General features: G+C 33.7%; 4 protein-coding genes and 1 pseudogene across 4 annotated transcripts in view; 2 read left to right on the forward strand and 3 right to left on the reverse strand.

The window, feature by feature from the left end:
* LOC133202873 (solute carrier family 23 member 2-like) overlaps positions 1–381 on the forward strand; it is a 9,360-nt pseudogene extending 8,979 nt beyond the window's left edge.
* Positions 382–14,321: 13,940 nt separating this feature from the next.
* On the reverse strand, positions 14,322–17,259 carry LOC133202583 (cytochrome P450 26A1-like). The gene is made up of 4 exons (XM_061338424.1): positions 17,116–17,259; positions 16,436–16,930; positions 15,376–15,810; positions 14,322–15,113 (listed from the first exon to the last, which is right to left on the reverse strand). The coding sequence occupies exons 1-4, from the start codon at positions 17,257–17,259 to the stop codon at positions 14,778–14,780; spliced, it is 1,410 nt and encodes a 469-aa protein (XP_061194408.1). The 3' UTR covers positions 14,322–14,777.
* Positions 17,260–29,027: 11,768 nt separating this feature from the next.
* LOC133202874 (neuronal acetylcholine receptor subunit beta-3-like) lies at positions 29,028–35,212 on the reverse strand. The gene is made up of 2 exons (XM_061338745.1): positions 34,586–35,212; positions 29,028–29,174 (listed from the first exon to the last, which is right to left on the reverse strand). Exons 1-2 carry the CDS (start codon positions 35,210–35,212, stop codon positions 29,028–29,030), a joined length of 774 nt encoding a protein of 257 aa, XP_061194729.1.
* A 1,829-nt stretch (positions 35,213–37,041) lies between these two features.
* Positions 37,042–49,090, reverse strand: LOC133202700 (uncharacterized). The gene is made up of 8 exons (XM_061338558.1): positions 49,017–49,090; positions 43,461–43,707; positions 43,135–43,251; positions 40,697–41,342; positions 39,149–39,314; positions 38,652–39,052; positions 38,170–38,558; positions 37,042–37,977 (listed from the first exon to the last, which is right to left on the reverse strand). Exons 1-8 carry the CDS (start codon positions 49,064–49,066, stop codon positions 37,741–37,743), a joined length of 2,253 nt encoding a protein of 750 aa, XP_061194542.1. The 5' UTR covers positions 49,067–49,090; the 3' UTR covers positions 37,042–37,740.
* Positions 49,091–69,845: 20,755 nt separating this feature from the next.
* LOC133202383 (protein hunchback-like) overlaps positions 69,846–72,089 on the forward strand; it is an 11,306-nt gene continuing 9,062 nt past the window's right edge. The window contains exon 1 of the mRNA XM_061338198.1: positions 69,846–69,935. The gene's annotated coding sequence lies outside the window, so the exon portion shown is untranslated. The remainder of the gene's footprint in view (positions 69,936–72,089) is intronic.

Raw genomic sequence — 72,089 nt, forward strand, 5'->3', positions numbered from 1 at the left:
AAACCCCCCCCCCCCCATTTTTTCTTCAAAGGGATTGAAAATAATATTTCGTTCTTTTTATCTTTATGATACACACTTCATTTGAAAGAATATCTGACAACCAAAATTACTTATGTTTCATTTTATGGTGGCAAAAAGCTTGCAAATATACGAATATTTATTTAGGGATTAAAAAGGAATTTTATACGTAGTTTATTTTTTATCACGGGATCTCTGGAAGACCGAGGGATTGCAGCTTGGCAGAAAATGATCAACGATGAATGCGATGCTGGAGTCCTTCAAGGCGACTCCAAAATTTATATTTTCATTCCTGAAAAATTAAAGACTATTCGATTCGTTCGACACCTTCCTTTTATTCCACCATTACAGAACTAATTTATATGAGGACCTGTTTAAAAATATTATTATCCTATATATGAATATTTTATATAAAAAATTATGCATTTGGGATAATAATATGACATTTAGCCGATGTACATAAATATGTATATACATGCATCATGCAGTAAAAGAGTGAAAAATCAAAGTTTTTTTTTTTTTATTATTATTGAAAACCATTTTCAAAAAAGAAATGTTTCACAACATTTCAACAAAGAAGATGGGCATATTTGGCGTGTCTATTCTGCTGGAATCATCTGTACAAATTATTCATAGTTCAAATATCCAAGTCAAGCTGATTATTTAGACGGCTGACCACAGACTACATCTAGATTGGCAGACTTCACGAAAATGATGCAGACAAGAAATATTACAATACATTGAAATACCTTGTTAAAGTACTGGAACAGTACTGAAAGTAAAGGTTAAAGATTCAAAATAAAATTTTCAAAATACTTCAGTTCATCAACAATTTTGAATTTGTGTAGAAAAGTCTTCCAATTGCTTCCTTTAGTTTACTTTAGCGCGCGTGTTTTTTTTTTGTTTTTGTTTTGATCACGCTGCGCTCTTTTCATATCGCAGATTCAATTGAGGTGCTAAGCGCACGGCTTCCGTTTTAGACTTGGATTGAAAGTAAACTTATAGACGGGTCAAGTGACCCTGTCTAAAATGTAATATTAAAGTCGACTTATCAGCTACCGTAACATATGTATTGAAAAAGTGAAGATATCGAAAAGTGATCGATTTAAAAAAAAAAAAAAAAAAAAAAAATTCCACGCCGACATGGACGGGTAATAGATACCGCTGTGTTATCGTCGCTACACGTGTACATACACGATTCGGGTTTAAAACGGCAATGAAGCAGAGCATTTACACAATGTGGGTTTTTTGAGGAATAGTTTTCTTTATTGTCTCTGAGACTTCTCTCCATATTTTTTATACGTTTGCATGTAAAATGTTACATTTTGTATCAAATGACAACAAGCCATATTTCAAGGCATATTTTAGCAAAATCAAAACATAACATCGGAAAATATTTCCCTTTCTAGGCCTATCTCACAAGAACCCGCTTCATCAACAGATTGCTAAAATATCAATTGTCGCATCAATGAAATTTTCTGAAATATAAGGCATTTTGTATTTGAAAAATTATTGCTAAAATAATTAAAAATGAAAATACATGTATATAAAGAAAATGCGGATTAAATATAATTCAAAATTTCTCTAATTAATAGCTTGACACAGCTATACATATTTGGATATTTTACTAAAAAAAAAGACGTTAAAGGTAATCAAACAACAAAATTTTATAATAAACGCTATGACTTCTCAACTTTTCCATCGCCAACTTCCCTTATTTATGTAGCAATATACCATTATCACCTACATATGGAATTCATGTCTACCAATTGATTCGATACGCAAGAGCATGCTCTAATACGAATAATTTTTTAAAACTACAAAGCTATTGACAAATAAGCTGATGAAACAAGAATATCAATAGTCTCGTTTTAAGTCAACATTAAGTCGATACATACATACATACATACATATATATATATATATATATATATATATATATATATATATATATATATATATATATATATATATATTGACCGTGTAGTGTAAGACAGCGCCGCGAGAATTCCATCAGCATCGAAAGCAAGTTTAAATATATAAGAGAATATTTGCACATATTGTCGCCGATATATTATGTTAAAGAATATTTACTAAGGTCAGGAAGAGAGAGAGAGTGAGATTGGAACACAAATACGGAGAGAGAGAGACAGACAAAAGGAAAGACTAAGTGAAGTTGTATAGCCGATATAATAGGGATAAGAGTCAACATTTTTTTTTTTTTAGCTCAAATGAGCTTTTCTGAACAGCAAAGCAATGATTAGTAATATAGTAGTATTTATATAGAAGTAATATTAGTAATATTTATATAGAAGCATTGTCATGTATTGTTATGAAACATGTACCGATATGCGCCGTCACAATCGCGTTGCATACGAGACACGTCAGAGTGATTTACCCACTAATTACATATACAAAACGTCGCCCGCGTGGCGCAGTGGTTAGAGCGTCTGCTCTAGAGTCGCGAAGTAAAGAGTTGATCCTTACGTCGCGGGTTCGAATCCCACTGTGGGACGTGGAGACCGGTCCTTCGGATGAGACCGTATAAACCGAGGTCCCGTGTCGCAGTAGGTGCTGGCACGAAAAAGACCCCTCACTGCTCAATGGCCGTAAGTGCCGAGTATAGGACAAAATTTGCAGCTCTCCACCGGCAAGTGGTGGCGTCTCCATATGAGTGAAAAATTCTCGAGAGGGACGTTAAACAATACACAAAACAAAACATATACAAAACTACAAAGAAAAACAAAACAAAACCAAAAAAAACTTTAAAGCAATATGAGCTGCAATTTTGATGTGGGAAAGTTTTGTTGCATTATTGTAATAAACCTTTTCAATGAAAAAAAAAAGAACGTTTATAAACTTCCTTTGTTTAGAACTATTCAAAAGGTTTGATTGAAGCAAGATTACATTAATGTCGTCCTGTACAATATTCATTTCTTATATAATACCATACATTCCATTGTACAGAAATATTTCTTCTGAAAAAAATTAGTACTTTAGATCATTCCAATTGATCATGGAGGTTTAAATTACATACAGATTTATCACAACAGTACATTTTAACAGCAAAAAAAAAAAAAATAATAATAATAATAATAAAATAAAAATAATCTCAAAATGCAGCTCATATAGCTTTAAGCAGCAATATCTTTGGGGTGACAATATGTGCAGTGGGGGTAGGTTAAATAATTTTGCCAGCGACAATATGTAACTTTTCAGTCGGGGATCATTTGTCCCCCTGGTCAATATTCTACGTAGGAAAATATAGAAATTATGGCCTTGTGGTCATTTTTCTCCATGTGGATTGTAGAAAAATGACCCTGTAGAATAATGAATAATTTTGATACAAAAATTAGAAGAAAAAAAAAATGCATGATTTTCATAGGAAAATTCTTGTTAGGCAAATAGGGCTTAAATCATGAAGCCTTATAATATAAAGTGTTCATTTCCAAAAGCTTTAAAGTTTAAATGACAAAATTAAAAGGTTATACTATACTTTACATTAATAATACAAGATGTTTTATACCCATTGAAGGAAAGCCTAACAAGGCCAAAATAATGTTCTATCATTATTAGAGCAAGAATACATGTAGGTACATTCTTTGATTTGTTTTATCACATTTTATAAAATAAGTTTCCACGGTTGTAATTATTTAAAAAATCAAGATTATTTTCTTAGCTGGTTTAAGAAAGAGAAACATATAAATAAAAAAAAGTGTATAGCTTCCATAATTGCAATCCTCTTTGATTTTTACTCTGGGAAAATAATGTGCAACAAATAAAAATATAGTCGTCCTTTTTTCGTTAGAAGTTATAAGAAAGGTTAACGTTTTGGAACTCTACCCAAATAAATTTGCGTGAAAAAAAAAATGGAAGATTGATAAGAAAATTCCATCTCATAAATATCTTTGATTTTCTGTGAATAAAGTCTCAAACTTCTCATAAAAATATAGGAAAGATTACATTTGTGAAAAAAATAACACATAACTAAATCAACATGCCTCTGATCTTCGATATCAGGGGCAAAAAAAGTGATTAGCTCAAAAGCTTTACCAATGTCTTTTGTCGTTTGTTAGTGTCAACAAAGTCTTTAACAAAATGAGGTTTTTTACATAAAAAATTGATTGCTTAAAAAAAGAGGTGTTTGGTGTACCAAGAATTGACACAAGTTTATACACGGCAGTATCGTCTTTCCCCTTTCTAGTTACATGTAAAAAAAAATACCAATAGGAAAAACAAGAATGTTGCATTATGAAACAAGATGTGTTTATGAAACACTGATGCCCCCGTATGGCAGCTTATGGCAAAGGTTAAAGTTTCTCAAATGCAAGTCAAAATCCAGGCCAAAAGATAAAAAATGTTAAATTTTAAAGCCCTAGCTGCAACTGTTCAAAAGTTATGGTCAAGGTTAAAGTTTTTCAAAAGTAGGTCAAACTCTTATGTCAAGGTCAAAGTGGTTGGTATCTGAAGGAAGGTGATGTCACAAGGATTACATATGTGAAGTATGAAAGCCCTAGCATCAACCATTCAAAAGTTATGGCCAAGGTTAAAGTTTTTCAAAAGTAGGTCAAACTCCTATGTCAAGGTCAAAGGGTCAAAGTGGTTTAAATCCAAAGAAAGGTGATGTCACAAGGATTACATATGTGAAGTATTAAATCCCTAGCACCAACCATTCAAAAATTATGGCCAAGGTTAAAGTTTTTCAAAAGTAGGTCAAACTCCTATGTCAAGGTCAAAGGGTCAAAGTGGTTGGTATCCGAAGGAAGGTGATGTCACAAGGTTTACATAATTGAAGTATGAAAGCCCTAGCATCAACCATTCAAAAGTTATGGCCAAGGATAAAGTTTTCCAAAAGTAGGTCAAACTTTAAGGTCAAGGTCAAAAGGTCAAAGTGGTTGGTATCCAAAGGAAGGTCTTGTCACAAGGATTACATATGTGAAGTATGAAAGCCCTAGCTCTAACCGTTCAAAAAGTTAAAGGTTAAAGTTTTTCTAAAGTAGGTCAAACTCCTAGGTCAAGGTCAAAGGGACAAAGTGGTTGATATTAAGAGAAAGATCTTGTCACAAGAAATACACATGTGACGTTTGAAACCCCAAGCAGCAACTGTTCAAAAGTTATGACCAAGGTTAAAGTTTTTCAAAAGTAGGTCAAACTCCAAGGTCAAGGTCAAAAGGTCAAAGTTGTTGGTTTCCAAAGGAAGGCCTTGTCACAAAGAATACACATGTGAAGTTTGAAACCCCAAGCACCAACTTTCAGAAGTTATGGCGAAGGTTAAAGTCTCATAAAATTTTGCAAAAGTGGGTCAAACTCCAAGATCAAGGTCAAAAGGTCAAATATGATGGTTCCCAAAAAAAAGGTCTTGTCACAAGGAATACACATGTGAAATATGAAAGTCATAGCACCAACCAATCGAAAGTTATGGGCAAGGTTAAAGTTGAGAACAGACAGACAAACAGACAAACAGATTAACAGACAAACAGATAAACAGACAAACAGACAGGACAAAAACAATATACCCCCGGGATCTTTCGATCCGGGGGCATGATAAAAAGCTTCTCAGTCTAATTTACATAATTTTTTCCTGAGTTTGATTGGCAATATTAGCACATTTGAAGTTGCGTGTGCAAAAAATATAGAACTGTACAAAAAGTATTGTAACAAAGTTTACGACATAAAAAATATACAAAAAAAGTAGGTTATAGATGCAAAACTCCCAACTCTCTCCCCCTCTCCCCTCTTTATCCACCAGTCTCTCTCTCCCACTCTCTCCCCACTCTAGCACCCCATTCCCCCCCTCTCTCTCAGCCCACTCTCTCCCCATTCTCTCTCTCACCTCTCCCCACTCTCTCTCTCCCCCCACTCTATCACATTTCTCTCTCCCACTCTATCAACTTTCTCTCTCCCCACTCTTTCTCTCTCACCTCCCTCTCTCTCTACTCTCTCTCTCTCACTCCCCACTCTCTCCCTCTCTCTTTATTAATTTCTTGTCCGTTTGACTCAATTACACAATGGATTCCTAAAATAAATTATATATATATATATATCCATTATACATAGATGTTTCATAGTTTTTTTTACAATAAAAATAATGGGAAAAATACTTATTCTATAAAAAAGAGAAAATTTTTATCGTTATTTTAAAATGAATTATAAAATGTTTATTCTTGATCTTTTTACTTTAAAATAGATTTAGCAGAAATGTATATTTATGCAAAAAATGAATGCAATTTAAAATTATAAGGGCGATAACTTTACACAACAGAAAATACTGCTTCCCAGTTCAAAATTAGATCATTGTGTTGTTTGTTTGCGTGTTTAATGAAGAAGAATTTAATATGCTTAAAGAAGAATACTTATATGTTTACTAACATGCAAGGAAGATTATATGTAAGGTTGAAATCCCAGTTGGATATTATTTGTTGTACCGTTATGAAAAGTATCTAAATTATCCACATGCTGAGAAGAGGTGAATAAAATATTCTTTATTTGACCAAGTATGTAATAAGGGTTTGACATTCACTATCCTTTTCCCTTGTATGCATTCAGTTTACTTAAATTTAATATTTTTATAATTTTTGTCCTGTTCATATATAGTGTTGTTGAGTTGAATGTTAGCCTAAATGCATTTGCATCATAACTCCTTCGTTGTTCTACGCATTACCCGTTAATGTCATATGTCATATTTTCTTATTGCATTTCAATGTTCGTTTGGTGCTTTATTCAAATGTGTACTGTTCATAAAACCTACATGTAACCTTTACTTGTTGCATGGTTCTACTCTACTAACCATTAGCTTTTGAATGGATAGTGTTAACAGGTTAAATGATTTACCGTTGGGCCATCAGTGTAATTTGAGTAAAAGTTCACCTCACCTTATAACAGGCCTTAGCCATGCTTCTGGGAAAATTACAATCATTCCATTAAGCAGTAGAGCCATTCAATAAAAAAAAGAGAGCCATGCAAAAAATGTGCTTAAAATTGTTACAATGTTGCCTCTGTCGCGCATACCGCCCTCCTGAAGCCATGAAACATTATAGAGATAATATTTTTAAATCGTAATGAATTTAAAACCATCTGCATTACAATGCACATATGCATTTTGTAAATAAAATCCTTATAAGAGGAATTTCGGTGAAAGGAAAGAAGATTTCTTTTCACTTTTATCCTAAAAACCCTTTTATATTTTTAAATCTTTTTATAGGAAAGACGTACTCTGGTATGGGTACTTCAAAATTTACTGTTATCATACTTGTATATTTCTTATACTTGTATAATATACACCTATTTACTGGCTATGAGGACAATAGCAAGTTTATCGTCCCCCAAGACAGCAACTATTTCCCGAGGCGCAGCCGAGGGAAATAGTTGCTGTCGAGGGGGACGATAAACTTGCTATTGTCCGAATAGTCAGTAAATAGGTGTTTTATTATACCGAAGCCGACTTTACTTGTGTTACGTCACAATCTGGATAAAATCAGAAGAGCTCCGAAATGAAAAGCGAGGGAAACGGAATGCTGCCGGTGAATAGTTTGATGACTATTTCACCATGGGCTAATAGCACGAAAACTATTCCACGGTTTAAAAAAATAGCAGGTTTATTCGTCATATTTTTATATAGAAAAAATTCACAGAGGTATAATAAAACAAGATATTTAACTTGAATGTGTTGCAAGTTAACTTGAATGTGTTCATTGTGTTGCAACTTACCAATCAGTTCTCTACATGTTTTCCAGTATCTACATATAAAGCCGCGCAATTTACAAAAGTAAATTCTACAAGTTTGTCAAATTTTGCTTATGAGAAATTATGGAGAGATTTTACCAAAATAACATAAAAACGTACGACTTTTCAACTCTATACACAATCGTTTCCAACGATAAATTAAAGTCCAGACTTTTTGACATCATTGACAGCTGCTTTTTTTAATAAAAATGGAACTCGAAAATGTATTTACCTTGTCATTGGTCATTTACAAAATTATTTTGTTAAAAAACATTCTGATTGTAAACACAAGTACTCTGAAGTTGATATTAAAAAGATACTTGAGTTTCTGATTGACTATATCTATGTGGTTTTTGGAGACAAGGTCTTCCAATAATCTTTCGGAATTCCCCTGGGTACCAATTGCTCCTCGTTATTAGCAGACTTATTTTTGTATTCATATGAAGCAGAATTTATTCCAAATCTTATATATGAGAAGAAAACACTTGCTGTGGCCTTCAACCCGACATTTAGATGAATCAACTTATTATCAATTATATGTAACAATAGTTATTTCCATTTCCATATGTCGACACGATATATCCCAGTGAGCTTGATATTAAAGATACCACAAAATCTGACAAATCTGTTTCATATCTGGATATTTTACTAGAAAAATACGTTAATGGTAACCTAACAAAAAAGCTTCATGATGAATTGTACAAGAGTTTGTTGAAAGAAAAGAAAGGTAAAGCTCTTAAGCTGTATTCTAGACTTCCAGTTTCATCAGCTTTGAATTATGGTTCCTTGAAGCAAGCGTTGTTAAAGCGGTTTCAACTAACGGAAGAAGGGTTTCGTTTAAAGATCCTTTCTAGCAGACCAGAGCAGGGTGAGAATCCTTCACAATTCTTTGCTAGGCTGAATAACTATGTAGAAAAATGGTTGTCTTTGGCAGATAGTCCAAAAACATATGATGATCTCAAAGGTTTGTGTTTAAGAGAACAGTTTCTAAACAGTTGAAGTAAACAATTGGGAATGTATCTTAAAGAAAGACATCCGAAAAACGTGGAAGTAATTAATGTCAAATCTCGCAGACCAGTTTATTGAAGCTCATGGTTATACTTCATTCACTAAAGACTTACAAATTTTTTTAGAAGCAATCTTCAAGCAGTTACAGTTTTCAGAGTAAAAGCAGTGGATCCATTCAAAAACAGCAGGCATACCAAGGATCGTCACAGCAGAAAAGTGAAAGAAAATGTTACATCTGTGGGAAAAGTGGACATCTGGCAAGAAACTTTTTCTCCAAGCAGAAAATCCCTGTGACTACTTCGCACAATACTCAAAAAGCTGCGAAGTTATAGAGTCAGCATAACTGTGAGTTGAATTGCATAAAATCAAATGACAATTCTAGTTCCAGCTTACCAAATTCTGCCGAAGTCATGATGAACAACGCCATACCGCATCAAAACCAGCCTCACATGGGATCAGCATGCATCCTCAAAAGTAAGCTGTTGCAGTGCTGTGTCACAGATGGACTTGTAAAACTAGCATGTGGACACATATTACCTGTTATTGGAGGCGTCTGCAAGGTTTGTGAAAAGATGCCTGGTGCTATGGGTTATGTCGGTGAAAATTTGATTCAGGTATTAAGAGACTCAGGTTGTAGCGGTGTTGTTGTGAAGAGAGATTTGGTTACTGATGATCAGCTGACTGGGCAAGTGCAGAAATGTGTTCTGATAGACAGCACAGTTCGTACAGTTGAGGAAGCCTCCATCTATGTCGACACTGCCTACTTCACTGGTAATATTAATGCTTTATGTATGAAAGAACCTGTTTACGATCTTATTATAGGTAACATCGATGGTGCCAGAAATCAGACAGATCCTGATCCACAGTGGTGCAGAAGAGTGTAGTCAAGTTCTTCAAGCCGTCCAGACAAGTAATCAAAACAAAAGTATAAAAAAGTTAACTGTTACAGGTTTAGTGGATACTGATATGACGATTGATCAGATGAAACGACTTAGATGGACGATTCTTCACTGAAAGTGCATCAAGAGCATGCAGCGACAGGCAGAAAGCAGATGATTGGTGAAAACATCGAGACATGGTTTAGTGTTGAAAGAGGACTGTTGTACAGACATTATCATTCAAAAAAGGTTAGTTATGAAAAACTGTATAAACAACTTGTTGTTCTAGAACCTTTGAGAAAGAAAGTTATGAAGATTGCTCATGACACACTTCGTGCTCAGTCGATATGCTTTTCTGTGAAGTCGATATATCTAAGGATCGACCTCATAGAGGGCTTATATATATATATATATATATATATATATATATATATATATATATATATATATATATATATATATATATATATATATATTCATGGGAAACAAGCAAAAAACATACCACATACATTGTATATGATGATAGTATATGGAAGTGGCAAGGAGGGAGAATTTACTTTGCTCCCCAACATACATTTGAGAATATAAAAAAATCAGTTATCTCTGGGCCTTCGCTGACCCTCCCCAACCCTGGGATGAACGCGTATGTCATTTCTAAAAGTTTTACAGTAAAACTTGTCTAATCCAGACACAACTGGTTCCATAAGAAAATGGCCGGATTAGACAACATTCCGGAATAGACAACATTTAAAGATATACACGCTATATAAACGCGATTTTTTATGTGAAACAAAATGATTACATGATTTGAGAAACATGATGTGTAATAAAATATAAGTACTTTCCACAAAGTTTTACTAAAGAAGTCGTTGTAATTACAAAACATTTAAGCAAGATCTGCAATTACGAATTCAGCCTATTCATGAATATTGATGAAGGAAGTGAGTAAACAGTATATAGACACGCATGTCCGCAGGAAATCATAGACAACGAGGTACGTTGCATTTTGACTACGATTTTGAATAAAAGTTAATATCTGTCATTACAGAGTAGATGGTTAATACTGGTTGTTTTCAAGGATAAGTATCTTTATGCATAAAACTTATGCCATCGATGTCAAAAGTTATTTTGTATACCAAACGGCCTACCTCGTTTTCTTGACGCCATTTTTGTTTATCAATCTAAAAGTAGCGACTGTGTCACATGATGCATGAATTTAAATATAGGCATTACTTTCCTAGTAGGATAATAAATAATTATAATTTGAGATCTTTATAATGCGTTCATTTCCAATTGTGTAATTTAAAATATTTTCGTAACTTTATTTGGTAACAACACAAATAAATTTCCAACTTTATTTTTTACTGACGCAAGTTATAGCGTGTATATATTTAATACAAATGAATTTACTGAAATGGACTTAAAGTTAACATCGTATTAATCAAGATTTCGAATTATATATCCGGATTAGACAAGTTTTACTTTTATTATATAATATAGTTAAAAGGTAGGGGGTCAGATTTCTATGGGGGTCGTAGAATTACCGGTCTGGAACGGTTTTTTACGGTTGAAAAATGACCCTACTTGCAGTAGAATATTGACCGGGGTCACCCCCCGGTCAATATTCTACTGGGGTCACTTTTTGTCGTTACACCGGGAACAATATATACCGATAGACGACTATATGTGCAGTGAAGGTAGGTACATATTGTCGCCGACGACAATATGTTCAAAAACGACAATATATGTGCCGTCACACACCTACTTTCCAATTTCTAATGTCTCAGACGCCTTAAATTTCATGAAAAATTCTAAATAATTGTCCATAAAACGCATGCATCCTGCATGTGTTTATCAATGACAAATGCCAATTATTACACTAATCGATAAAGTCCCCCCCCCCCCCCCCACACACACACAAACTGATATGAATAAATCTCAGCTGATATCGGCTCGGCTGGATATTTGGACTGCATGCCTTCACCAAATCTAGGGACAGTACTTCAAGCGATCGAAGTTGGGGCTGAATTTTCCAGACGTGAATTATAAAGGATGTTCTCGAGATTCTGTGAAGGCATCAGTCCAAATATTTAGCCGAGCAGAATCTCCGCCGAGATTAGATATGAATATCAATGACCCGTGAAAACGACAGTAAGATAAATTCAGTCCTAATAAATAATAATAATTATAAATTTAATTATCTCTTCTTTTCTTTTTTCTTCGTTTATATTACTTTCCGTTTCTTTTCGTATTTTACAGGTATCTACTGAAGGAAAGATTGGAGTAAAACTAACACTAAATGATATACTAGTAAAGATCTTCTCTGTCTTTCTTTTATACTAAAAAGAAACTTAGTATACAGTAGGGATATGTCATTCTTAAAACGTGCATAATATCAAATTTCTGTGGCAGCCTAGTGTATATCAAGCAGAAAGATTTACAAAAAACTAAAATTTACCACCGTGCGCTTAAAAAAAATGTTACGAATATAGTTCGAATTTCCTCGACAATACATTATATAGAAAAGATACATTATCCTTGACCCAAGAGCCTATGTAATAAATGAGACAGCGTTGTTCTTGTTTGTCTTGTTAAATAAGATGGAGTGTTTAATAAGATGAAGTATTCATTATGAAGATTGATTTGTCTTTTTGGTAGCCAGCTATGTGGTTCCTTCGCGAAGGAAACTTTTAACCCTTCTCCGTTATTTGTGTATTGATCTAGTTGTCGACAATAAGAATAATTCTCATTCTATATTTAAATTTTTTTTTTCTAAAGATATGAAAAAATTCTTAAGAAAGTTTAAGCATGTACATGTAGATACAGTCGATCATTTGAACAACTTCACAATTTAACAGCACATGTGTGACGAAGGTGACCTTGAAATTATCTTCGCAAATATACTTGGTCGATGACATTCTTTTTTCACATACCTTGGTTGTATGCACCAAACATTAAATTCGTGAATTTTAGCATCTATGTAATACACAAACACACCCCTAGACACACACTCCCTTACACATACACACACACAGAGGACATTACAAGCGACATGATTCCAAATTGTTAAGAGACGACATTTGATTTTGAGGGGAGGGGGTTGGCAATTTTGTCGAGATTATTTTCATGCTTCATAGACAGAATTTTTTATTTCCAAGATGACCATAGACATATTATTTATTTTCTGAAGTTTCTAGATCACAAATACTAGTATTGTAGTAGTATGAGTAATATTGCATTATTGAACCGTAACCTCAGTAAATGTACGTATTTTCGCAGCTTTACATGACAGGTGATTTTCTCTTTCTCTGTTAAACTTATGGACGATCATTCTCCTTTCTTTTCATTAATTACAAAATGCCCATGGGCCTTGACTGTGACCCGAGTGCTGTAAAATCACTAACTTTCGAGGAGGGGAGTTAATTTTCTTTGTTTTCGTGGTACTGAGAGATCTTCATATTCAACCAAGAAATTAAATCTCATTGATCCAATATTTTTTCTTAAACCAATGAAATTTGACCCTGCGAAAATATGTGATTCTACAATATCATGAGTTTCTCTGGTTCTGATCGAATTCGGCACACCAGGAACTGGTCTGGACACACTAGTAGGTGACAAAGATTGTACAGCTTTATGAGAACTCTATAATTAAATTTACGCAGCTTGTCTCTTTGAAGTTATTGGTCTTGATACAGCCTAGTGGTAGGGTGTTCGATTCGAGATCGGGAGATAACAGGTTCGATTCTCCTTCTCGGCGCCGCGTCTAACCCAAGACGTTATAGATCAAAAGCTGTGACTGCTCCTTTGCCAAGCGCCAGGAACTTGAAGTGAAAGTCATGGGTCTTACGGATTAGACCTTTTAAAAAACCGAGATCGGTTCACGGTTGCCATGATAAAGAGCCCTCACTTTTCAATGGTCCCGAGTGCCGAGTAAAGGTCTAAATTTGAAGCCCTTCTAAACTTTGTATTTATTCCCACCCAGTAAATTTAAAATTAAGAACATGATACATAGATACTTAATGCCAAAATTGTTTAAATTGATTCAGCAGTTCATGAGAATCTGAAAATATTCAAAAGTTTACGGACGAGGGCTGATGAACGACGCATGACGACGGACAAAAATTGATATAAGTAGGTCACCACAGTGGCTTAAAAACATTGGTGAAAAGTGCAGATCGAAAAGATGTAGACGACCGCTGTATAAAATCTGCAAAGAAACTTAACTGGTCTCGAAATCTAACAAAACTGCCACAGTAACCAATAAAATTGAGAGGACGAGCAAAAACATTACTTAAAATAAAAAAAAGAATTTTTACCATATTTGTAGCACCAGTCAAGGTTAGAGTATTTGTTTTTGACGGTGGAGAGCAGATCATTTAATTTAAAATAATTCAAGGACAGATATTTATTTCCAAAATCTGCCTCCCCCCCCCTTAAAAATATTTGTGGCGGATACATGTATTTGCCACATAAAATTTTTTGTCTATTTAAATATAATTCATTTTTTAGGTTCATAATCAAGAACTAGTAATGAAGTTTACTAGCATTTCCATTACTAGTGCGTATATGATCCACCAAATAGGGGAGGCTACTTTTCACCAATTTCATTCAAAATTTTAAGAATTTCTTCTCCCCCCCCCCTTTTGTTTTACCATATCAATTAAGAGGAAACAAACACTGAATATACACTTGGTATGCCATATACACTTTTTATTCTCATTTTTTCCTCATTATTTTACTAATAAATTAGAATAAAATCAATATATACAAAATATAATACACATAAAAAAAATTTAAAATAAATGACACCGGGATTAAATGTACATTGCATTTCTTGCTAGGAATTAGAAGACAATGCCTTTACGACTTATTATCTAAAGAACATTAATATAAACACAAGAATGTACATAATGGTCAGTGGGGAATTCATTTTCTTATTTCGCTACAATAAAAATATAAAAATGCAAACACAAACTTACAACACCCAATATTCTGCACATATTTTTCCAATTCAATCACACATATGAGCATTGTTAAACATACCAATTATTCATTTACAATACAATTTAACCCATGATCTGTGATTTTTCGACATAATTATTTATGATTTTTTATCATTATGATCGAGAAAACTGAATAATTTACTTGTCTTTATTCCTTATAATGCTCCCGTAGAGTGAAACTTCCCATAAGTTTGTTTTTTGGTCGAGGTGTTGGCATGGCAACCATTTCCGGATTGGGTTCTGACAATGTCCAGTTACATTGCTGACATAGTTTGATAATAAACAGTTTTAAAATTAAATGTGCATATCCTTTTCCGGGGCACCTCCGCGGTCCACTGGCGAAGGGAAAGAAAGATATTTTAGATGAATCGGCCTGCAGCCAGCGGTCAGGATTAAAAGTCAAAGGGTCTTTTAAATTGCTGTCCAGTTCATGCGTGTCTCGAATTCCAAGAACCACCGTCCAACCTTCAGGAATAGTGTATCCCTGGAAAAAAAAGGATTTTGAATATTCGCGTTTGAATAAAATTGTTAAGAAACGAGATAATAAACTTGTCTTCTGGACAATTCCTGTTGATTTTTTAATGTATTAATTATTTAAAAAAAAATTAACAGAGAAATATTAGAATTAATTTTTCAGAATAACTATTTGATGAAAGTGTTTTAGTATTTGAGAATAGATTTAAGATTTATATCTAGCATTTTTAACTCTAAGTCCTTGATTTGAAAAAAAATTTTTTTAGACGTACCTCGAGTTCAAACGTCTGTAAGACCTTCCTGTATGCCCCGCCCACTGCGGGAGTCACCCGCAGTATCTCCTTGTAAACACAATCCAAATATGGCAGTTTGTTAAAGATTTCCGTCGTTACCTCCACCTCACTATTGTTATTTTCTTCGGGAGGAGCTAAAAGGTCAATGTTCGATAGTTCTTGTCGAAGCTTTTCTAGAACTTCTGGATGTTTGGACAAATGGACAAGTGCGCACATGGCCGATGTACTGGTCGTCTCACCTGCATTAAATATAAGTTCGAAAATGCCATTCAGCAAATCGTCATTGTCAAATTCCGAATTTTGAGATTTGCAGAATTTTTCCAGTACGGTTGGAAACTGCTGCGAACACGTCTTTCCGTCTTCCTTTATTCTCTTTAAGAACAAGCTCTTTAATTCTTCTTTTGCTTTACATGCCTGAAACAACAATGAATGCTGTGATTAAAGTTTTTTTTTATAATTAAGAATTGCAAGAATTAAGATATACCTATTACATAACAATGCACAAAAATGACCTTAATTATTTTCTTCAGTATCAGCAAAGGTCCTTAACCCTAAGTCAGTAACCGTGCATCTCCTCTATAGAGTTCAATCACTTCGCAAGATTACGCCTATTTTAAATAAAATACTACAAAGCTATGCGTGAGTAACAACATCTGTGACGTCATTTCATTCATAATTTCACAGACCGGGCAAAGATGAACTTCGATTCAACTCTTGTCCGCTTCAAGACCCCTCATCCGTACGTCACTGAGAGCGACGAGAGGACGTAGGGGTGAACGACCAAAATTTGGCCCACTGACTGTAGGGTCAAAACATCTATAGTTTGTTTATTTCCGCATACGTTCCTCAGTGAACTAGGTCAACCTTCGATTTGCTGATTTTTGATAATCAGAGTATAATTTAAAATAAGAAAAGACGAAGAGGAAAATATAAGGCTAGGAATGAAATTTTTTGAAAAATGATTTAATCACACTTAAAAAATATCAGACCAAAGATAAGAAGAAAATTTTTTTAAAAATCAAAAAAGTTACTGTCTTACCTTGTGAAAGCCAAATCCAGGTATGTTAAGCGGTAACGTAAAGAGGTTGTTTGTGATGTCATGATAAAGTGTCTGTATCTTTTTTCTTTCGTCTTTCGGCATATCCATACTGACTAAAAATGTAGATGCTAGTTCTAAAAACATAGAGTGGCAGTCGGCAAAAATCTCAATAGACGACTTGCGACACCATTCATAAATACGTCCAGTCAAAAAGTCGGAGACAACGGGTAAATTTTGGTCGAAAAATCCCGGAGACAGACATTTTAGGAGTTGTATTTTTTTCTCCGCATGCACTTGACCTGTAGACGAGGACAAGGAATTCTTTCCTAAAATTTTCCACACGGAAGTGGGGTAAGCACATTGCAGAAGCTTGTTCTCGGCTGCAAACAACTTTTCAAGATTTTTCTTTCCTGATATACGTATAGTGGGTCTTCCGAACAAATGTGTCTTGTATATATTGCCATGCTCTTTTCGTTTTCCTTCAAAGAATTTTGCCTGAAAGAAAAGGATGTAAGGAAACTTGATCATGACAGTTTAATTTCTCTTTGTAATTTTGACCTGTGGTAAATTGATAAAAAATAATCATATGATAAATTAAAAAAAAAAACAATTGTGGCAAATATTGTTATTTTAAAAAATTACACTGACGAAATTATTGATAATTAACATTCCATGATTACCTTTTTATGTAGAAATTGCAAAGATTCTCCTAAAATCGGAATGCCCATTCGTCCTGGAGGTAGATTGGTGCCACACCCTCTGTACTGCTGTAAATATTTGTACAAAAGTACGCAAAGAAACAGGATCAGAAAAAATTCAAACATTTTTTGTTTTATTTAAATATTTTTTTAAAAGTATTCTGAAACTTGGTGATCTTCTGTAAATATTGGAAATGTAGGTTTGAAACACTCGACTTTATAACATGTCGCAGATTACGAAGTCATATCACGTGACCATGAAAGGCGAACGACCGAGACACGAAGTACACGGCGCATTCTTTTCTTATATCGCAGGAAAAATTCTTTTATCTACATATCGATTGATCAATAAGGTTAACGAAATATAGGGTAAGCGGCCAAATATTCCCCTCTATTCTGTTATGTCTCGATATCCGTGAAAAAAGGTTTAACATCTATATATCACAAAAATTTTCAGGAAGACTAAATATTCAAGGGAATTTTATATATTTAATTGCGCAATGAATTTTAAAGGTGATACTGTCACAATAAAGGATAAATTATCCTTACTTTAACTCATGCAAGATCTTTTTTTTCAGAAAATCAAAAGTAAGCACTTGGGATTTTATTCCGGAAAAATGTGTTTCTTTTTAATTTCAAAAATAAATTTAACTGATGTGCTTTATTTTATAAACATCGCACGTACATGTATCTAACAGAGAGAATAATAAAGAATTTATTTTAGGCTTGAAGATGTATTTTTAAACATATTAGAGGAGTGCTTTTCCATCACTTACATTTTTGACAGTCAATTCTGCATACGTCACCGTTTTCACCTTGCAGTTCAGTAGCTTTTTAAAAATTTGTTTGCTGATAAAAAGAAAAATAAAGTTAAAATTTAATATTTTTATTATTATTACTGAGTGGTTACTTTCTTTCACATTTATTTGTAATGCATCACACTTCCAACACACCTTAACATCCCACTCCACGGCAACCTCCCTCCCCTACCACCACCACCCCAAGAAGGGGAAAATATAACAGACAAAGGAAGAAAATATGGACTAATTTAACCTAAAACTTAAAATAACATGGATTCCTGTGCAAAATCACAATACAATTAGAGAACCTTTCACAGGAGTTATGCAGATATTTTATTGCAGGTTTTTCCTTAAGAAAAATGTGCTTTTCTAGTTAAAATACTTTTTTTTTTATCAAGTAATCCCTTTAATGTTTACTTTATAATTGCACTGAGTGGCTTTTAATTTTTTTTTAAGGATCTCTTGCAAAGAACGGGATAAAGCATAATTTTTTTTTCAGTGATTTGGATGGATTCCCCAAGTAATTCTTCTTTTCAACCTTACATTTTTACTTCTCAAAAAAGGTTGCAAAACAAACCAAGAACATATATATACGTTCGTTTTAAAAAGAAATTAATTTACAAGCAAAGAGTTCATTCGTACTAAGAATCTTAGTGAAAAACTTAATTAGAGACGCAGTTTTTTTAATTACTGTAATTAATTACGTAGAGCTCCGCCAGCATTATTTATAGCCGAAAGGTTAAAGAAATATGGGGATCACGGTCAACAATAAAAGCCTGTTTCCCTGACATTCAGCAGAGGTCAGTGTGTAAGTGGGGCATTAAATCAATGATATCGGTTGATTTTCTTACATATACTGTTTTGCGTGTGTAGTCGAACAAAATAGTCTAATACTGGGCTAAAGTTTCTTAAAGTTCAGAAACGGGTCGAATTGCTAAGTTGAAGAAAGACATCTATCCCAAAAATTGATCTGAAACCAGAATTCCAAGCTACCGGTACATGTATTTAAAATAAATTCCTCAATGAATTTCTTCCAATATCCATTTTTAATACGAGAGCTGTTCGGATATTATTGAAACATTGTGTTTATTCTTCTTTCTCATGAGCGCCTTTTGGTGAAACTTGACATATACGTTGCAAGTTTGTTAGAATTTCGATCAGGATGGAGACCATAAAAAACTTTCAGCACGGTATAGAAATCTGACCAAACGAAATGAATTTTGACGTCAAGGCGGCGCAGCGAGCATGCGTAAAATTCTGTGTAGAGCTGTAAATCTCTTGCCCGGACTAAACGAGTTGCTACAAAATAACAATGCGAAAAAAAACACTAAGGGTTTGTTCTTTCATTGATATATATATTTTTCTTACAAATAATTCAACAGGAGTAAAAAACGTTGACCCGACGTGGAAAAATCTGTACTGCATGATGCTAGGTCAATCAACCTGTACATGACACTTTATGTAATTTTACATTTGGGTAGCAACAACACACACTTTATTTTAAAGAATGTTATACGTGATGACAGAGAAAGAAGAGCTAAAGCTTCCCAATGTTGGCGTGACGTTAAAATGACGTAGCGATGCTGCTCCGGGTCAATAGACATATTCAAGTTTTTAATTTCACCGGGACTTACTTAGTATCCTATTATCAAATTAATGGGTACAAATTGAAAGCCTTGACAAGATTTGTAGCATTATTTCAACATGTCTTGTATGTCAAAGGTCAGTGGGAAACGTGGGTCAAAATATTGCCACGCCCACATACCACTGATAAAACACATATACTAGGAACTTTTTTTAAAAAAAAATATACATGTAATTTCAGGTGCGGATGCAGGAATTTTTTCGGGGGGGGGGGGGAGGGGGTTCCACCCCAGTCCAAAAAAATTTCCAACCCCAAAATTTCTTGACAAGCAAAAAATAAATAATTGACAAGCAAAAAATAAATAAATAAATAAATAGATAAATAAATAAAAATAAAATTTAAAAATAAACCTTCCCAAACGTATTAAACCCAGAAAATTTCTTGACAAGGAAGAAGAAAAAAAAACGTAAAATGCATTTCCCATACGTGAAAAACACCTATTTCGTGGTGGTGATGGTGGGATCCACGTTTTCTTGGGGGTGGGGATGGGGTTCCAAAGTCATTTTTCTATCTGCTTCAGTATATACTTTTAATAACTCTGAAAATTCCGAGGGGAGGGGGGGTCTGGACCCCCCCCCCTCTGGATCTGCACATGAGTTTTATTCTGTAACCTTGATATTTGAAACTTGCAGCAAGTGCATGTACATGTGTAATCACAGGAAAAGTAGAAAACAAGATATTGGAGAATTCATGCTAAAAGAAAAAAAGGCGATATTGATTTTTAATTATTCAAGCTAGCTGCAGAACTGTAGCTCTGTGGATGAGAAAATTCGGACACACAAATCAGACAGCTACACCCATACTGAGGTACTGTCGAAGAAAATATATATGTCAAGAAAATCTAAGTAAAGATTTTTGGGAAGTTAAATATCATCTGTATCGTCTATAAAAGAGGACAATATGTGCATGCATATAAAAAAAAAAAAAGAAATTAGATACATAAAACATTTCTCGGTGTGTTTTAGCATGACCCAACATCTATGTCGGAATGCAAATTTTTAAAAATATTCCAAGGCCATATATGGCTGTTTGGAACCTTTTAAAGGTATATAAAGTAAAAGGGTTACATGTAGGAGTAAAACATATGGTTAATTTAAAAAGGATACCATGCATTTGGCGGGAAAAAGTACATAATACAAGAAATAATACCCAAAGTCTTGAGACAAAAAAGCGGTGCCGTAAATCGAAGGTTTTTACAATGTGGGGATCTGTATACCTCTTCCTCTTCTAGTATGACTGTCCGAATTTTCTCAACCAGAAATCTACACTTCTGCAGCTTGCTTGAATGATAATAATAATATTTTTTCTTCAAGAGGAAGTGGTTCAATATATGATTTTAATAAACTACACAAAAACTTTTTTGAAGGGAAATAAAATTTTAAGAAATGCATCATGGACCTTGTTATTAATTTTATTGCGATTTAAATAACGAAAAAATAGTTGTTAAGGTTCATAAACCCTCTGCTCACTCATAAAAAATGTTGCTTGAACCTTAATGATTTTCCGAAAGAAATGTATTTTATAAGTAAAATACAAACAATTTTAGCATAGCTTGCGGGGCAAATTTGGACAAAAAAGACACTTCAATTTGGCAAATCTATAAAAGAATAATAGACATTTATGTCATCAAGAGTTATCTCTCTTATCAGAGTATCAATGAACCTTAAATGCTAAGTAGATCAAACAAATTTCTACCATTACTTATGATTTTTTCTTTGGTTGTTGTTACATTATTAATATTAACTGAATAATGATAAAAATGAAGACAATAAAACCATTGTTGGCTAAAACACGAGAAAAAATGCACTCATACGTAAAGGGATAAAAACCAACTTTTTGATTAAGGAACATGTCGATTAATGACATATGGTGATTGTTTAAAAGCATGTGTTTACATTCTACTATACATGTACATGATTCATTTAAAGATTTTTCTCGGTTTATTACTGTGACGTCACTTTTATGTTGCATGGAAATATTTAAAAAAAAAAAACAAATTTACTTTTGAAGGAAACCATAATTGTAGCATGTAAATAATTTTATTAAATAGTGATTAAAAAGAAATATTTTTGCCCTTCTGTGTACGAAAACTTTCATATTTAGCTGTAAGATCTTCAAATCTAGCATCCAGCACGCATATCCATCAATGCTTTTTCAATTGCACTTGGATCGAATACCCTTTGTTTGTCTGTGATAAATATTTACAAATAACTTCTCGATGGCGATGATATAATGAATTGACTACATCGACACAACACCAATTGTAACTACATCTCTAGCCACTAAAATCTCTTATAATCAAATAAATAACAGGCTTAGAAAGTATTTTGTTCCACAACATCACAACTTGGCCATTTCAGGGGGATTTGTATTTTTAAAACAAACACTCCTATTTGTGCAAATTTATTCCTAGCAGGTAGTCCTTGACGTATTTTTTGAGTGTGTGGAAATCATCGATCAATATTTCTTGTGCACCAATTGTTCTGTACCTGCATGGTGACACTTTGATTGCACGTGTTTGTTGCACTTTTAAGTTTTACGTCAACTTTATTTTTCCTGCATACATTTTCATGATTACAGATAGATATCTCAATAATCTCAATATATACATTTTGGTGTACTAGTTATTCTAATGGCACAAACATATTTCAGGCACTTGAAAGGGAGCAGCCAAAAAACAAAAAACAAATAAAAAACAAAACAAAGCCAAAAAAAAAAAAAAAAAAAAAAAAAAAAAAAAAACATGTTGAATTGAAAAAAGTTTGACAAGCAAACCAAAAAAAAAAAAAGGAAATTAAATTGTCATAGTTTAAAATCCTATTTGGTTGTGGTGATGATGGGATAGAGGTTCCAACTTTTTACTTTTTTCACAACTAAATTTTAATATATTACAACATTACCCGTTATTTCACTATACTGCAAAAAAAAAAAAAAAAAAAAAAAAAGGTTCATGGGTGGGACAACCAGCCTATCAATGAACATGGGCAGCCCCCCCCCCCCCCCCCACCATACTACGTGCCTGTATAATAAATCAGATATTTTTCAGACATTAGAAGAAAAAAAATATTTGCATGTCCTAAATATACCACCGTATATAGACAACAACATCACAAAAACGTTCATTTTGTTTATATACATTATTAATCTTGTCTAACATATTTCCTTCACGGTGTCTACTTCTTGTTTATTGAGCTGTAAGGCCACAATAAATCAATGAATAAATCGCTATTCTGGGGAGGGAACAAGTGCTTGTCCCATATTATTGTAACCTTTGAAAACAATGTTCGGGATGTATGAACTATTGCATGAACTTTAAAAGTCACCGAGTGCATTATTATACAGTATATCCAAGAATATCTACTTTGTAAGAGTAGATATCATATTTTATCATAAATTGTCATTGCATATCAAAAATCATTTAAAGGAAGCATTTATTTTACGAGGATATTTAAAATTTAAAACGTTGTCACGGTTTCTCAAATGTTTTCTTTTTTTTTTTAAATAAAATACTTCAATTCAAAACATATTTATTGATATCTATATATTCAAATATTTTTTCCAAAGTTTTGCAAATATATAATATGTTTCATATCAACCTGGTCAGTCATGTGATAGCTAGGAACCATGTGAACTAATGCAATGTTATTGATAAGAATGCACTGAATTTTTTGCTGCACTGATATCTGCATAACACATCTGTCATAAGTGCAGTATGACACCATTTATAAATTTTCATGTAGTCAGTTCTCTACATAATAGCATTTTGTTTTGAGAGGTTCAAAATCTAATTAAAACGCAATTCTGGATACGTTTGGGAATATATGTACGTACATTACGTGCTAGCTATCAATTTGGATATAAGAAATTGCTGCTACAGCAGATTCAAAATCTGATGTTAACAGAAAAAAATCGTTACGGATGATGGTCGACGAGGACTTCGGCTGAGTCCTGGGGTTAAAGGGTGATGTCTGGTGTGACCCCTTGCCGATGTTTGTCAACAAAATGCCTCTTGTTCGTGACTTTTTGACTTCTCTAAGCTGGACTGTTGTTTTTATATGTGGTTTGCTCGCGTAAGGATATATAATTTTAAGGGCAGTGATCAGGATGAACCCTGAATTCACCCAATCATAATTATGTAAACAAACGCTTTATTTTAGCTTCATGAAACGAAGTGCTCGGCAAAAAAACTAAAAACATAAAATCTCGGTTCACGCATAGTTCAATGTTATGTATGGTTCAATATTTTACACATTCATTCAACTTCATAACAAAAAGATAAGACGTGTATTGTAACCTTGTGGAAATTATTAATCCCTGGGATATATCCAAGGTCGAACATTGCCTACCTCTGCAAAATAGTAAAACAAATCATCATTGATTATAAATTGTCTTTTTCGTTTTAAAGTTATGCTAAATATCCAAATATGTGAAACTAAGGTTAGAAAAAAAGTTGTCCTCATTAAAAGACAAGATTTTAAAGTCAAGAATCTTGAAAAAAAAAAAAGTATCCATAGTTCTGGAGCTTTAATTGTAATATTCGTTTTGCTCTTATGAAGGCGAAGTAAATTGTTTATATATGAGATTATTTAATGACAATTTCTTGAAATTATGCTAACTTACTTAGTTGGTTAAAATGTTTATAAATAAAACACAGAAAAAATATGTTAATAAACTTTTAAAATTATTTTATTTTGTTAATTTGTTTTATCATTTTTATTTATTCATTTATTTATTTATTTATTTTCATAGATAGATTTTAGCCTGGAAAATATGGGATATGATTATTACGTTGTACATCTGGAGAAAGAATTTATGAAGATTATATTTGCTGAAGCAAGTGTTATGGAATGTCAAACGTTGCAATATTCAATCTTTTCCAATAGTATTCTATAATTTTTATTTGTGTTCCATAATTTTTCATTTGTATTCTATAATTTTCCATTTGTATTGTATGAATTTTATTTGTATTGCCTATTTTTCCATTTGTATTGTATAATTTTTCATTTGTATTGTAAATTTTTTTTTATTTATATTGCGTAATTTTCATTTTATAATTTTCCATTTCTATTGTATAATTTTTCATTTGTATTGTATAATATGCCATTTGTTTTGTATAATTTCAATTTATTTGTATTCTATAATTTTCTATTTGGATTCTATAATTTCCCATTCAGATTGTATAACTTTTATTTGTATTCTATATTTTCCATTTGTATTGTAAAATATCATTTGTATTGTATTTTTTTTTATTTGCATTCTTTATTTTACATTTGCATTGTGTAGCTTTTTATTTGTAATGTACATTTTCTTATTTGTATACGATAATGTTTTAGTTGTTTTATATCCGAGGGATTTGATTATTTATTTCGTTACGAAGGATTTCATTGGTCTAATTTTAGTCTATAAACACAGTGTTAATACAAGCGAGATGACATATAAAGGCATAATTTTCTACCCGCGCTTAGCATTCTTGTGACGGTACATATTGTCGTTTTGTACATATTGTCGTCGGCGACAATATGTACCTACCCTCACTGCACATGTTGTCGTCCATCGGTACGTATTGTCGCCGACTGAAAAGTTACACATGTACATATTATCGGTGAGTGCACCGGTGCTACAACTGTCTTGTTTTCGAGAAGATTTTTAAAGATTTTCTGATATATTCCTATGTAAAACTTTGATCACCCATTGTGGCCCCACCCTACCCCTGGGATCATGATTTTAACAAAAATTGATTTTGTTTCCGTTTGTTTGTTTGTTGTTATAATGTCCATCTCGAGAATTTTTCATTCGTATATGTAGACGTCACCATTTGCCAGTAGAAGGCTCCTTGGCACTCAGGGGCCCGTTTTACAAAAGAATTTACGACTAAGACCAAAAGTTTGGTTGATTGTAAAATCTTGCAAAATGAACGATTCTGTTAAAAACTGCTTGCATAAAAATATCTTTCAATTTTTTTATTTAAAAGATTAAAGTCATTTTTAAATTAAATGCACATTATAAAGTTATTCACAAAATTACATTTTGGTCTTAGTCGTAAGTTCTTTTGTAAAACGGGGACTAGGGTCATTGAGCAGTGAGGGATCTTTTTCATGCCAGCACCTCCAAAATGAACGTACGCTATTTTATGAAGCTTTCACATAAGTATCATCTCTTCTGACCCAGTAGTTCTTGAAAAAAAGAGTTTGAAAGAATTTTTTCTAAATATTCTATTAAAAAACTTTGATCACCTATTGTAGCCACACCCTACCCCCAAGGGACATGATCTGAACAAAACTGAATCTACACTTCATAATGAAGCTTTCACATAAGTTTCAACTTTTCTGACACAGTGGTTCTTGAGATTTTTAAAAGATGTTACTAAATTTTCACTTATTCTTAACTACTTCCCTTGAAAGAGGGCATGGTCCTTCGTTTGAACAAACTTGAATCTCCTTTATCCATGGATGCTTTGTGGCAAGTTTGGTTTAAATTGACCCAGTTGTGAATTTGAGTTTGTGTAATTGTGAAAAGTTTACAGACAGGAGGACGGTCAGACAAAATGTAATCAGAAAAAACTCACTTGAATTTCCACTTCAGATGATCTCAATTATATCGGCACGTGATTGTATATAAAAATAACGCAAAAAATAATTTCCAAATAATTATTAATATTGAACAAAAACACTAATACATATATTCAATCTCCAAGTAAAATGAATAGGCTGATTTATCAGATATCTCAAGAATTACGGTATCTTGATATATCATAGTGATGTACATCAGTCCTGGACAGTTTTCTGAACAAGAAGTTTTCTCCCTACAGTATTGCGAGTAATGCTGTCTTGTCTCCCTCCGTGTGTGTGTGTTTGTCAATCTCTCTTTCCTTTCTCAAGTAAATATTCGTCAAAACAATATATCGACGACAATATATACCAAACTTTACTGCACAAATTGTCGCCGACGACAATATGTACTGGTGCTTGACTGTACATTTTGTCGTCCATTATTCAGGAGCAAAATAAGGCTCGTCTCGGTACATATTGTCGCCGACGACTATATGTACCGATGGACGACAATATGTGCAGTGAGCGTAGGTAAATATTGTTGACGACAATATGTACAAAACGACAATGCATGTATGTACCGTCACAATTTTCCATCCGGAGTTGTCGTTCCCGCTACGCCCCTAATAACACCCCTGTAAACGCTTGTTATATACAAGATTCTTGGAAAATTTGTAAAAGATGAAAAATTGCATTAATTATCGATTTTTATTAAATTTCTTATCGGTAAACAGGATTTATATTCATCTATTAACATTTAAAAGGATTTTTTAATTAAATTTTTAATATTTACTCCGCAAAATAGTTAAAAACTATGAAAACTATGAAAATAAATCGTTTTGAGGGATGATAGATTCAAAGGAAATGATAAATTATCATCTTTATCTATAATTACATAAGATAATTACGATTTTAATTTCAAATTTTTGCCGTATAAAACTTGTACAAGAATCTTGTACAAATAGCGTTGACAGAGGTGTTGGTAGCGTAGCGGCAGTCAACTCTTCAACAAACTTGAATATCGTGCAGAAGTGATTTCCTCCCTCCCCCCCCCCCCCTCAAATAGTTGTTTTTAAGAAGATTTTCAAATGCCCTCACAAGAGTAAGTGGCTCTTAATTCATTTGAATAGAATTGAATCCCTTTTATTTAAGGATGTTCTTTGGTAAGATTGCTTGAGTTAGCACAGTGGTTCTGGGGAAAAAGTTGAAAATGTGTAAAGTATACTAACGGCATACAGTAGACAGGGGTTACGCAGTAAACTCTTTTATCAGAAGGCTTACTTGAGCCTTCCGCTCTGGAAAGTAAGACACCGATAAGTTTATTTATGGCATGTACCAATAGCAAGAGGATGTGACTGTAACGTCGAAAATCAGTTCATCTAAGAATCAGAGATCCTGCAGATCCAGACTGGGTGCTAGTGGGATAATACCCATCTCCCTGATATACAGATACTGCGTTTCCAACATCCCCTTGCCTCAAACGAAATAGCATATTTATACAATGGAATTCCGTGGCTTTGAACTCAAAACTATCTCCTCTCTTACGGAACAGCAGTTTTTACATGTATGTTTGATAATTGTTCCTTGTAAATTTCCATTTGTTTTCTGACCAGCTGAGAGATTATATATTATGTCATGAAAACAATCAATCAAATAACGTGATAATAGAAGTGCGTATAAATTGATGATTTATAAAATCGATTTTAAGGTGTTTGCATGACTTTTAGCATATATAATTACCTGGTACTGTTAAACATGTATATTTAATACGATAATAAGGACAAGCTGATAAAACTGAAGTGTACCATCTTTCAAAAATAAGTATCTGCATTGTCAGATTGCTAGAGAAATTAATATATTTTGAAGGGTATTATCACAATAACAATAATATTAGGATCTTTTGAGTTTTGAGCAGTTGCATTGGATAATAATCTAAGCATTTAATGATTTCTGTAAACGTATAAAAGAATATTGTTGTAGAGTCTGATCATAAGCCACTTGAGATTATATACATGAAGAATTTACACAGTGCACCAAAGAATGTTGTTGAGACTTCAAAAATTTGACTGTGAAATACTGTACAAAAGAGGTACTGAAATGTACTTTGCTGAAACTTTATCCAGAGCATATCTTAAAGGTCAGCCAGAGGACCTAGAGGAACTGGACCCTGTAGAAGTACATAATGTAGATTATAAAGAGTATCTACCAGTGTCTGAACAATGCATTGCGGAAATCAGGAAGGCAACAGTAAAGAGATGAAACAATTGATATACTGAAAGGGGTGATCAAAACTGGATGGCCTAAGACAAGGGCAGAAGTTCATACAGAAATTCAGACATATTTTCCATTTGGGGAGGAACTTGTTCAAAATGGACTCATTTATAAAAGTGAATGTATTGTAGTTCCTACAGAAATACGCAGTCACCTTCTTGAAAGGATCCACAACTCTCACATAGGGATTCAAGGATGCCTACGAAGAGCTTACTGCCCAAATATTGCTTAAGACATAGAATTTCTTTTTCGTAAATGTGAGGCTTGCAACACCCCCCTTGCTTGTCAGGGAATTTTTGCTTTATTGTGCCCACCCAACTGAAAATGTTTGATCGCACCCCCCCCCCCAACACTGAAATTGCTTCCTACGGGCCTGCAATAATGTGTAATGAACAGACACGCACACATGGCCAATCTTTCAAATACTGCGACACATCCCCCAATATGACAAAGAGTATTTCAAATATTTGATTGATAGTTTTTATGACATAATCTCTCAGCTGGTCAGAAAACAAATGCAAATTTACAAGGAAACAATTATCAAACATGCATGTAAAACTGATTTTCCGGTAGGAAATTAAAGAAGATTGTTTTAAGTTTAAAGCCCTGGAATCCCTTTGTATGAATATGCTATTTTGTTTGAGGCAGGGGGATGTTGGACAAGCGGTTTCTGTATATCAGGGAGATGGGTATTATCCCACTAGCACTCAATCTGGATCTAAGGGATTTCTGATTCCTAGATGAACTGAGTTTTGACGTTACAGTCACATCTTCATGCTACTGGTACATGAAATATATGGAGATAACAAAACAGTATTCAAGCTCAAAAGTCCATTAAACAATTCAAATTTTGGAGCAGAGCAAAGATGGACCTCTAAAACATCAGAGATGGGATCAGGTGCCATGGAGGAGTGAGCATCCCCTGCCGACCGGTCACACCCGCCGTGTGCTCCTGGTCGTGATCGGGAAATAACGGGAAAAAGATCTGTCGACAATTCAGTGCGTATACGTATACTGCGTCCCTTTGTCTAGTGTTTGCTGTTAGTATACTTTATACATTTTTTGATTTAAAAAGCTTGAATACTTAAGTCTTTGGCTCAGATGAGTTACGTTTGTTCATGGCATGCGCAAACCACAAGAGAAAGGGACTGACTATGAATTAGGCAGTTCATTTAGGAAAAAGGTTGATTGATTGTTGTTTTACGCACATTGCGAGAATTTTTGATCACCTCACCATATACAGACAAAGGGCTTCAAATTTAAACTTATTCTCGGCCATTGAGCAGTTACGGTTCTTCATCGTGCCTTGCCTACCGAGAACCGGGATCTAAGTGTTTAAGGTCATATCCGAAAGATTCATGATTTTCACTTTTAGTGGCGGGCACGACGAAGAAACAATCACTACACTTGTTTTATGTCATAGGTTTGATATCACAAGTATTACTGTTGTATCCATTCAATCCAACGGTTGATGCTAGTGATATTGTAATTTATTATATACCCAACTGTTTGTCACTCAGTTTTACTGTTGAATTTATGCAATTTATGACGGTGTGATCCGACGTTCCGGATCACCACACTGTGGTTTTCTGAATCCATATCACCCCTCTCTGAAACTGATGACGTAGTACACAGATAAATGACGTTTTTATTCTCGCGCTTCAAAAAGTTCCTTGAAAAAATGGTTTGTTTAATGTATAAAAGTTATGTAATTTATTCAGAAAGTTACCTTTTATTACATTTTGCTAGTTGTAAAGGGGTATATAATAAATTTATCATTATAACAGTAACTTGATCCGAAGAGCCGTATCACGTCTCGTTGACAGGCGCGGATCATCAGATCAAACGAGACGCTTCGCGTCTCGTTTGATCTGATGATCCGCGCCTGTCAACTTGACGTGATACGGCTCTTCGGATCAAGTTACTGTTATAATAATATATATATAAAATAGGATTGAAAGAAATAATTGTCTCTCATCCCTTGGTCCCAGACAAAATAGAATCTTTCAACAATGGAATTCTCAAATAGCACTTTTATGTTTAACACGGTATATTGCCTTTGCTAGCAAGTATTTTTCTTTTGTTAAATTGTTACATTTGAGGATTTGTGTTTGCTTTCTAATCAATTGAGACTGACGTTAGTTGACAGAAATGGAATGCTACGAAGTTATGTTAAATCAAAAATTGTTCTAAATTGACATAATAACCATTTATAACTCAATATCAATTTAAAATGAACTTTTTTAATATTTGAGGAAAATATGCAGGAACAAAAGTAAGTTTATGGTGATGAAGATTATATTTGGACCAAATATTAATTTTTAATTTTTTTTTCACATTTTTTTTTTCTTGCAATATAATTGATAAAGTTAAAATTCTGTGTTTTTGAACACCATTTTGCAAATAGTATGTGTGATAAAGCGCAATGATTTGTTTGAACTAAAATAATGGCATGCGATGAAGAATGATACATCAATGTGTAGCCTCAAATTGGACGATTATGTTATGTAGCGTGACACATGTTGTTTTTAGATGCGATGAATCCAGCTTTTCCAATGTCAACTTCTTATTTCTGTAGCAATATTCCAATATCACTTTAATATGGTGTTATGTCTCTTATAACTCATTCGATACCCAATGGCATGCGCCATTGTTGGTCATTTAAGTTTAATATATATTTTATTCAATTCAATGAAACGTTGGTCGTTTTTATGCCTTTGTTAGCAAATACCACAGATCACTGGGTAGTATTTTGACTGACATATTTCATATTAATTGTTAGGCCTTGTTTTTATATTAAATTTGACTAAGGGTTATTCCGCCTATCTGGTCAATACATAGAGCTCACAGCGGGTGTGACCAGTAGACAGGGGATGTTTACTCCTTCCAGGCACCTGATCCAATCTCTGGAATTTCTATGGGTACGTATTTTATGTTTTTATTTATTTACTTTTTCAAAGAGACTTGATATTGAAACGTTCCATTTTTGGAATCAGTGTAACTTGATTTATTATAAGGTATTTTTCTTTGTTGCCATATTGGATTTATACAAGCCCGAATTCCTTCATTATTCAACCAACTTAAACTTGTCATACTGGGCAATTGGGTGAAGATAACACAATTTTTCTTACGAATTTATGTTAACATAAGCTTCCTTCAGTTCGTAATTTTAGTATTTTAAAGATTTTTGCCCTTATTTCTGCCATTCAAGTTTAAAATTGGTTGCTCAAAGAGGAGAATTCGCTCGTTGGACCTCCGATATGGCGGCCAACGGGAAATGACTCTTGCAAAATTCAGGCCTGTCGAAAACTATATATTGTGTTTCTCAAAACTTCATAATAAAACACATACATATAGTGTAATGCTTAAAAAATCATAAGTAACATGTAAATTCTATCAGATTAAATAATAGACACAGTAAAAGATGATTTAAATTTTTGAAAAAAAAAGAAAAGAAAATAAAGAAGAACATGAAAGTCCAATAAACATTTATCTTTTGTGTTAAATACAGTTCCTTTATACAAGAAAGACTTTGTGTGTTTTGTGTACACTGTATGTATAAAATCATTGAACATATGTTTTATTTGTTCGTTGTAGGCTCAATGCTTCGTTAATTTACAAAAATTCAATAATAAGAACCAGAGAACCAAAATATCAACCTAAGTAAAATCTTTGGACTTAACAATCTCTCTTTTCTGCGCCCTTTATTAAATACATGAACGAACAAGTATTTCTAGAAAATCAATAAATTTTTATTCTCCTTGTTTAAATTTATTGTTAATTTATTGATTTCCTGATCAATATTCTTTATTAGTGAATAATTAAGAGTTACTGCGTCAATTATAATATTTATTTTTGATTCGTATTGGACAGACGAAGTCATTAAAAATAAAATACACCAAAAGCCTAAGAAATATGTTTAAATCGATGCCAGGGCTTTATTTAGGAGCCGAATATACAGTTAAAAACTCTAGCTTAATCTGTAGATATCTGAATGTCTCGAAATTACTGTTCAAAGAAATTTTACTTTGCCTTGAAAACGTAGTTGCTTGAGGAAGGACACCCAATCCCCGCCTGCTAGAAATCCCCTGTCCTTTACGGCCGCTCTTCATAAAAATCTTTTCATTACATATCTGTGATCAAATACATACCATCAATCCGAAAAAATTGCCTAAAACATACATTTCATAAAAAAAAAAACAACACCAACATCTATCTCTATCTATAGTTAGTGATTGAATTTTTATTAAATGTTTGATTCATTCAATTGTTAAACTCGCCAAACAAAAACCAAGCTGACCTCTTATGGTTCATATAGAAATATTTCGAAGTGCTAGATATATTGTTTTTCTAAAGGCAGCGTAAATTATGGTTGATTAAATTTTCTATTTATATAACCCTATTTGCCTGTCCCCATTGATGATTACAATCAACATCTGTTTATCTTTCAATGTAGAAAGTGAATATCCTTGATATAAATACTATTCAAATATTAATTGCTAATAAATCAAATGTTTGTTAAAAATCCGAAGACTATAAAGAAATTCTAACCGTTCTTGAATTAAGAGCTCATAATAAACCAAAGAGGGAAAATAAATATTTCTTCAGTGGTCGTTAAAATTGTTCTTGAGTGTTTATTTTCCGTTATGATCAATAGAAACAATGGCAAAGGAAATTCTGGGTGTCTGAGTGACTGATAAATGTCTGAAGTTGATATGTAGTTTTCGTATTCATCAGTTATTCCTTTGATTTCGCCAGGGATTTAATTAGAAATTAATAAACTGATTTCAATCAATTTTCTCCTAGGTCAAGGATTGTCCAGTTAAGTAACATCTAGAAATTAATTAAATCCTTTTTGGTATTTTGAATATAGCTATTGTTTAAAAATTGAATGGTTCCAAATTAATTGTTACTTAAAACCCTTTTTAACTTTTTTAACTAAAAAAAGTAAAGAATGTAACTACGCATTTTAAAAGAAAGAAATAAAACCTTGACACAATACAATATATGAATTACAAATATATTCGTGTTTTTTATCTTAAAAAACATTATTTTTCCAAAAAAAAATTATATAATTAAAACAAGGAAAGTACCAAAGGTTATAGGGTTATATGGCAATAAAAAACTTTGTAACATAATCCACTAGATATTACAGATTTTCATTTCATTAGCACTATTCTTGTAGCTGCATGTATTTTAATATAATATTTTTCTTATTTGACTTCTATGATAAAAATGATGAAATGTATTGACTAATATTATCTTTTTCCAACGATGATACAATTTTGCGATTCATAGAGTCAGTTTGGCACGAGTTTTCAGAGAGTTTCTTGATACTTTTAAGTAAATACACTGTACCTTATTATATAAGACATATTTCATGTTGAAATTTTTTTTCAACTTAATATATCTTTATTTTTTGAAATAAAACACACCTTTGTATATAAGCAGTTTTAAAATATTGTTGTTTTGGTTTGTTACAAGAAAATTTTAGATTGGCACAACTAATTTAATTTGGTCGTATAGTGTCCTGTCTCATTTTTATAAAGTTTTATTCCCTTACAGTCTTTTCATCGACATAGAACTAACGTAAATAAAAGTAGGTTTGCAACGAAAAAATAAATTATAAAAAAGACAAAAAAGAAATAGTCAACATTTTCTGTCCTGTTCACATAATCTTCGGAGAAGGTTTCCGATTTCTGGTCTGATGTATTTTTCTCCTGAGTTTCGTTGTGTGAGGGAAGTTTCAGTTCCTCAACACAATTATCTCTCGTTTTTCTAGACTTGCATTTTGAAATATTTGTCCACGTTTGCTGTATTTTGTTAAAATATTTCATCAGAGGATTTGTTTTAGTATGATGACAATTAATGCTAAACGTTGTAGCAGTCGTAATAAGGGTACTGTATATAAGCATAGCCATCAGGTACATACAAAATACGGAGGTAGTATTACTTGTTTGTGGCATTTTATCTGCAACCAAAGTCATGTAGACAGCAAAGCTCAGAAGAACAGTCATTGCAAAAGACATCCGTTCTCCACTATCCACCGGTAGTTTGAAAACAATCACGTTAACAAACCCCAGAAAAACAACAGGAGCTACGACGTTTATCATGTGAAACAACATTCTACGCTCTAAGTTAATTGTAATCACCACCCGTTCTATATTTTTAGTATCCAAGAATTGTACCTCAGACTTTGTATTTCCAAGATTCCATTCTCCGTTAGTTTCGAAATCCAATGTATCCACCTTTGCAGATCCCATTCTAAGTTTCGATGCAGAAGTAAGAGTTGATAGATATATATTGCAGTGGTGAATATCGTTGGGATAGAAAGCTATGTCTGATGTACATGTTGTGGTAAAGACTTCCATGAAAAACAACCGAGCTTCCCCATTGCTCGAGAACTCAACCTCCTTTGTATCTGGGTCCCCTTTGTAGATAAGAAACTGCTCAGCACAGTTCAATAGGTAGAGATTCGGTGACCAGATTCTGCCAAGTGGAAGATTTAATTCACTAATGTTTTTGTTGGTTTGTGAATCCCAAGATAGTAGTTCGTCTTTCCACTTTAAAGCTATAGCTGTTACAACTGTCATATGTCCATCTACAACATTAAATTTGTTGAGAGCTTTCAGACTAAAATCCATTTCTAACTTGATTGTTTCACTTTGGTTTCTTTTTGGAATAATAGACCTGGAATAACCTTGAAGTAATCCATCTGTTAAGTTCTTGACATCGTGGTAATCTTCACCAAATAATCCAGAAAGAGCGCTGAAAATCGTTAAACATACCCGTGCTGCTTTTTGATATTTTCTCATGTTAAATTTTAAGAAAACTTAACATAAGCAAGATTTAGATACTTTTTTAAATTAGTCTTAATACATCTGTATTTAAAACGGTTTATCTCTACGCAGTTTACACCGGACAAATGCACAAGTTTCACTGAAAATATTTTTAAAGGTCACCAACTCCTGGTATTATTTCTGGTACTTGAGTTGTCCGAATCAAAGAAAGCTATTTAAACGCTCATTGTTTAAATACTGTTGCCATTGAACCAAAGAAAATGTAAAGTCGCATTAACAAAATAGGGAGCAGAATTCGTTGTTTTCTTTTTTTACCCAGACAAACTTAGAAGTAGTAAGGTATAAGGATGACATGCAGGGTATAATAGTATGAGTATACAAGATATCAGTCAAGATGTTTAACCGACCAAAATTTATATATTCAAGTTGCTTTTCTTGAAGTACCGTTTGCTAGGTAAAATAAAGACTATTTTGATTTATACATATTTGTATGATCTTGATACTGAATGCTTAAATTGTATTCTACAGTGTTTTTACTGTAAATTAATCAAGTGCAAATTGAAGTTTGTGTATTTTGCGCTGACTTAACTAATTTTAAATATATTTAAATATTGATTTATTAATTTTACGGAAGGAAAGAGGAAAAAAGAACAGGCAATAAACTATATGTTTAAACATTGCTAAATGATGTATTTCAAATCGGAGTCACCAAGTTAAAATAAGAAACATAGATGTGCAATGAAACAAGTGGAGATAACGAACAGTATTCGAGCCCAAAAGTCCATTTAACATTACAAAATAGGAGCAGAGCAAACACGGACCTCTAAGACATCAGAGGTGGGATCAGGTGCCATGGAGGAGTGAGCATCCCCTGCCGACCGGTCACACCCGCCGTGTGCTCCTTGTCATGATCGGGAAATAACAGAAAAATCCGCCGACAGTTCAGTGTGTAAATAAGTGTGTAAGCAATTAGTATGAAAAAAGTCAGTCAGCATTTGACTTAATGATAAACTATATTTGCTGACAAGGTCATTGTATCGACCAGAAAACTTACGAAATGATGACTTTAAACGAGACTGCTGATATTCTTGTTTTATCAACTTGTTTATTATTGAACTTAACTCGTTTTAGAAATTGTTCATACGTAGAGCATGCTAAGGCGTATCGAATCAACTGAGAGACATAAACCCCGTATGCAGGTGATAAGGGTATATTGCTGCATAAGTAAGGGAAGTTGACGATTGTAAAGTTAAAGTCATCACGTTTGTCATAAAGCGTTGTTGTTAAATTACCATTAACGTCTTTTTTTAATAAAATATGCAAATATGAAATAGATGTGTCAGACTCTGTGGTATCACTGAAATTACTATATGAGGGAAAATCCGTGGTCTAAGACCTATTTATCTACCAATTCCTTATTTTTTTTTGCCAGACTTCTTTACATTACAACATAAACTCACTAATGAGTAGACAACAGCCTGTTCAGACAAAACCCAATATTCAACTCCTTATTTCAAGCGTAGGAAAGAAAACTAATGTTTAACTACTTTGGAGATTAATAGGCCAAAACGTCATCAATGTAAAACATAGAAAAGACAAAACAATTGTTAGTTCGTTTTTGCATGTGAAGAACTCAAACCGAAATACATAACGACTCGCATTGTAAACTTACAAGATGTACGTGTTAATCAAGTTTCTAATGCATTACATTGTATTTTGAAATTGAAGGATAGATTATATAACCCCCCCCCCCCCAAAGAACCTGAGAATAACAACTAAGCAAAATGAATAAGTTAAGCAGAATATTTTTTTTTATATTTCAGAAATTTGATATTTACATCATTTACAATAAAATAGGTTGAAAATTTATATCAACCCGGGCATCCAATTTTTATGTTTGCATTATTTATATTTATCTATATACGTGTCTTATTCTACCAAGATCAATTCAAATTTTTTCTTCATGACAGAGAGAAAAGAGATTTAATGAATTTAAAAATGAAGAGATTTTATACGACCTTCATTTTTTATATATATCTCAATTAGAACTTTTTGTTGTTAATTCTGGATAGAAATAATTTTAAAGGACAAAGACCATATTTGGTCAAAATCAGCCTAACGCCAAAAGTGAAAAAATATTTCGATTTAAAAGGTTTTAAATATTTTTTCTTTAACACAGTGTAATTATTTTTCCTTTTTTTTTTGATTAAAAAAACCGCTTTTTCAGGGATAACATGTAATATTTGATATTATAGGGATTTCATAAAATAAAAATGACCAGGTTTCTTATGCAAAAAGTTACTCCGAGATGTGGTGAAATTCCCGATTACACTTGTTTTCTGTGTCTCAAGTACTTCTCAAGATACATAGATAGACAAAAGCTACTAGTATATGTGCATAGTCTTAACACATTGTCATCAGACATGAGATGAATATGGTTGTTTTGTTTCAACAAGTTCTTCTTGTAATATTATACACTGTTTTATAGCATTTCAACATAGTTGCCTCCAAATTCCAAAATATTTCTATTAACGGCCTAGTTACTAAAGTCTGCTAGAAGCTGTTATCTTTCCACCATCATTGCGACTTTTTGTTTCTAATGGTTGTCTTTTGTTTTTCCTTGCTAGGGTAAATACTTTAATGATTTCCTCAACTGGTGGAGCGATAACAGAGTAAGTTGTCGCAATAACCAGTGCGATGAAAAAGAACAACATCCAATTGTAAAGCTGATCTGCCGACAACTCCTCGAAAGCCAGCATGATTCCTGGGATTAAAACTACCTAAAATGCGAAAGGAATCGAATGAATACAAACTACGTGGTGTTAGACTTTTTAAAATTAGAAATGTCTTGAGATTCTATTACGTTTTCAGTTTTTGAAATAAACCCTGCTTTTTGTCTCTGCATAAAGTTATTAACCGTGCCCTGTGCCAACTGAAATAATGGAATCGTTTCAAGTCAATTAAAATATCACCTGCACAATTCCACACACCAGGGCTCCAATATACGCCATTCTCTTGGCCTTGCGGAAAATCAGCTGCATATCTGAGACCGTCACGTCCTTGCTTTTGTGAAAGTTTTCTAGTTCCTCTTCGTACAACATCTTCCATGAGTTTATAGGATTATCAATTGATATCATTTTCCCCCATTCCTTTTCTTCATCCGCTTTGCTTTTTATTGAGTGAGTTGCAAAAGAAACGACGATTGTGACCACGGTACTAACTACAAGTCCAGCAATGCATGCCCCAAGAAGACTGTAGTCAGATGAAGTAGTAACAAAGAAATCGCTCAATCCCGAATCATAAGCGACCTCAGCCACAATTAAAAGAGCAATAATTGATGCAATCAAGCCAGACATGGTTCCTATTTGAAGGAAAAGTACAAATATGTTGAAGAAATTATGTGATCAAGTTTTGATATTTGTGATGTGACCAATACTGCAATCTTTTAACTTACCTGAAATCAATCCTTTTGACGTGCATTTGGACCAAGTAAACGTCAGCACCAGAGGTGAAATGAATGGAGTTAAAAGAGTCTCCAAGACAAAGAATACCCAGGTTAAATTGAGATCAAGGTTTGTAATAACAATACCATATGGAATAAGAGCCAAGGAGATCCACATTATTGTCCAGCCTTTATACTGTTTCAGCATGTCCTCATAATGACGATATTCACCATGGACTGGGCATTGGTAGTGGAGCTGATAGTCTGGACGGCCTGAGGCACACAATTCAACATCATCAACACATTTAGAGCATTCTGTTGAATTAATGCATTTACAATATGACCTATTTTTATCACCGACGGAAAATTTCATTGCTCCGCAAAGGGGACAGGCTGAGGGTCCACAGTCCTTTCTGGAAAAAAAGAGCATGAAATTTTTTTTTTTTGATATCATTTTAATAAAATATTTGTTCATAAAGAAACATGGCGCATCAATAATTCTTAACTACCTGAAAGGACCTATATAGGTTTTAAAAATGTCGTAGATTATTATGGAAGATGCTGCAATAACTTCTCCAGATCCAGTGGCCATGAGCGCCATGAAGACGATCATTAAAAGTAAATATGATCCACTGGAATCCAATACTTTTTCCATTACAATATTTGTTATGAAACCTACAAGGAAATTATTTAGAAAATATCAGGACCTTCTAAGGCTTAAACAATCTGATTTTCAAAGTAAACAGCAAAGGAAAATAACTTCTCTCAGTAGGAAACAAGTTTCCCTACAATATCAATAGAGCCCTGCCCAGCACGAAAGCACTTGATCCAGAGGTCGAGAATTTCACAAATCCATTAAAAAACCCCTTGCTTACAACTTTGTACTCCGTTTACCTCCTCCATGCCCAGGAAGCAGAAAAGATTTTCAAGCATTTATGCTTTTCACTATATAATCAATAGGGCCCTTGGGCCCTCGCAATTTTTGAATTTCACAATTTTGAAAGGGGTGTCCTTTCTAAACATAACCATGCACTTGATTTGTTTGCTAAATACAAAAAGGGCAGAGAAGAAGATTTTAAAAGAATTAATGCGATTAATTTTACAAAATGATCAACAGAGCAACTCCCTAATACCAGAACCCCTGACCCTTGGACCAGGAATTTCACAAATTTCAAAGAAGCACCCAAGGTCATCATAATCATTTCCTTTATTTGCTAAATACCCAGGAGCTGAGATGTTTTTCAAAGAATTGAGCCCTTTAGTCCCGCGCTAAGACAAGAATACAGCATTCATGAAAATGTTGTCTCGCTTATAAATACAAAAATATCTAACTCGCAAAAAATAAGGTTTCGCGAAAATTTAATGATCTACAGTAGGGAACATGAGCGGAGAAGAAGATTTTCAATGATTAAATGTAATTTTCACTGTATTATCAATAGAGCCCCACCTTAACACCAGAACTCCTGACAGTGGGGCCATGAACTTTTTGGAAGAGGTATCCTTGCTCATTTTAACTATGTACTTAGTTTGTTTGCTACACATACAGGGAGGAGAAGCTTTTTAAAACAATTATGCATATTCACTATATGACCATAAGAACCCTGATCTAACTCCAGAAACCCTGATCCAGGGGCCAAGAATTTCACGATTTGATTAATGTTTTTAACGTTTGCATTAATTTTAATAGTTTTGGCCCCAATCCTAAGGCCCCCCCCCCCGGGGGGGCGGGGTTGGGGTTGGTGGTCATGAAATTCACAAATTTTATTCACCTTCACCACTAGATTTCATATGCCAAAACTGGTTGAAACTGGTTCAGCAGTGCCAGAGAGGAAGCTAAAAATGTTCAAATGTTTACAGACGACGCACGACGACGGGCAAAAACAAATAGCAATAGGTCACCTGAGTGACTCATGCGACCTAAAAATGACAGATGTTCTTGCTACGGGTAGCAATACAGGTATTATATGTTGTAGTTTTTTTAGCATTTCTCTAAGAACATTACATTTGAATTTGTTGATAATATGTTGCCTACATTAATTAAGAAAAAAAAAGTTTACCATTATCCATGTCGGACTGTGACAAGAGGTAGGATCCATTCTGATAACTAAGTGAAACATAAGAAAGAAATGTCGGTAGAGCCAACGAGGTCGGGATAGAAAAGTATAAAAAGCAACCAATGAGGAAACCAGTTACTCCTTGCTCCGGCTTGGCCGCTATTCTGCTCTGCCACATAGCTTGATCGCAACAATTTAATGCAAGTACCATGAAAAACGCAACGACTCCATAAGTAAAACCGGAGACGGAGCGAAAAGTTAAAAGTGAATCGGCAGCATTCAAAGAAGGTCCTTTCACACATCGAACTGATTCATATATGATCTTGATATCTGTGACATTTCTAATTGCTTCCGGAAGGTCATCAGTCGGAAAAAGAAAATGCCAAGAAAATACGACAAGGGCGATGCACATGAGGGAGGTGTTAAAATAAGAGATGTAGAAAGCTGCCCCCAGTCCCCCAATATAACAATAGGAACCAAACAAGAAGACGAGGATCAGGACCGATAACTCTGTAGAAATCCCCGGAATAACTGACTCTAGGATGTACTTTCCGGTCAATATCATGGACGTAAGTGTGATGAGATTTGTGGCTAGGGCAATACAGCAGTATAATATGTGAGAAGCCTTTCCATACCTTGCACAAACAACCTACAAAATTAAATGAAAAAATGGCATTACCCAGTATCACCAATTTAATATGAAACTGTAGGATGCATCTGATTATATTTCATTTACATTGCTAGAAGAGCTAATAGCTGTAATAAAAGAAAAAAAGGAGTCAATTTGCATTTTACGAGGTCAACAGCAAAGTCTAAAAAAAAAGTGAAAATAAAGTACAGGGTGTTTCATAATATATGTTACATTTTTAAATCTAATTATTTTTCTTACCTATCATAATTTTATTACAAACTATATATATCATTTTAAACATCAAATCCTGCATTTTCATTCCATATGAAAAAGTCAAGGAAATCATGTTATCACAATGATTAATTGTGACATAAACACCGATGTCAAAATTTCAATATTTTTCGAAATGGACTTAACTTACCAACATATTGCTGAATTGTAAAGCTGTTTTTTCAATACATGTCGCCAGTATTAATATTCATTCAGAAGTTGAGAAAGGAAATATTCGAAAGAATGGAAGCTTTTTAAAATGCTTATCAGAAGGCTATTAACAAGGTTAAGGGACAGGGACGAGCAATATGCGATAAATGACACGGTGCTCCAGAAAGCCTAAGGACCTCAATAATCGAAGATTTAATTGGTGAAGTGTAAACTCTTAGATAGTTTAGCAAACTCCTGAGAAAAGTGTCAGATAGATGTTTTCAGAAATTGATGCTGGCAATATCAGCATTTCCAGCATATATTGAACTTTGAAATATGATATGAAGTTATCAGTGTACAAGTTTTCAATAATGCAAAACCCCAAGAAAAGAGTTTGATCTCTGCATTCGCCAATCTCAATCTTTGGGCCTTTTTCTGTGGGGGTTCTTTAGGAACAGGGTCTACAATCCTAGACCAAAGATACTGAATGAGCTCAAAAGAAACATAAACCTTCAAATGAGGAGTGTCTAAGCAAAAATGTGTGACAAGGTTATACAAATTTCGAGAAGCAACTTTCATTTGTATTACTTTAACGAAAACAGTGAAGATAACGAACAGTGATCGATCTAAAATAAAACTACAAACAATACAAATCTGTGAACAGGGCATACAACACGGACCCCCGGAAATTTCAGAATTAAGTGGGATCAGGTGCCTAGGAGGAGTAAGTATCTCCTGCTGATCGGTCATACCCGCCGTGAGCCCTATTAATTGATCAGGTAGACGGAACATTCCGTAATCAAATAAGTAAAAAAAAAACAACAAAGGTCTAACAACTGGTATGGATCGAACACTTCAACCTAAGTACATCCCAATGATAGGTTTTAATTGCTAACAAGGTACTTATAACGTAAACGAACATAGAATTTACGAAATGCTGACTTTATAGGAGGTTGTTGAGATCCCTGTAACATCCCTGTAACATCAATTTATCTGTCAGTAACCTGCCTCGTTCTCAGAGCATGCTCTTGAGTATCGAAGAAGTAGGGAGTAGACTGTAGTTTTATTGTGTAAAAACTGCTGTAACATAGGAAAAGGCTTCCTTTATTTCTGTATGTTATCTTAACTGACTTTAGTGTACATGTCAAGTTTTTTGTAAAATCTACCGTCTGGGCATTTGTAATAGACCGTGTCAAAATGCAGGTACATTTACTATAGGAATAGGAATACTATAGGAATATATTTCGGCACTTCGAAGCAAATTCTAAAATACTACACATACACGTTTTGCAAAAAATGTAAGAGCTCTGCTATTTAGTCACCTTTCCAGACCATTCAGTTAACTGAAAGGTGTAGTTTCATTCTGTGTTACGTATTAAACATATATTACCTGTGGATAAGTTTTAGCACCTGGGGCTTTTAACTTAAAGTTAAGAGTTAAGCATGGAAATACAGCAATGATCATAGCCAGGCCAACCACATAGAAGTAGATGGTTCCAAGTCCAGACTGCAAAACAGAGAATTTCAAAAGATCATATTTGTTTTATATGAGGTTAAATTAAGATCCCTGTAAGTATAACACTAAAGCATAACATTCTTCGTTTAGTGGATTAATCTTATTTTCCTAAACCATCTACAGAAGAACAACGACAATCAGTTTTTGTATAAATTGATTTAGTTATTTTTACAACTGCGAATATTTCTCATGTGTCTTACCTTTGTAGCAATCACTGATGTTTGCACCAGATCGACCGGCCAAAGAACCTGGGAAGCTACGGTTACGGCAGTAAGACTTGTGGTCACGCGTCCCCCTGCATCGAACACAGTGTCCAGTCTGTGTTGATCTTTAAAGAAATAACGATGTATGGCATTGTGTATGAGGGCCACGATAATGGATAGACCTCCGAACCCGACAACAATGAACAGGGTGGCATCAAGTACTGGAAGGCCCTCGGTGGTGTATCTGAAGAAAAATGCATTTAAATGTTAATTTTGCGCTTTCTTTAACAAATTGCTAAATTGTGAATTACGAGCTTCAAAGCATGCTGCCCTGGGGATATTCAGAAGACAGTAAATACAGCTCAAAAAACTTCTTAACCTAACTTGTTTCTGTGTCAAATTATATGCACATTTCTGAAAGAAACGTCAAAGATACAAACAAAACATATGATGAATTTTGCAAAAATATTATTTAAAAAAATATTCTTGAATTATTTTAACTCTATAGTACTTACAGTGGTGAAATAGGCAAAAATAATGTGGATTTTTTTCTGACTGTAGAGGGTATGGGGCTTCATTAAGCCCCCCACCCTACCCACCCCCCTTTAAACACCGGGTGCAGGGGCGAAATTTCTGGAAGCTCCACAGAAAATGACAATTGAGGAATATTAGATTGAGTCTCATACTGTGTAGTGTGAAAATGATACTAGTACATAATTAACAAACTATCTTTGAACAAGAGGCCCATTGGCCACAACGCTTACCTGAGCAACTTTGTCCCTTCTGTTCTTCAATTTTCCCTCTTGTAATTGTGGCCCCACCCTACCACGGGGGTCATGAAATGAACAATTTAGAATCTAAACTACCCCAGGATGCTTCCATATAAGATTCAGCTTTTCTGGCCCAGTGGTTTTTCCAGAGGATTTTTAAAAGATTTTTCCTATATAATTCAATGAAAAACTTTGATTCCCTATTGTGGCCCCATCCTACACCCCGGGGGTCATGATTTGAACAATTTAGAACCCACACTACCCCAGGATGCTTCTATGTAAGTTTCAGCTTTTGTGGCCCAGTGGTTCTTGAGAAGATTTCTTAATGATCTACACCCTATTCTAGAATTAGACGCGTTTAAATAATCTACATTAATAGATCAAGTAAATATGGTGGCATATTTCTGCCCCTTGTGTGCAAGTTATTTTTTATCAAATATGTCGACATGCAAGATAAATATGTTGACATGCAAGATAGTTATGTCAACATGCAACATAACTATGTTGACATGCAAGAAAATTGTAATCAAATAAAAATTATAAAAAATCTTCAAAAATCTCAAATATTGCCCACATGTGACATCCAACATGCTAGATGCTACTTATTTATGTCAACATGCATTTTATTTATGTTAACATGCGAGATAAATATGTTGATATGCAACTTATTTATGTCTACATGCAACTTATTTATGTCGACATGCATCTTGGTTATGTTGACATGCGAGATAAATATGTTGACATGCAACATATTTATGTCGACATGCAACTTATTTATGTTTACATGCATTTTTCAGATACAGATCTGCTATGACCTTAATCTTAGACCTTAAAACATAGTTCAAGGTCACTGCACACCCTTTAAAAGAGACCTCAGACGAACAGATGGACGGACGGACACACTAATTACTATAGGTAGCCCGCAGAGAAGGGCCCTAAAAACGTTTTATAATCTACAGTCACGTTCTGAATCGCCAGGACATTTTATCTAAGGAAATCCAATTTATGCTTTGTTGTCCACCTCATATTATAGAAAATAATTTAAACTGCAACATTTGCTTAAATAAATTATCGATCATTAAAATCAACTTCAATTTTACCGACAGAAAAATAAAACAGAACCGTGCCTCATTGCACGTGTCCTGGGTAGTAACGAAACTGCACGCTCGCACAAATGTTCAAATTGTGTATCACATAACTTCTTTTGCATTCAAATTTAATCATTTAATTCAAAATCTTATCATTTTGAAAAATTGATCATATTCTAAAAAGTATATATCCAAAATGAAATCACAAATCGATCATATTCACTGTAAACTCTTTTGGGATTCATGGGTCTTAAGACATTTACATCGATTTGTGATTTCATTTTTGGATATTTACTTTTTTAAAATTATACATACATACATATATATATATATATATATATATATATATATATATATATATATATATATATATATATATATATATATATATATATATATATATATATATATATATATATATATATATATATACATGTATATATATATATATATATATATATATATATATATATATATATATATATATATATATATATATATATATATATATATATCCGCTACTCAACATAACTAAGTTGCATGTCAACATATCTATCTCGTATGTCAACATATCTAAGTTGCATGTTGACATAAACAAATAATTGCATGTTGACATAACTAAGTTGCATGTTAACATACGTAAGTTGCATGTTGACATAAATAACTTGCATGCCAACATTTTTATCTCGCATGTCAACATAAATAACTTGCATGTCGACATAAATAAGTAGCATCTAGCATATTGGAAGTCACATGTGGACAATTTTTGAGATATCTTAAAGATTTTTTATAATTCTTATTTGATTGCAATTTTCTTGCATGTCAACATAGTTATATTGCATGTTGGCATAACTATCTTGCATGTCAACATATTTATCTTGCATGTCGACATATTTGACAGAAAAATGACTTGCACACAAGGGGCAGAAATATGCCACCATATAAGTAAATGCTTTAGCTTCAGAAAAAGAAATGACACGCCATAGTTAGCAGCTGAAAAAGTATTTAGAAATAATATGCAATGAAAAATTTAATTTTTAGGATACAGGTGCACGCGGTACATGTAATTCTATAATATTTACAATTGTATTGAGAAAAACGAGCTTTAGGATACAGGTGCACGCGGTACATGTAATTCTATAATGTTTACAATTGTATTGAGAAAAACGAGCTTGGTTGAAATACTGAATGCACTCTGACAAGGGCATGCCGATAAACTGACAAGACAAAAATTATGTAAACAAGCACTCGACTAAAGCTCCCGGGTTTTTTTTAAAAAAGTTCTCTGAAAAGTTAAACCTAACTCATAGCAATCATAGAATCGCATTAAGGCTATTATTCGTATCAATGGAGGAGCAATTAAGTAATACAAAATAAAATATCAATCAGGAATATAAAAAATTGTAATTATTTTGCAAAATTCATTATAAATTTTGTTTGTGTCTTTGTGTATAGAAGCATTACATTTCTTTCAGAAATGTGCATATAATTTATTTACTAGAGCAAGTTAGGTTAAGAAGTTTTTTTTAAGAGATGTATACATGAAAAATGGAGGTCACAAACAGTTTTCAAGCTCAAAGTCCACTAAAACAATACAAATCGGGAGCAGAGCAAACACGGACTTCAAAAATACCAGAGGTGGGATCAGGTGCCATGGAGGAGTGAGCATCCCCTGCCGACCGGTCACACCGCCGTGTGCTCCTTGTCATGATCGGGAAATAACAGAAAAATCCGTCGACAATTCAGTGTGGAAGTAATGACTTAACAATTAGTACGAAAAACGACAGTCAGGATTTACTTAAAGGTAGATTGTATTCGCTGACAAAATCATTGTATTGACCATAGAACTTACGAAATGATGACTTTAAAGGAGACTGTTGATATTTTTGTTTCATCAACTTGTTTGTCGATAACTTGCCTCGTTTTAGAAATTGTTCATATGTAGAGCATGCTCTTGCGTATCGAATCAACTGAGAAATAAACACTCCATATGCAGATGATATGGGTATATTGCTGCATAAGTAAGGGAAGTTGACAATTGAAAAGTTAAAGTTATCACGTTTATCATAAAGCTTTGTTATTAGATTATCATTAACGTCTTTTTCTAGTAAAATATTCAAATATGAAACAGATGTATCAAACAATACGTCGTCGATATATCTAAATGTCGAGTTTAACGCCGCAGCAAAAGATTTTTTTCTCATGTATTAGATTTTGAATGAATTTTGCTTCGTATGAATACAAAAATAGGTCTGATAACAAGGGGGCGCAATTGGTAACCATGGAAATTCCAACAGATTGTTGGAAGACCTGGTTTCCAAAAACCACAAAGATGTTGTCAATCAGAAACTCAAGCATCTCTTTAATATCAACTTCAGAATACTTGTTTGTACAATCTGTTATAATTATGGAGAGATTTTTTTTAACTTAATTTATATACCATATTCTTAATACTCGTTTTAAAAAAATACAAAAGAAACGGGAAAATATGTTACATTTTGAAATTTGATACTACGTTCTCTGTTATAAACATAACATATATTTATTCCTCTTAATTTTCTAACACAATTGGTATTCTGTTTTAACGAAACTTATCATAAGCCATCCTTTATTTGCTCTGGTCTGATAAAGAACTGCTTTTCTTTCAAGTTGCATATAATTTGTAATCACTTCGAATAGAATGAATGAGCAAGAAGTGAAAAAAAAATATGTAAACCGTCTTATTAAAGCTAGGGCAGAATCACGATATGTTCAACATTTTATCAGACAAATTATCAGAACTTTTCAAATCCCCCTTACATCCTTTGAAGTATAAAGGAACAGCGTCTCGATTGATTGTATGTTGCTTTACGTCCCATTCGAGAATTTTTCACTCATATAGAGACGTCATTATATACCGGTGAAGGGCTTCAAATTTTGACCTTTACTCGGCACTCAGGGCCATTGAGCAGTGAAGGATCTTTATCGTGCCAACGCCTGCCTTGACACGGGGCCTCGGTTTTTAAGGTCTCATTCGAAGGACCCACAACTTTCACTTCAAATTGCCGAGCGCATGGCAAAGGAACAGTTGCTACCTATTTTTTATCGACTTAGGTCAGTCTCGGCCGAGATTCGAACTCACGACTTTCTGATCACGAAGCGAGTGCTCTACCGACTGAGGTACCGTGAACGGTAACAGCGTCTTCAAAGGTAGTCGGAATTTTTTTTTTTTTTTTTTTTTTTTTTTTTTTTTTTAGAAAGAATGCTATAAAAGCAAATTCTTTCAGTGTAATCTGGAATCAAATCAAATAATTTGAACCGTATGTCAAAAAGAAAAAAAGAAACAGGATCTTTTTTTCCATATATTATGTGCACCCAGGTGTGCCGTACAAACACTATGTTGAAAACCAGAGCTACACTGTTCAAATAATTATTTTTTTAAAACATATAACGATACGTTATAAAACAATGTATAAAAATATATATCGTTAATTTGTTTGTTATTACAGACACCATTTTATTAATTTTTAACTTTTAGTATAAGTAATGCTCTATATTACATGTATAGCACTGCAAAAAGAAATTATAGAATAACAAAAAAAATAAATAAAATAAAAATCCTGTCAATGTACAAACCTCCACTGTACGTTTATCATTAAATAACACATTTTTAAATTGTATTAAAATTCTAAAATAATATATCATTTCATACTTACCTCTCATTATTAATGGGATAATTCAGATCTATCTTACAAGACCGGTTCATTGTGATTGAGGTAAAAAAAAAAATGTCAGGATGTATCCTTCTTGTCTTACCAATTTGACCTTGAACTCTTGAAGTCATTGAAGCATTTAAAGTACATTTTATAATATGGAAACTCAATCGTGCATTTTATTGCCAAGTGCAATAGGATGTACAATTGATACAAGTTATAGATCTCATCATCCCATGATTAATTTATCTTTAATATTAAATGATTTTAGGAAAGGTACAGATATTTGGAAATTTAATAATTCCCTTCTTAGTGATGAGAATTTCTTTGTATCATTAATGAAGTCATAAAGAATGTAAAAAACAAAATATGTTGTCTCTATATATTTAATGGAATATTTGCAACAATTAAACGAAGAATTATCTTTTACAGCTCTCCTAGAAATTACTGAGAAACTTTTGTGAATATATGAATGTTATATATTGCATTAATAACAAATAATTAATATATTCCAATATCAAGTTTTAATTTAATAACAATCAACATGAAATATCGTAACAAGTAACAAGGAATTTAACTAACAACTTACGACTACAATCATACCGTTTCTTAGCCGCCATTTTTATTTACAATAACGATGCTTCGAACGGAATTGTGTGCCCCATTTTAATATTACCCCTGGACGGAGACGTAATACGGAAAATTTCCATGATCAGCTTTTACCCAATCAGTAATCTACAAATTTGTCTGAAGCTGGGTAAAATTCAATGTTACTTTTTGTCTATGACAATTTCACATATTTTTATGCTATATGCAGATTTCATTGATAACTTCCCTAAAATTTATTTTCTTTCCGTTGTCGACTTGTAGCAACTGTTTTTTCGCCATGCGCTCGGCACTTTGAAGTGAAAGTTGCGGGTCCTTCGGATGAGATCTTAAAAACCGAAGCCCAGTGTCACGGCAGGCGTTAGCACGACAAAGATCTCTCACTGCTCAAAATTTGAAGCCCTTCACCGGTATATGGTGACGTCTCTACATGAGTGAAAAATTCTCGAATGAGACGTTAAACAACATACAATCAATTGGCTGTTGTTCAAAACTGTTGTCCTTTTGAAAACAGAAAGCTTATTTAAGATATATGTATTATCAAGGGATTGTAAAACCTGTTGATATTTCTGAAACACTGAGTGTTTCACTATTTGCTTTGTATTGTGTGGTACAAAATATTGAAAAAGAAGATGAATTCAGTGAAATGAAAGTGTCTGTGGGCCTAGGGAACTACATGTAATATTAACAGATCAAAGAAGACTTGGAAATCTGCTCAGTAAAAACAAGATTGTATGTGCGTGCCTAGATTTCTTTTGATGTTTGATATAAATTAATTCCATGATTGGGTTTGTTCTCATCGTCGCAAACCACGGCCAAAATGTACGATCCTCTCCAGTAGAAGAGAGCTACATGTATATATGCGGACTCCGGACAGTGGCTTGAGACGATGGTTTGTTCTTTGCACAAAAATTACATAATTAGCAATCATTAGTCAATACTTTAGGTGTAATTAGACACGTTTAAATAATCTATATGAAATCAAGTACATGTATTAATGTCTGAAGAGGAAAATGATGACACGCCATAGGTAGGATTTGATAAAGTACTAGTATTTAGAGATAATATGCATTAAAATTTAATTTTTATTATACAGATGCACCTACAGTACGGGAAATTCTACGTACAACGTTTATAGTTGTATTGAGAAATACGATGCATGTGGCGATAGCTTGGTTTAAATATTAAATGCATTCTGACAAGGACATACCAATAAACAGACAAGACAACTAGAGCCGAGCTCGTTGCAATGCAACGAATAGGTCTTCCGTCGGAGCTCCAGACAGGACAGAGCGACCTTGAGTCAAGGTCATGCAACATTTTAAGGTTATAAACAATCCTGTAAGGGGCATCAACTTTCAATGTTTCAACAGTAGAAAGACAGTAAAGGAATGTAAAATTCCCCTGTCAGTGAACTTGAACTTGTCTAAATAACCTTGCGTCAAGCCATAACACATTCTGCAGCTTGTTAAGAGCAAACACCATCTTTATGTCACCGACATAAAAAAAATTCACAGTCACGTATTCGTTCACACTATTCATCCAAAACATCATATTCTAAGTGACCTCGAATTTAAGCCAAGGCGATTACACTCTGGATGATATATTTATCATCTTTTCAGTGAAATGCAAATGCATGCAATTTTTTCTATAACAAAATTATAGACCTTTTTGTTTATTTGTTTAAATGTTGTTTAACGTCCCTTTCGAGAATTTTTCAATCATATGGAGACGCCACCATTTGCCGATGGAGATCTGCAAATTTTGAGCTATACTTGGCACACATGGCCATTGAGCAGTGAGGGATCTTTTTCGTGCCAGCACCTACTGCCAGACGGGACCTCAGTTTGTACGGTCTCATCCGAAGGATCAGTCTCTGCGTCCCTCAGTGGGATTCGAACCTGCGACGTAAGGATCAACTCCTTTATCCATGACTCTAGAGCAGACACTCTTACCACTGCGCCACTTGGGCGACTAGACCTTTTTGAATTTTACACTTATTATATCAGTGACCTTGAACTTGCCTAAATGACCTATGTTAAGGTCAAAAACAACCTTTGAACAAATTACATGTATAAGCTTCCAGTGATACTCAATGACAAAGATATACCTGAAAAAGAATATTGCACTTTTCTGTCGGTGACCTTGAACTTGCCAGAAAGACCTTGGATCAAGGTCAAAACACATTCTTGGATCATAAGCAATCTCTGTATCAAGTAAAAGCTTCCAGTGATTTTATATTACAAAGTTATAGCATGGAAAAAAAATAATATTTATCTGCCAGTGACCTTGAACTTGCCGGAAAAACCTTTGTTCAAGATCAGGACAAACCCATCTCAAGCAATCTGAGAAAAAGTTTCCTTTGTTCTTCCCACCCCTTATAAATTTATAATCCAGGCACGAATTTTGCCACTTCTTCTGCCAGTCTAGTACTATTTTATCTCAAACCGGTGGATCATAAGCAATCTTACATACAGTAATCTTACACTTTTCTGTCAGTGACCTTGAACTTACAGGAATGACCTTGGATGAAGGTCGTGTCAAACCCTTTAATTTTGTCATAAGTAATTCCTGTATCAAGTATGATACTTGCTATTTTTTTCCAGTGACCTTGAACTTGCCGGAATGATGTTGGATCAAAACTATGACACAGTTTCGGATCATTAGTAATCTTTGTACCAAGTATGACCTTCCAGTTTCTTCATAACAAAGTTATAATATCCTTGGCAAACTATCACGTACAGACGGACAGCTAGGCAGACGGACAGTGTGATTCCAAAAGACTCAAAACACCCCCACCCCAAACCCACACACTTTGTTTGGGGGGATATATAAATTCCTATGTAAAATTATGAACACTCTTTCCGGCCCAAACTTTCTCCCTGGAATCAATATTTGAAAAAAAAATGAATGTATGCTATGTTGGAAATTTTCTCATTCTAGTCCAGGGATTCTTGAGAATACTATTTTCAAATGACCCCATGTGCAGATCTAGAGGTGGTTGGGGGCAGTTAAATGTATATACTAAACAAGTAAAAGTGACCATGCCCCCCCCCCCAGAAAACGCGGACCCTTCCTCGAAAACGCGGATCTGTGTTAAAATGGAATGAAAAGTCTTAGGTATGAAGCTTTAAAAGTCAACGACCCCCCCCCCCCCATACACACACACAAACACACACACGAAATAGGTTTTTCACGTTTGAGAAAAGAGTTTCTTTTTCTTTTTTTTTGGCTCGTCAAGAAATTTCTGGGTTGAAATATTTTTTTTATTGGCATCCCCTCCCCCCCCCCTTCTCCGTGGAAAAAAATTCCTTGATCTGCGCCTGGACCCCATCTAATTTTTACTACATGTATCCGTTAAAAGAGGATGTGACCCTTCATTTGAACAAAACTTTACCAAAAATATTCTGTGTTAATTTTCGTTGTTATGGTCCAGTGGTTCTTGATAAGATAAAAATGAGAAAAATTTACGAGTAGGTTTAGAACAACAACGACGATAATGCTTATATACACCAAGATAGCAAACAAAGATGAAGAATTATGAACAGCAAAAGCTTACTTGTGTCTTTGGCTTGGGAGATGAGATACTTATTAAAAATTGAAATTATTTTGTTATTTTTTTTTTACAATCGACGGGCCTGCATTTCAGAGAGAGAGAGAGAGAATATCTAACTAAGTCTTTGAATAACAGTGAGATCGGTTCAGAAAACCAGGTCCCTAGGAATGTAAATGTATATAAAATAGGCAGTGCCTTTCTCTCGGAATTCATCACCTGCTTCTGTAAAGCTCCATCCTCACCTGTACTTACATGTACCTGGTAAAACCAACCGACTGCGAAGGAAAACATTCTATTTATTTCGAGGATTGGGGTTTACATATAGTGATGAGAGGAAATTTATTCACCTATACGTTCATTAAATATGAAAGATTGCTTCTGAGTATTTGTATACGATCGCACGACTTTCATGTTAATTTATAAAAGTTAGATTATGAGAGCAAAGAACTAAACTAACATTTGTAGTAGATGAATTAAATACATGTAATTATTTAGCCGTTTATAAGGTTTTTTATAACATCCGTAAGAACCACTTTATTTTAAACAAGAGGCCCATGGGCCACATCGCTCACCTGAGCACATTAGCTAGACACAAATCAGTTCAGTATTGAAATGATTACTGGGGGTTGGGGGGGGGGTGAATTTTAAACTACCTGATGATGCTTCCATGTCAATATAACAAATGGCTTTGTTGTACTTGAGAAGATTTAAAAAAAAAATTTCCCATATATTCCTTTGTAAAATTTTGATCCCCCAATGTGGCTCCTCCCTATCCCAGAGGTCATCATTTGAACAAACTTGAATCTACACTACCCGAGGATACTTCCATATCAATATGACTAAACATAGCTTTTCTGTTCTTGAGAAGAAATATTTTTTTTATGTGTTCTTATGTAAAACTTTCAATCCCCATTGGGCCCCAAACTACCCCTGGGGGTTATCATTTGAAAGGAAAAATTGAATTTTACACTACCTGAGGATGCTTCCATATCAAAATGACTAAACATGATTCTCATTTCTTGAGAAGATATTTTCCAATATGTTTCTATTTAAGAAATTTTTGATCCCCCATTGTGGCCCATCCCTATCCCCGGGGGTCAAACTTGAATCTACACTATCTGAAGAGGCTTCCATATCAAAATGACTAATCATGGCTTTGCAGTTCTTCATCAGAAGATACCTTCCTATAATATTTCTATTTCAGACATTGATCCTCGATTGTGGCCCCGCCCTACCCCAGGGGGTCATGATTTGAACAAACTTAAATCTATACTACCTGAGGATACTTCCACATAAATATGATCAATCAGGGCTTTGCTGTTCCTGAGAAGAAGATTTTTAAAGATTTTTCCTATATATTTCTATGTAAAACTTTGATCCTCCATTGTGGACCCGCCCTATCCCCCGGGGTCATGATTTGAACAAATTTGAATCTACACTACCTGAGGATGCTTCCACATAAATATGACTCATCATGGCTTTGATGTTCTTGAGAAGAAGATTTTTAAAGGTTTTTCCTATATATTTCTATGTTTAACTTAGATCCTCCATTGTTGCCCCGCCCTACCCCCGAGGGTCATGATTTGAACAAACTTGAATCTACACTACCTGAGGATGCTTCCATATAAATATGACTTATCATGGCTTTGCTGTTGTTGAAAAGAAGATTTTTGAAGGTTTTTCCTATATATTTCTATGCAAAAGTTTGATCCTCCATTGTGGCCCAGCCCTACCCCCTGGGGTCATGATTTGGACAAATTTGAATCACCACTATCTGAGGATGCTTTCATATAAATATGACCAATTAGGGCTTTCCTGTTCTTGAGAAGAAGATATTTAAAGGTTTTTCCTATATATTTCTATGTAAAACTTTGATCCTCCATTGTGGACCCGCCCTACCCCCGGGGGTCATGATATGAACAAATTTGAATCTACACTACCTGAGGATGCTTCCACATGAGTTTCAATTTCCCTGGCTTTGTGGTTCTTGAGGAGAAGATTTTTAAAAGATGCTTTTAATTTTTCACTAATTCTTTATTATCTCCCCTTGAAAGAGGGCGTGGCCCTTCATTTGAACAAACTTGAATCCCCTTCACACAAGGATACTCTGTGCCAAGTTTGGTTGAAATTGGCCCAGTAGTTCTGGAGAAGAAGTTGAAATTGTGAAAAGTTTACGCCAACGACGATGACAACGACGACAACGCCAAAGACGACAGACAACGGACAAATTTTGATCAGAAAAGCTCACTTGAGCCTTTGGCTCAGGTGAGCTAAAAACAAATAATCGTCCTATTATGGGCGCCCATGATATATTAGACTAGGTGTTTAAATTAAACATAATTCAGATATCGACATCCAAGAGAACAACACATTCTTTTTCAGTGGCGGATACAGGAATCTTGAAAAGGGGGCCCGACCAGTTTTGTGTCGGGGTAGGGGCCCAAAGCCACATAATATATTGATTTACTAAATCTTGTGTATATTTTGGATACAAAAGGGCGCCATGGGCGGATACAGGATTTATGATTGGGGGGGGGGGGGGCGTGGATAACTTTGTTCAGGCAGGGAGTCTGGGGACCGCCTTAAGGCCCCCAGTGGGTCCAGGGCGAAGCCCTGGTGGTGGATCAGGGCGCGAAGCCCCCGGAAGCTCCTGGGTTTACGTGAATTTTAAGAGTCAGTAAAACCAGACACAAAAATAGTGGTATTGATTACTTCCTTTACACAAAAGCCTATAAGATATGAATTTAGTTTGTAACTTACAATACTCCTAAGTCTTTGTAGGAATTTCACGTCTGCTTAAGAATAATGTACAAATTTATTGATCATTCTATAATTTTTATTTCAAATTTACTCTTGAGAAAACAGAAACTTTGTGTATCTCCGAACTTCGTGAATCTCCGAACTTCGTGTATCTTAGAAGTCGTTCTGAATCATTGTTATTTCAGCAAGGATGCTAGTCAACCTGATATTTGTATGTAACTCTAATGTTATTCCAAAAAGTGGGGTTTTTTTTAAATTCCATTCACTGACCTACACATGTATCTCCACCGCAGCCAACGAAACAAAATAAACAAACTCGCTGTAACGTGCAGTTCCCTTTATAGCAGTATGAAATAAACGAAGCACAATGATACACAAAGAATATCTGAATATTGAAAAATTAAATATTGCAACGTTTGTTTTTATAAGTATTATACATATATGACAGATACACTGTAGGGTAGGGTGGTGTGATTTCGACCGATTATTTTTTTATTTTTAGATTTGTTCAAGTATGTCACTGCCTATTACAAGTATTACGCTCAACTTTTACTGGATCCTTTTGCCTTCGGAATACCTTTTACTGTTCAGATTAAATTGTATTATATGTATTATTCGTCATAATATAAAATAAATGTGTTCGATTTACAAGATATGTGTGTTGGGTAACTTCGACCGCACACGGGGTATTTTCGATCGATGTGCAAATATAAATGAAATTATTCGCGTCATCTCTAATCTAAAAATATATATATATATTAATTTAAATTATTCTGTTGTAAAACATTTAAGAAATAAATAACAAGTTTAAAAACTTCAATGGGAATTGAAGTGGGTCGGTCACGTGATCAAATCCTGTGAAGGCCGAAGGCCTTCTCAGAAGATTTGATCACGTACCGACCCACTTCAATTCCCATTGAAGTTTTTAAACTTGTTATTTATTACTTATATATACATTTGAGACGGACAATCGAATGTAATCGAATATAAATATTGCACTAACTGTACGTCGTAGATTTTGACAAATTACGCTAGGTGTAAATCGGCTTGAAAAGCGGTTACGCTTCAAATTCATCTGGCAAAGGATTGTTTTGAAGGGAATATTCTGTGAAAGGCCTCTTGTGATCAATTATTATAGTGAGCATATTGGTGTCTGGGAATTTTTGTATTCATGAGAACCCATATTCGATGTTAAAAAACACAAGAAACACGTCCGATGTTTGATACTAAAAAGTTGGAGGAATTTCGGTCGGAAAGGGATGGATGGAGACACTTGTCCGGACCAGATAACTTGAAATCAAGTACAAAATTTGATCAAAAACATAAAATCTACGATTTCAGTAAGGCATATTTATTAATTTATGATGTTGACATGGAGACACTGGCAACAGGTTACATGTTAAGACAACGTCACAACGATCTCGATGATGGAGGTGTGCACGTGTGCCTACCGAACTTCCAAAGTGCAGTGTTTGTCAGCTGTTTGTGGCGTGATTGCATTACATTGATATTTTCCAACAGATTTTCAAATATATTGTGAGTGAAGTTTAATGGGAAAAAAAATATAGCATTCAGAGGTCTGCGAGAAAAATAAGGGTAAACGTTGAGACTATGCAGCTCAGACATGAAACTTATAACACGTAATTTTCTATTCTCTATGTAAAATCGATCAAGAACTGTATTAAATACTCGTTTACATTGTAAATAAAATGATTATTATTTTACTTGCGTATTTTGTACATTTTTATGCATGAAAAACATGCTATATTGCTTAGTGGAGTAAGTCTTTTTATGTAGATATTACTGCGCTGTGTGATTAGGTCACGTAATGACCTATGACCTTCGAAAAACTTCATACAGGTATGAAGATATTTGCTCTCTGCATGTTTATATAATAGAGAGATACCACAAATGAATATATAAAAGTTTGTGAAAAAATGCTGACAAAAAGAAAAAAAAAAGTAATTTTCAAAATGTACCTAATATGAAGACATTAAGTGCACCAGCTGCCTAAGAGACTGATTTACCGATTTGTCAAGGCATGCTACAAATGTACATATATATATATGCGCAGGCATCTAAACCGCATGTAAACAAAACAGATGATTTTTTCACGGTTATAGAACTAGTTTCTACGGAGTATTCTTGTACATAATACTTATCCTAATACTTTTTTATACGGACGGTGGTCATGATTTTTTTTCTGGTAACAAATAGCATTGCGTCATTTTCATTGGTCGAACTGAGTTACCTGCTGACGCCGTATTCATGCAAAGGGTAACTTCGGCCGATTTCTGTTCAGCTGATTTGCATTTTATTTGAAAAAACTAAATACTATAAATTTAAAAGGTATGAATTTAAGTGCAAATTTAAACATAGTTGATAAATTTCACGCCAGGAATATCCACTGTGTCTTTCTGTATATACAAGATATTTTCAGAGGTGATAAACTGATAATTCCCCGCAATGGTTTAAAAATACTCGTCCGTAATTTTTCGGGCGATAAAGTTTCTTCTTGGATGTAATTTTCCAGTGAAGAAATAAATTTCGCCTATTATTATCGACATTGATTTGTATATGAAAAATGCATTTTCTTTCTGCATAAAATAGATGTGTATACACTATAATGGGTTATAAACAAATTATTTTAAGGTATTTATGAACGGTCGAAATTAACCAGGTGGTCGAAGTTACACTGTGACCATCCTAACCTATATCCTGACGTTAAAAAAAAGTCTTGTATCTATGTAAGTAAATTACTGCATAGTTACACCATTTGATAAATAAATACATCAATCAGTGGATAGGTTTGTAACGTAGACCTTCTGATTTTAAATTCATTTATTTACCTCACTCGGCACACCTCGGCCGATTCGTACATCATCTGGATAAAGGTGACGGAATCAGCCGAGGTTTACCTTCGACCAGCCTTTAAGGTATCCGACCCTTATTAGGACCTAATTTTCTAACCTTAAATATCCATCCTGTATTAAATACTTTATTAATTCAAAGCATTTTAGAGTAGTAAAGGATTTACCAAGAGAAATTTTCAAAAATATAATTACCTAAGCAGTAATTAATTAATGAAGATGGCATTGATGTTTATGGGGACACGCAAATTTTTGAAAATAAAAATTTAAATACTAAGCATATCCAAAAATGCTGTGGTGGAAAGATGTATTCAATTACAAGGAATAGAAAAGCGATTGAAAACTAAAGTTTTACGAGATAGATTTCTTTAGAATTGATTTTTATTAATTAAAAGCAAAGGGGGATAACTCTTCAAGGACAGGACAAGGTCAAAAATTAGGACACATTCCGCTCTTACATATTGATACTAAAACATGAAGATTATGTCTTACCTTAAATATTGCAGTATTTTTCCTTGCATCATGATAGGAAATTGACAAGTGCTGTTTACCCTTCAAACGAAATCGGGAGACGTTTTCCGGTTTGAATAATTATGAGATAATATTCATAGCCTAGGGAATGCAAGGTTTTCAGACTTGATTTTTAAGAAAACCGATACTTGGTCATAAAATAAAATTACCATGTTTTAATTGACCATTAATTATAAACCCAAAGTATGGCATTATTAATATAAGTCATGTCATATTTTGGAAATTTTAGGGGGGGTGCGCCCCCACGCCCCCCTTAAATCCCCCAGTGGGGGCAGGCCCCCTGAACCTCCTCTAAATCTGCCAGTGTTTTCTTTCATTATAAGGACTTGTAGAATGAGCGAAATACTCCAGACATTTAATAAAAATCTCAAACCCGATCTAAAACGCGTTGACAAAGTCAAACCAGACGGTTTTAGTTTTTAGGGCATTTTTACAATGATATGAGAAAAGTCGGATAATTGCTGTTAATTTTAAGAAATAAAGTTCGGCATTTTTCAACCTTGTTCGGTATAATATAATTTACTGATAATTTTTTCCGTTAAGGAGGAACACATGGCCGAAGGATAAAAAAAAGCGGTATTCTGCATGTCCATGTACACATCATTGCTATAATTGCGTACTCGGGATTAAACCCAAAATCCTTCGTTACATTGTATTTGGGTATAATTTTCACATGTTCTCAGGCGGATAATCATTTATTTTTATCTGTCTAAAGACAATAATTTCAGTAAATAGAGAAATGTTTTTATTTCGTCGTTTTTTTTTTCTCATCCTTTTTGTTTACAGGTTTGTTTTGTACACAAAAGCGTGTGTTCATATACCACTGTTTCTACACGCTATCGATGTGATCAGGGAGAACATGATATCCTCCAGCAATTTACTTCTTATGAAAACACTTAATGAAAACATATTAAGTGAAAATATATATACCCGTTAGTATCTTATTACCTTAGTACCGACCTGTTTAATTGCAATGTCACCAACCGTAAGGATCGCTGGCCAGGACTTGAATATAATTTATTACCGTTATTAAAACAACTCATCAGCTGAGCGGACCTATGATTTAAACAGTAAAATAGGGAAATTCCAGAGTTCGAAGTGTATTTATTCTGGGCGCTCTTCCACATAAACAAATTAAATCGCATTTACGCGTACTTACATGCATGTACAAGTAATTCGTGTCATGGGTAAATTCATTTTATTAGATGAAATAAAACAAATGCATAAGATTAATCTTCCTAAACAAAACGTTTTTAAAACACAATCTATCTGATATAACTGACGGTATTAAATAACAAAGAAAATAACGGGTTTGTGTTTGTATTTAATTTGGAATGAGAACAAATCTTAACCTGTCAAATCACTTATAAAACATACTTCGTTTTCCAGACACTAATTGCCATGCGTAATCTTCACATGCACTGACCAAGAGGTCACAAGTTTGAAATGTATGGCTTCTCATCGCGTGAGTTTGTTAACACATGTCGGAGTAGACTATCTAAGTCAATTGATTCCCAAAGAAAACTGCATAGGAAGGGTTTTTTTGGGTACACTTTTGAACGGGTAAAATTCATTCGACGCTCGATAGAATTTTCAAATACAAGTGAAAGATTTAGGTTACTTGCGTCCGACCTAGTATTTTGTATGCAATAATATTGTAAGTTAGGAAGAAAATAATACAAACTCAAAAGTACTTAATTTTATTTTCGATTTTCCTGACAATTAAAATGTGACCTCAACATACAATTATCGTGATAATTATATATATCCTGTTTAATGTTCATGAAAGAAATAGCAACTCGTTAAATAATAACAAAGAGAGATAAATAAACTGTTTCTTTAATACGCAAACAAAGTGGTCTTTTCGGCATTCAAAATGCATTGAATTTGAAGTGAATAAGTGAAAGGCAGTTAAGACTAGCTGATTAAAATGAGCGAGTGATAATTAAACAGTAAGACGAAATCATATGAAAGATTCGAAATGATTTTAAAGTAATTTTCCACAAAGCGCAATTATCTCAACAATGCAATGTTTATAAGAATAAATATGCAACTTTCTTGTAATTCAGCGAATAAAATATAAATTGAAATGTACTAGCGACTTAATCAAAGATATGAAATAATCTGAAAGATTCAACATATTTATCCACTCATCACTTAGTTAAAATGTATTTGGAATGGCCATTCTATGGTTTGTTTTGTGTATGACCTTAGGTCGCTGGTTCACACGCCGATTGATCCTCGGTGACCTCCTTTGCCACACGCTATCGAGGGAGGGGTTACATAATTGTAAACACACAAGGTGAATGTAAAAGGCGTGTACTTACTGGCTGTGAATAGTCTATGTTTAAAGTTTTGTTTTATTTTCTAACTTTATTGTTTGTTTTTATATGATAAGAAGAAAAGGTTATCTCTTTTTTTCCCTGTTTAGTAGACTGGTTTATCCAAATTTGAAAACAAACGAAATAAAAGGGAAAGTTGTCAGTAAATAATTTGGAAATAAAGCACAAAATACTTCAATAACTTGATTCTAAAGAATATTAGCATCTAATGTAGCAAGGTTTATTATTTATAGTAAGTTTATCTTAATTACACGCATAAAGAGCTCTTTTTTACTTGCTGAATGAAAACACTTACCTGTATATGTGTTATGCTTCTAGCTCATTTAGAACACAAGACTCAAACAAAATAACGTTTTCATGAGATTAATAAGATGTTAAAGAACAACTTTATTTGCGGCAGCTATTTCGAAATATTTACCGTTTTTGAGTTATAAAGCAAAAACTTTAAAGGGCCCCAGATCCCTAATTTTAGGGGCCAGACCCTTTTTAGTGGTGTCAAATGAAAGGCCTTCAAATTGTGCACAACTTTTATTCTACATGTTTTATCAAAATATTTTTAGTTTAGAAGATAAAAAAGAAAATATGTGTAAATTTTCGATCTTTTAGGCATTCTAATTTTTGACCCCTCTCTAGCGCCATTTTGAATACAGAAATTGAAAAACAAAAACCGATGTGCACAACTTCAATGCCTCTATTATTTAAATTCGGTAAAATTTCTACTCCAGCTATTGTAGTCTCTGAGCCTTTGTCTGGAAATGAAGCCCCCTAAATTTTCATTTAAAGGGAAATAACCCAAAAACGGAAGTGGATTTTTGAAATGTTTGACAGCATTCTGATAGAGTTTTGTAACGTCTATAAACCCTGCAAATTTGAGCAAAATCCGTTGAGAAATGAGCGAGATATGAGGTCTCAAAGTTGGCGTCTAGGAAAAAAAAAAAGAATAATAAGAATAATCTTAACCATCAGAATCAGTAGAAGGTCTTCCACCTGGAGCGGAAGACCTTAAAAATTATGTAAACAGTACTCGACTATCGCTCGGCTAAAGCCCTAGGTTTAAAAAAAAAAGGTTCTCTGAGAAGTTAAACCTAACTCAGAGCAAGAATAGAGTTGCATTAAGGCTATTATCATATCTTTTGTGTGTGTCTTTATGTAGAAGCATTAGATTTCTTTCAGTAGTATGCATTTAATTTGTTCACTAAAGCAAGTTCGATTATGAAGTTGTTTGTTTGTTTGTTTTTGTTTTTTTTTTTATCTCTATATGTTATGATTATGGAAAGAAGAATTTTTTACTTTTAACTTTATACAGTGGAGCCTCATTTATCCGGACGCTTTGTTTGGATAGGTGAAGCGTCCGGATACCTGCCTTGATTTTAATTATATGAACTTTCATACCATTGACAATATAGTGAAGAATGCCGCTTTATATCAATATGTTTTATAGTTTAAATACTTTAATATACGTTAGTACCTATCAGTAATCCATATTCTTAAACTTGTTTTTAAAAAAAAAAGCAAAAGAAAGGAAAATATGTTATTTTTGAACTTTATAATAATAAGTTGTTGCTTATGAACATAACATGCATTTATCCTTCTTTTCTAACAAAATCGATATTCTATTTTTAAAAACCAACTTCATCATAAGCCATTCTTTGATTAAGTGCTTTTGTTTGGTCTGGTCTGATGAAGAACTGTTTTTTTTTTTCTATTCAAGTTGAATACAATTTGCAAATATTACGAATAGAATCAATGAACAGAAAAAGGGGCAGCTTCTTAAAGCTGGGACAGAATTACGATATGTTTAACATTTTATCAACAAATTATCAGAACTTTTCAAATCCCCCTTACACCCTTTGAAGCATAAAGGAACAGCGTCTTGAAAGGTCATCAAAAAGCATTTAAGAAAAAAAAGCTCAAAAAATTTTGTTTCTGTTTAATCTGGAATCAAATCAAAATTCAAATAATATTCATATTTTAACCGTATATAAAAAGGAAAGAAAAAGAAAAACCCTTTTTCCATATGTTATATGCACCCAAGTGTGTCGTACAAAAATTGTGCTGTGACCTATAGCTAAACTGTTAAGGCCATCTTTAAAAATTGCTTGTTTGCCCTTTCGGTCGGACTCAAAACTTTTTTAACCTCTGGGAAACAATATTTTTTTATTCATTCCAAAGTTTTCTTATCCCATTAATAACGATTGTAACTTCCCATTCGTAAGTTATTTTGATTTTAAAAATTGTACTCCTACATACCTACCCAATTTTTTATCCTGACTTGAGAGAGGGCAAGCAAACATTTTTTTAAAGATGGCCTAAAACAATTGTTTTTTTTTTCAAACAGAAAATTAAAATTATATTGTTAAGTTGCTTGTTGTTGCAGACATTTTTTTTTATTTTTAAACTTTTCTACCAAAATTTTAGAAATTAAAATGCTCTTCTATTACATGTAATTCTATATCACTGTTAGAAAAAAAAATAAAAAACTCCATTAATGTACAAACCTCCACTGTACGTTTATAATTGCTTTAAAATTCTAAAATAATATATTTCATACTTACCTCTCATTATTAGTGGGATAATCCAGATCTATCTTACAAGACCGGTTCATTGTGACTGAGAATAAAAAAAATTTCAAAACGTACCAATTTGACCTAGAACTTCTGAAGTCATTGAAGCATTTCAAGTAGATTGGAAACTCAATAGCTCATTTTATTGCCAAGTGCAATAGAATGTATACAATTGAAACAAGTCATAGGTCTGACCATTCTATGATTAGTTGATTTTAAGCGTTAAATGATTTTAAGAAAGGTAACAATGTTTGGAAATTTAATAACAATTGCAATCTGTTTTCATCCGTAGGCGTTCATCTTGCGCGTCTTCCATCGTTCGTAAACTTTTGAACATTTTCAGTGTCTTCTCTTGAACAATTTCAACAAATTTTGGTATAGAGCATCTTTGGGCAAAGGATGACAAAATTGTGAATTTCGTGATTCCCGTTCCCCTTAGGCCTGAGGGGTGGGGCCAAAAACATTAAAATTAATGCAATTTTCAAAAATCTCCTCTACTCCTGGAGATCAAGCAGTCAAACTGTTGTCAGGATTATAACAAACAATGAGTTCTTTACTAAAATTTTTAAATTCATGGCCCCAGGGTCAGGGGTTCTCGAGTTAGGGTGGGGCTCTATTGTTCATATAGTGAAATTGCATAAATTCTTAAAAAAGCTTCTCTCCCCCTGTATATTAAAACAAAAAGCCCCAGGGTCTTAACGGTCACCTGAGTATAATATAACAATTTAGAGGATCCATAGGGTATAAGATAAACTGATAGATGAAGCTTTGTTGCCCAATACCAAGAGAAATAGGATGATCAGGATCAATATGAAATAATTAGTGTAGAATTCAGTAGCAACTCATAAATTAAGTTATAATCTGTCCCCCATTATCACTATCACTATCACCATGCAGAATGTTAACAATCTATTAGACTAAGTGCTTTGTTACAACGCACTTTGAAAAATTACTCACTTTGAAAAATTTTTCAAAGTGCGTTAATTTTGGGACCACGTTAACGCACTTTGAAAAAAAAAAATTTTTTTTCAAAGTGCATTAATATCGACCATAAATAATTATTTGAATCTGGTTGGATAACTTTTCGGTGATGACGTCAGGATCTGAGATATAGACGTTTTAAAAATTTTTAGGAGTTGTCTTTTTTCCAAAGGTTCTCGTAACTCTTATAAAAGGGAAATAGGTCTTAGATATAATGGAGGAATGATTGTTTGATAGCACAGTTTCCTTTCTTTTCTTTTTTAAATTTTATCCAGTCTCTAATAAGTTAGGTAGATGTCGGTGTCTTAAAGCATCGCATTTTTCTTAGGGAAAAGGGAGCAATTATGATTTTTCCATACCATGAAAATTCTCTCTCTCTCTCTCTATTTTTTTTATCATATTCATCTATCTATCTATTGTGAACATATATGAAACAATGGTTGACTCATTTATTTGATAGTAAGAAAATAAACCATAGCCACATTACTCACTCGACTGAAATTTTTACCTCGTTCCCTAATAACTTTTTCTCAAAAAAGTTATGAAGTCAGATTACTTCTAAAATCTGTAATTTGATATCATATAAAACGCTAGACATGTCAAATAGCATGTTTTAACTACCATGTAAATGCATTTTTTTTTCTGAGGAATCATTGTGGATACATTTTGAATAAAGGTTATGCGGCTCTCTTCGTTAATATAATAGGGTGCGTTTTTTTTTTCAGGAAAGCTTATCTCAATTTTTTCATCTATTTTACGTTAACTCAAATTTATTGAGAGAAATAATATCAATGTCAAAACAGTTATGTAAATACATATATTTGTGTAGGAAAGATAGAGAGTTGGGCTGAGGGACTTTCTACCTGTCTTCTCCTCGTTCTCGATGAGAGTAGATCAATTCATCAGTTTTCCGGAAGAAATATAACAAATTAATGCTGTCTATTATTAAAATCTAAGTCCAGAAATTTTGTTTTATACGCATTTTTTCAAAGTGCGTTGTGTCTCCATGGTAAAAAAAAAGTTGGTGTACACTCTTAACGCACTTTGAAAAAAATTTTCAAAGTGCGTTGATTTTGTCCAAAATTTAACGCACTTTGAAATTTTTTTTTCAAAGTCCGGTGATTTTGATCCAATTTTAACGCACTTTGAAAAAATATTTTCAAAGTGTGTAATTTTTCAAAGTGCGTTGCCACAGTGCTTCTGTACTGTTTTTGATTCCACATTAAAACCTTTCATTAGTCTCTCTTGTCTTTGAAGAACATTTAATAAGATACATGTACGTTATTTTTGTCTCATATTTATTTATCTATTATTTACAAGTCTATCTGATCATTAAAAATATAAAAATACTTTTTGTATTATACAATAAAATATCTTGCATAATTCCTTTATTATATTAACTTTTTAGATAAATTATTTACAGTGATTAATTATCAAAAGTAAATGGCAAGGGGGGGATAACTTCTCTCAGTAGAATACAAATTAATAGAGCCCTGGTCAGAACCCCAACACTTGACCAAATGGTCCAGGTATCTGGTAAATCTGATAAAAATATCCTTGCTTATGAAAACTTTTACTCTGTTTGCCTTCGATATGCCAAGGAGCAGAGAACATTTTCAAAGAAATAAATTAAATGCATTAATTTTCACTACAGATTCAACACAGCCCTACCCTACCCTAACACCAAATACCATGACCCAGGGTCATGAATTTCACTAATTTGGAAGAGGTACTCTCATCATCGTAACTATGCACTTAGTTGAAGATTTTCAAAGAATTAACACATTTTTACTATATCATCAATAGACCCCCACCACCATCCCACCACCAAATCCCCCTGACTCTGAGACCACAAGTTTAAAAAAATTTGTAAGAAGCACTCTTGTTCATCATAATTATGAACTTTATTTATCGGCTTAATACCCAGGAGCAGACAGGACTATTTAACAGAATTAATTCATTTCACTATATTATCAATAGAGCCCCACCCTTACACCAGATCATCTGTCCCAGGGCCATAAAACTCACAATTCTGGAAGAGGAAATCTTGCTCTTCATAACTATTTCATAATATTATGATCATCAACTTATTGTTTCTTTGTTATTTAATCAGGAGCAGAAAAGAATATTTTCAAAGAAATTATGTTTGTTCACTATATAATCAATAGAGCCGCCTCTTCCACCAGAACTCACAACCCTGAGGCCATGAACTTTATAATTCTGAAAGAGGCATCCTTGCTTATCATAACCATGCACTTGAACTTGTTTAAATAATAACCAGCAGCACAAATGAAGATTTTCAAAGAATTAAAGCATTTTCACTATATAAACAATAGAGCCCCTCCCCCCCCCCCCCAACACCAGAACCCCTGACCCAGGAGTCATGAAATTCACTATTTTGGAAGAGACACCCTTCCTCATCAAAATTATGTACTTTTAATTTATCGGCTTAATACCCAAGAGCAGAGGAGAAGATCTTCAAAGAATTAATGGATTTTCACTATACAATCATTGGAGCTCCGTCCTAACACCGGAATCCCTGATCCAGGGCCATGACACTCATAATTCTGGATAAAGCACTCATGCTCATCATAACTATACACTTATTGTTTCTTTGCTTTTTACCCGGGAGCAGAAAAGAATATTTTCAAAGAATTTTCACTATATAATTAATAGAGACCCCCCCCCCTTTTCACCAGAACCCTCAACCCTGTGGGCCATTAATTTCACAATTTTAGAAGAGGCATCCTTGCTTATCATACCCTTGCACATATTTTTTTAAAAAATAATACCCAGGAGCAGAGAAGATTTTCAAAGAGTTAAAGCATTAAAGCCTATTTCAATTTTTTTTTAAAAATGGCTCCTGGATACGGGATTCTTGTGTTGGGAGGGGGGGGGCTATTGATTATATAGCGAAATTGCCTAAATTCATTGAAAATCTCTCATCTGCTCCTGGGTATTAAGCAGTTAAAATATGTGCATGGTTATGGTAAGCAAGGGCACCCCTTCCAAATGAATTTCATGACCCTTCAGTCAGGGGTTCTAGTGTTTGGGCGGGGTCTATTTATTTATATAGTAAAAATATGTGAATTCTCTGAATATCTTGTTCTCCTGGATTTTTAGCAGATAAACTAAGTACATGGTTATGATGAGCAAGGGTGCCTCTTTCAAAATTGTGAATTTCGTGATGACCCCTGTGACAGGTTTTCTGGTGTTGGGGCCTCTATTGATTATATAGTGAAAATGCATTAATTCTTGATTATAAAGTGAAAATGCATTAATTCTTTAAAAATTTTGTTGATCTTCTATTCCGGGATATTTAGCAGACAAACTAAATGCAAAATTATGGTGAGAAAGGGTGCATCCTCCAAAATTTTGAAATTTGTAGCCCCAGAGTCAGTGCCGGGTCAAGTGAACCACTTGGCAAAGTGTTCTGATGCTGGGAAGCTATGGCTCTATTACTTTGTATACTGAGAGAAGTTATTCCCCTTAAGTATTCACCTATGATAATTAATCACTGTAAATGATATAACTGAAAGGTCAAATTTAATAAAGGGGTATATTATATAATACAAATAGTACTTTCATAGTTATTAATGGTCAGGTAGACTAATTAATTATAGATAAATTAAAATGAAACAGGAATACCTTATCTTTATACATTAAATGTTCTTCATAGACCAAGAGAGGCCAATATGAGATGGAATGAGATGGGTTTACCAATTGTGCTCAAGCACTTCTGTTTTCTTAAGTTTACAAAATAATAGTGACAAATAGAAGCAGGTACAGATGAGTAAATAGATCTAGTTTGAGATTTATCAAGGAGTACTATACTAGTTAATTTGTTGATCCATAATCATTGTATTTCTCTTGCTTTTGGGAATATAGCTTCATCTATCAGTTTGTTGTATTTCATACTTCTTTGGATTATACTCAGGTGATCGTTTAGGCCGTTGGGCTCTTGTTATGGAAATAGGTTTTTTGCTGTTAGTTAAAGTTCAATGGAAAGTCTGGTTGTCCTAGCTCATATCCCCTTTTTGTTGTACATTTGGTATTGTCAAATAAATTAACCTTCCTCACGTTAGATTGATACATGTATAATAATCCTTTTTTGTCGAAAAGAGAGTTGATACATATCCCCCCCCCCCCTCATTTTTTTTGTTTGTTTGTTTGTTTGTTTTTTTTCTGTGGTTAAGTCAGTTCATAATTTTTTTCCTGTCAAAGTTTTTCAAGTCACCCATGGATGTACAGATATAGCTTTAGATGTAGCTTCTCAATTTTCTCCCCCCCCCCTTCTAAAAACATTAACCCTTGGGGCTTGGGTCAGGTCACAATATGGGGTTAAAATGTTCAAGGGAATGATTTTTTTTAAGTGACTCGGTAAACATTTGGGCCTCTTGTTAAATATCTAAGTAGAGTAACATTATGTTATATCTGCTCATCAAATTTGAAATAATTTGAAATAAATTTCAATTTGACAATGAGATAAAAAATATTAATTTGACAAATGTCGCTGCCTGAACGACACTCGATCCTTTTACTGTTTACTATATGGGTTCTAAATTTAATATATTTCCCCGTTGGCGCCCCTTTAAAAACTCTTCTGTGATTGGAGATTAGAAATTAAAATGGCGTTTTTAGATATCGAGGAAGATTGTTTGATGTCTTCTATCACGTAATATTACAACAAATGACTCCAGATTTAAAGCAAGGTAGCTTTATTTTCAACTTGAAATGATATTGCACAATTTTTCTATAGATTTTGTTTAATTTAACTATCTAGAGAAGTGAAAAAAGGTTCAATCTCTGAGTAGGAACCGAGGAATCTCGGGCGATATGTGAAATGGAATGCATCTTGTTATAGTCATATTCATTTTCTTTTAAAGTTTTAAAGTGGCGATGCATACGATTCCAAAGGTGTTTACAGTTTGTGTATTTTTTACATTTAGACACAAAACTGACGTTCAATACCTGTATGGTAATTTTATGGCGCCAAATGTCATACTTTAAATAGATCATTGCAATTTTACAGTTACGAAAGAATAAGCATAAATGATAACGCTATTCTTGTATATTTATTGAATTTTACAAGATATATAGGGTAAGTCGGGGTAATTTCGACCACCGTTTAATTTCGACCACAGGAAAACAACACTACACAAAGATCTACGGAAGTGTTGAGACAAGTTTAATTTATTCGGAATTATAGAAAACTATTCTTCAAATTGTGTGTCCTAGTGTAATTATTCATCGCAAATATGGCTTGATCAGTGATATAAAAAATATTTTTACTATTATTTATGTCTCCAGTTTGACGTCCGAAGTCCCTGTCTGCATAGACTGGTACCCTGACATTGGTTAACGGGCGCAAGCGCCCTAAAAAACCAACGACAGGTAACCACTGCCATTTTATCGCGTCACAGGAAACAACAATGATGAAAAAATTCTATATTTAAACTAGCGTAAATCCAAAGTGCTGTTATAAACAAACCTTCTTTCTGCACTGCTGTTAACAAAGAAAGTAGACGGATTTTAACCATCTAAAACCGTTACGAAGTGCTGCCTTAAAAATCATTGGCAAGCGATATCATAGGCCTTATTTAAATAACTCAAATCTATGATTATTAACTTGCATATTTGCCATGCACCCATTGGTATGGTAAATCATTGATTCCACTACGACACAAGATGTTCTTTACCTTTATTTATGTTTTCAAGTTTACACGGAATGATAGCGTTTAACTCGCCACTCCATACTCCATAAATCACTGTACATTATGTGTTATGCGTCAGGATCGCAATGTTAACCACTATTGGAACATTCTCGGGTTCATTGTGACATTTGTAAACTATATGCTCAGTCAATACAGTCACTGTTATGTTATTTAAATATATTTCCCACGTTTTTCATTGTTTTATTCTTCAATTTAGATATTCTACGTTTTGTTATCTCTGTTATTTAGATCACTGGATCCACCTAACATTCTTGCCGCAAGCATGGATACTATTTATTTTTAGAATGCGCAATTGTTATGCGCGACAAAGCAGTGAGTTTTTCCACTGTCATGGCTGCGGTGGTTACCTGTCCTTGTAATTCCTAGCGGCAGCGACTGGAATCAAGGGCAGAGAACCAGTGCTACTGTCTGCAGTGCGCTTGATTTTATCAAGGAAATGCAAGAGAGACAACTCGTACAACCTCTTTTTAAGTTTAACCTTGTTCAACAGTGTACAGCACGAATTAAATTAAAATTGTTTTATTTTTTCTTGGAATATCTTTAAGTTGCAGAATTTTACCAATTTATCTTGGATTTCTCTCAAAATGCACAAGAAACGTCCATTTGATTTTGGTCGAAATTACCCCTACTGATTTTAAACACGTGGGGTAAATTCGACCACTTTTTCTGAAGTATGTGTAAGTTGTCTTTAACAGCTGTTTAATGCAATGCAGAGTTAGATCTTCCAAAAAAATGATTATACTGTATTTGTACAATATTATCTACATATAACCTTTTATTAAAATAAATATGTCAGATTAATTAACATATACATGCCTAGCTATATAATTATATTTTCTGGGCTGTTCACAAGGGTGCATCACTGATCGACGTGCGAGAGAACACGGAGTCGGCACTGGCTATGAAATAACACATGACGTGAGCAATCCAAGTTTCCAAACCCGTCAAATTAACAAAAGAGAGAATGCAGGCAAAATTAAATGTATGTTAAAAAAAATCAGGTTTTTGTAATTTTTCTTATTACGAATGCCTAAACTTTGACGGATAAGACTGAGGCTATCGAAAACCAACGATCCGGTTGTATTAAGATCGTATCACACAGTCCAGGTACACAAATCCAAATAGTACCCA

The sequence above is a fragment of the Saccostrea echinata genome, unplaced genomic scaffold (genome assembly GCF_033153115.1).
Source record: "Saccostrea echinata isolate AGI-Se365-2 ecotype Australia unplaced genomic scaffold, CSIRO_AGI_Sech_v1 ptg000047l, whole genome shotgun sequence".
NCBI lineage: Eukaryota > Metazoa > Mollusca > Bivalvia > Ostreida > Ostreidae > Saccostrea > Saccostrea echinata.

Bases quoted from the DNA above. Each gene is read 5' to 3' on its own strand.
- LOC133202583 (XM_061338424.1), bottom strand. From the start codon at position 17,259: ATGTTTGAATTTTTTCTGATCCTGTTTCTTTGCGTACTTTTGTACAAA. The intron at 16,931-17,115 runs GTAATCATGGAA...CTTTTCTTTCAG, and splicing joins TGCAATTTCTACATAAAAAG to GCAAAATTCTTTGAAGGAAA. The intron at 15,811-16,435 runs GTAAGACAGTAA...TTGTTGTTTCAG, and splicing joins CTGGATTTGGCTTTCACAAG to GCATGTAAAGCAAAAGAAGA.
- LOC133202874 (XM_061338745.1), bottom strand. From the start codon at position 35,212: ATGAGAAAATATCAAAAAGCAGCACGGGTATGTTTAACGATTTTCAGC. The intron at 29,175-34,585 runs GTACAATTCTTG...ATGTACCAGTAG, and splicing joins TTGGAAATACAAAGTCTGAG to CATGAAGATGTGACTGTAAC.
- LOC133202700 (XM_061338558.1), bottom strand. From the start codon at position 49,066: ATGAACCGGTCTTGTAAGATAGATCTGAATTATCCCATTAATAATGAG. The intron at 43,708-49,016 runs GTAAGTATGAAA...ATTTTTCTTCAG, and splicing joins TATCCCATTAATAATGAGAG to ATACACCACCGAGGGCCTTC. The intron at 37,978-38,169 runs GTGATATTTTAA...TTCGCATTTTAG, and splicing joins TGGTGTGTGGAATTGTGCAG to GTAGTTTTAATCCCAGGAAT.